Source organism: Colias eurytheme, chromosome 18 (genome assembly GCF_061535395.1).
Source record: "Colias eurytheme isolate Ceu_HAF_F1 chromosome 18, ilColEury1 Martin Lab GWU primary, whole genome shotgun sequence".
Taxonomy (NCBI): domain Eukaryota; kingdom Metazoa; phylum Arthropoda; class Insecta; order Lepidoptera; family Pieridae; genus Colias; species Colias eurytheme.
This window is the reverse complement of record NC_142997.1, coordinates 10,442,657-10,514,745: the sequence shown is the minus strand read 5'-3', so window position 1 is coordinate 10,514,745 and position 72,089 is coordinate 10,442,657. Positions and strand designations below refer to the sequence as shown.

The 72,089-nt window shown below is 35.3% G+C and overlaps 4 protein-coding genes across 4 annotated transcripts; 1 reads left to right on the top strand and 3 right to left on the bottom strand.

Moving 5' to 3' along the window:
• Nucleotides 1-19,697: 19,697 nt before the first annotated feature.
• Nucleotides 19,698-20,820, bottom strand: LOC149900929 (uncharacterized). The gene has a single exon (XM_090112110.1). It carries the CDS (start codon nucleotides 20,818-20,820, stop codon nucleotides 19,840-19,842), a length of 981 nt encoding a protein of 326 aa, XP_089968236.1. The 3' UTR covers nucleotides 19,698-19,839.
• Nucleotides 20,821-36,746: 15,926 nt separating this feature from the next.
• Nucleotides 36,747-57,815, bottom strand: Pkc98E (Protein kinase C). Its single transcript, XM_090112565.1, has 20 exons — nucleotides 57,595-57,815; nucleotides 57,293-57,425; nucleotides 57,101-57,215; nucleotides 55,615-55,675; nucleotides 54,368-54,542; nucleotides 54,063-54,094; nucleotides 53,813-53,883; nucleotides 52,940-53,093; nucleotides 50,979-51,115; nucleotides 50,531-50,609; nucleotides 50,029-50,100; nucleotides 49,525-49,593; nucleotides 48,825-48,940; nucleotides 48,073-48,305; nucleotides 47,679-47,827; nucleotides 46,949-47,001; nucleotides 40,189-40,375; nucleotides 39,278-39,414; nucleotides 38,548-38,646; nucleotides 36,747-37,978 (listed from the first exon to the last, which is right to left on the bottom strand). The coding sequence occupies exons 1-20, from the start codon at nucleotides 57,689-57,691 to the stop codon at nucleotides 37,910-37,912; spliced, it is 2,238 nt and encodes a 745-aa protein (XP_089968691.1). The 5' UTR covers nucleotides 57,692-57,815; the 3' UTR covers nucleotides 36,747-37,909.
• A 675-nt stretch (nucleotides 57,816-58,490) lies between these two features.
• Nucleotides 58,491-61,733, top strand: Arl2 (ADP ribosylation factor-like 2). The gene is made up of 4 exons (XM_090112429.1): nucleotides 58,491-58,681; nucleotides 58,826-58,981; nucleotides 59,290-59,488; nucleotides 60,676-61,733. The coding sequence occupies exons 1-4, from the start codon at nucleotides 58,617-58,619 to the stop codon at nucleotides 60,808-60,810; spliced, it is 555 nt and encodes a 184-aa protein (XP_089968555.1). The 5' UTR covers nucleotides 58,491-58,616; the 3' UTR covers nucleotides 60,811-61,733.
• Pnn (desmosome associated protein-like protein pinnin) lies at nucleotides 61,734-65,460 on the bottom strand. The gene is made up of 7 exons (XM_090112428.1): nucleotides 65,253-65,460; nucleotides 65,047-65,178; nucleotides 64,673-64,895; nucleotides 64,126-64,420; nucleotides 63,136-63,266; nucleotides 62,832-62,958; nucleotides 61,734-62,528 (listed from the first exon to the last, which is right to left on the bottom strand). Exons 1-7 carry the CDS (start codon nucleotides 65,381-65,383, stop codon nucleotides 62,296-62,298), a joined length of 1,272 nt encoding a protein of 423 aa, XP_089968554.1. The 5' UTR covers nucleotides 65,384-65,460; the 3' UTR covers nucleotides 61,734-62,295.
• Nucleotides 65,461-72,089: the final 6,629 nt, after the last annotated feature.

Here is a 72,089-nt window from a genome sequence, read left to right as displayed (position 1 = left end):
AAAATATATATTAATATGTACAATTTAAGTACCTAGTTTTACAATATAATAATGTAATGTATGTTTATATAAGTCGTTGAGCATTTACAGACATGAGTTTGTTATCATAAACTACTGCGTGCAATGGGCCGTGTACACTGTACGCAGCTAAAGATTACAATCGAATAGATTCTGAAGCTCGCAGCGAACACCGATCTTATCAAACAATGCACAGCCATTTGGGAGGGAACAGGCAAACGTGTGTTTGAACGTTTTATTGCTGTTTGGAGATAGATATATTACCTGATGTTAGTACTGCTACCGTGATATAGGATTTCACAATATGTATTACAAATATATTTTAGACCATATTGAGCTATGTATGCTCCAAATTTCATTGTAATCGGTTAAGTAATATTTACGGGAAAGAGAAACAAACATCCATCCAAACAAACTGTAGCATTTATAATATTAGTAGGATTTTATAGTATTTGTATTTGTATTTTTATTTTTTACTTAACATTGTTTTTTTTGTACCAAAAAATAAAGCACCAACATGAGGCCTGCTCGAGTACAACTGGCTGAAACAAAAAAAAATGCATGTAAGAATTTTATTTTACTAATCTACACGTATTTTTTCTCCTTTTTCGTCGAATCTCCAGCGAAAACCTCGCAAAATTACGCGATTCAGGAGATTTTAATAGCAAAATTTTAACGTATAAAGTAAAATCAAATAAATACGTAAATGTGTTTCAATGTATGTTGGTAATGCGATTACTCCGAAACGATAGGGAACATTTCAACACTGATAAACGCCTATTTGAATACTGTGCTAGCGATATTAGGTACCGTAAGTATTAACATTAATACCATAAGTAACAGATTCCACTCGCTATGGTTTTACTCGAATTCAATACATACTCCTTATAATCGGAGGGATTGTTTAAACTTTTGTGTAATTGAGAAAGTTATATAATAGATAATGATTTAGCATGGCTTTTTGGTAGTTCTTTGTAAACTTACCATTGTGCATGGAATGGTTTGGAATGGATGGAATATGTGTTGTATGAAGCTGATGTAGAGTCAGGTTGAGTTACAATTTATTATAAATCATGATGTAAATTTTATTTTTCAATTTTACATGTCTTATTAGATACCACGCACAATAATAGGTATACATTTTACTTATTTTCCGTAAAATTTGGCATTATTTTCAAACCTATATTTATTTTTTATTCATCGAGCTATCAAATATGTTTCTTGTTTTCCGTATAATACTTAAATGTACATAATAAATACATAATACACTGTATGTCAATTCAAATGTTCCTCCACTACTAACTGCACTGTCAGGAAGCGACTTACACCCGACGTGACGCACACGATCCGACACGATTTACGTCGTGTCCCTTCACACGAGCCTGCAGCCGCCATTCATCAGCATTATGGCATACAGTGTTAGCGCTTCGGGATTTAAACAAGATAAATGCTTGCTTTTGTTACCGGCTTATACTAACACTATTCAGTAAGACTTTATCACAAATTGTATACTTAGAAATTGAAATGAATAAGGTTTTAACTCATAAAAATTATCTCATTTATTATTTCAATTAAATATTCTTATTATTACTATCATTCGATCCTTTCAAATCAATTTTAATTGATGAGCAATTCATGTTTTTCTTATGATCCTTCATAATTCTGCTAAATTTCTTTAAACGGCTTAAAAATAGGTTGGAATATTAATCGTAATACAGACCAAACCATTTCCTAAATTATAAATTACTCTTATACGATTTTGCTAATATTATTATGTACAATATTTCTAACATTTACGGATCCCATTTATCTTACTTACAATTAAAAAAAATAATTGCGACAAAAACATGATAGATGCACTAAAACAACAAAAGAAATATATACCTTTATTGAAATATATAATCATAAAAAAAGTGTACACAGTATACATTACAAAGAGAATTACCTACAGATCAGTATAATATAAGAAAAGTCAGTCAAGAGAAAATAGTCACCATAATTATTTATCTTCACAAAACAAACACGTGACAAACAGCCATCATTTAAAACAATAAACACGTGGTGAGCGATCGCACTCATCCATAACACACACAAAAGGTTCCAGGAAGTGCGGGCGTACAGACGGACGAACAAACAGAACGGCGAGCGTAGGCGGACTGAATGCTTTGGATATTTGTTCATAATAATATTGTTCATAATTTTGTGTTTGAATGTAAACCATATTCTTGAGTTTTAAATTATCTATTACAATAATTTACAATGTATTTTTAAAATAATATGTATTGTCTCGAAATTTTAATAAGGAACATGAGATAATGCTGAATGTATTTAAAATGGATGTGAATAGGTACATTATAAAACAAATTGCCAAGGAACCGATAATACACCACTGCATAATTTTGCACTGTCAAGACAGATCGAATAAACGCTTTTAAATACTTTAGGTTATTTCTAACAGCAAGCCTGGAAAATGACGAAAAACATCACCTTCCTTCGAGTGTTGGAAAACAGGCGACCAAAGTATCACAACAAAATCTAAATACAACGCCCACAAACAATACATTACCATTTATATTTGACACAAATCGCTAAACAACTGTAACTTATTCCTGACTTAATTAAAAGAAATTCGAAACTTTATTACATAAGCTACGCAAGTACAACGTAATCTGGCTATCCAATTTAAATTCATTGTTTCTATCCGCCCACGCACGCGCCTCGTAACTTGTTAGTTAAATATTTCTTTTATATATAAATGTTATGAAATAAATCTAATTTACTGGTGTTCTATGAATAACTTAATATAAAGGTGTAATTAAGTGATGTCAATCATGAAACACTCATTTGATGATTCGATGTAGAGTCATAAACTCATAACTATTTTGGTTGTCATTTATTTGTAGACTGTCATCATCTACCAATTTTTTATCGTTTTCTTAAAGCATTTTGTGTAATAATCTTAGAGATACTTATGTTTTATTTGCACTTATTACCTTTAAAGTATCTAATAGTTGAGTTTAACGTTGTAACAACAAAATTGACGAATTTGCTGCATTTATATATTGAGAAATTGCGAATCGAATCGAACAAAAACCAAACACAAAATTGATTTTTTTTTTATAAAATTAATTGAATGTAGTTAGTTATGTTTGTTATCTCTCCATCTATCAAGTAACAAACCTAATTCTTATTGATTAAAAGAATTGTTAAATATTTTCCACAGGTCAAACGGGCAAGTTATCGAAAAGCGTCTATAATGAGTAATTATAATTGGCTCGATATCAGATGCTCGGATATTTATGGGCGTGATGGATTGATAAGCTTAGAGAATAGATCATTGTTCGTAACAAGCAGAGATAATACTGGTAACAACTAACGTGTTATCATTGTATCTATTGAGTGTTTGAAGTTCACTCGCCGACATCATTTTGGTAGTGTCTAGGAGCCTTATGTAAGGTCCATAATGTGTATGTCTGTTAGTAGATTGTGTCTACTGAACTGCAAAATGAATATTCATAAAATTAAATCCTATGTTCAATTTACCAAGCTTTTAGCTGAAGTGTAATATACAAAACAAGAAGCAAAGAAAAAATCATAAAGTAGGATAGCGCTACTATCTAATGCTATTTAGCCACTAAAATCTCCGTGAAGAATAAGGCAAAAGCTCTAAGATTACAATGTGACTAGACGTTTCAAACGTCGACGTTTTAGTTTACTTCATACCATAGTCTTTACTTTGAACATTAAAAACAATAAATTAGTAATTTACAATCGACGACAACGTGTTATTTTTATTACAATGCCATTATTTAGTTTTTGTCATTAAAAAACTAAGTAAGTAATAAATAAAGAGGCTTGTACAGAAGATCGTTAGCCGCTCGATAAGTAGCGTCGACAAAACGGTGATGTAGCAGCGAGCTATCGCAGCCGTTCCTCACCTACCGACAGACCGACATACTAATTGTTAGATTTATGGAATTACCCGATCAACAATACGATATAAATTTCTTGTGATAGTGTCGGCAGGAAAATTTGGTTAAGGGAATTTCTGTGACGTGTTTTTGTAGTAAAATACTAAATTACGAATGTTTATCTTTAGTCGACGAAAAATTTTCGTTACTTTTCTTGCAAAAAGAGAGACGTTTCTTAATTTTTGTATAAAAAAATAATTTAGTACCTACTTACTACTGAAAATAATTTTATTTTATACGAAAGCTAAAATATTATTTACAATCTCTATTTATTAATACAATGTAATTCAAATGCTGTGTTAAAACCACAGGTTAAAACCATTAGGAAAACCATTAGTAGGAACCATTCTAAAACAATGTTTGTTTGTCCAAATGAATCTATACGAAATTCCTTTACCAGTAAGCTGGTCCTTTTGACGCGGTCGATAGCATCTGCGGCAATAGGAATGTATCGGAAGAATATTTACCAAATTATTTATAGTCCCGCTCGTCAGAGGTCCCGACCTCATCGGTAGGAGTTTGTTTTGTTCCCTGTTTATCGCTTTTAAATTACGTGCTGAGGGATGTTGACCCGTTCCTACTTTTTATTTCAAGTAGTTTCTAATTTATAGACAAAGAATCTGATGGTAAGTAACTGTACTTTGTAGTAGGAACATGATAAACAGGCAGTTAAAATGTATAATAAAGAATCATTTCGTAAGCAAACCTAGTATGGTAACCTAGTATTTTAAACAACAACAAGAAGAGTCGCACAACAATGCACCAATCGAGTTTTCCAATTTTCTAAATTCGATCAATTATTGTATTCTGAATAGACTTATAAGCATAATAGGCACTTGTTTTAAATATAATAAACATCGTTTTTCCAATATATATATATATATAGAAAGTTCCAAAATTGAAAAATAGCATGCCACAACAATAACAGACATTTACTACCAATATAGCCTACCATAGCCTTTACTGGTTGCTAAACTAGTTCGCGTCACGCGGCGTTGCCTGCGGCGTGTTAATTACAATTTAACAGTCAGATAGCTCGATAGCTTCAGCTTCGATTCGCAATATCTTAATTACTTCCCTGGCCGTAAATCTCACTTATTACTCCAACCTAACTATTGCTATAATACTCTATAAGTGTAATCTAACTGTACACCTCACACCAGCCAATCGTATAAACGCTGCAATTAATGTATTCCCATAAAGTTTATGAGAGGATAAGTTCACGATGATCATCGTATCAAATCGTATTTATTCCCTCATTAATCGTCCATCGATTAGTATTTTGCGTTCGGATTCGCTTATTAGCGTTGAACTATACTGTGCGAAAGTCCCATGCCCATCAGTCTTCCGATTTTGTGAAGTTAACGCAGAACATACATACGTCTAGGTACATATTAATATACATAATAAACGCGTCACTTTCTGTTTTATAATATTAGTACGGATAAGATGACAGATTCGACTTCTTCGAGATATAAACGAATGCTGACTTTAACTGTTTCTTCTTGTAAGCGAGTTATGGTAGATAAGTTTATATTTATTTATAAAAAATATCTTACCATATCCATAAGTAAATGGAATTGAAAACTAATATCTATAATATATTGACAATCGAACAGTATACAAATAGATATATGACCTCTAGACCCTAACGATTAACTTTAATATCAATATCCATAAACACACAGATTGTCATTTGTTAAAAATGAATTCGATTATACAAAATCGCGGGTGTGTGGCCGGCCTTAACCCACAGGCGTGGTGAAAGGCGACTCAACATAATGAGATAATCTTCATCAATAAGACTTTATTGTGGTGTTAATTCCCATCTGAATGGTTTGCGACCGTTGACACTACGTGGACAAACCAACAATGCAAGTATTAAGTTTAATTCACGTGTGCATTAGACTTTCTACAATATTTTTGTTAGAGACGTTACTTGTGTGATATTTATTCGCGCTCTAATATCCAGATGAAATGCCTATGTGATCGAAGTATAAAATTAGTTTAATTTCTTTTGTCTACAGATTGAGATCGCTATAGAAATTGTCCATTTAGTTCAACGTCTTTGTATTCTGTAAAGACAATCTTAACCTCTTAATTATAACAATAATATTTTTTCGTACAGTGAATTTTAGCTTTATCTTCCTATTCAGCAAGGTAGCTCCCTACCTCCTACATACATGTAGATACACTCTTACGTTGCTGAACAATCAAACAAGATTGAATAATATCAGTTAGGTATCACAATGCAACATTTATCACAGAGCAAAGTGACGCAACGCACATGTTCCAGCACATTCGGGCGCCCGCCGCGCAGGTCATGGGGCAGTAAATAGCTGAGATTCAATTGTGACAACGCGCCGCCACATTACATATATCAGATTATCTTCACCACTTACCGATACTGTATAATTGACCATTTGGTAGAACTGTAGAACGTACGGGGAGATATTTGAAACAGAGCCGCTGTAAGTATGCTTTTGGTTTACGTGTATAGTGTTGAAATTTATTTCCGTTGCAGTAAGTAAGTAAAATAATGTTTATGGTAGTTATCTACCGAATGTAATAACACTGATTGAAACGAGGTATTACTAATTTCCAAGACGGAAATCTAGTTCTTTGATACATTCCACACAAAATAATTTTTACCTAAGAATGATAACTACTTAAAATATCATGAAGTATTATTCACTTTTTTTATATTTACAAATTACAATAAGTTCAAAAATGTATATTATATACATAATTTATACTTCTAAAATATAATTTATTTTTCTTATTGGGCAAAAATAAAAATAAAATAAACGCTGCAAAAATATAGAACCGTATGTTTTCACATTTTTATTCAAATGTAGAGAAATGGATAAGTATTATTTGTAAGCAGATTTCCTAAATAGTAACATTACACGTGAGATAAGCATCATATTTATTGATTATTTTATTATTAAAGAGTTTTCTAACGAAGTGCACATATTTGTTCAAGAAATATGTTAAATAATTATATTTGTTTTTGATACCTTTCATAGATTGGATGAAATATTAGATACCTTATCTTTTTCTTATTAGCTATAGAGATATACCTAGAGACAGGTAGATATGAAGAAAATTTAAATGTCTATTTGTTATTTTGTTATAATAGTTTTTACTTATTATATTTTAATTTTTTGGAATATCTGTATTTACATTTTTGTTTTTGGAAATGAGCTTTACATGGGGGCCTGTTTTAGATAAAAATAATGTTATCATTCGCAATTACTCTACAAGTTACAACCTTTTTAATTGGTTCGCTTTCAAAAGCTTTATAAAAGCTATTTAATAATACATAATATTATCAATACACACATGTTTTAAAAAATAGTAAATTTCATATAAATTTTTCCACCACGGAAGGCGCCGGTCGCCGGCTCCTCGCTTCCTCATAACGTTATTATTTATACGCCAGAGCTTTGTAATTCATTGCAAATTAGATGCTATAAAAATATATCAAGTAGAATTATCGGTTAATAAATTGCTGATATATGCGACGGCCATTGCACGAGTGTGTTTGTGATTCTAATGTTGGAGCTTAAACAATAATTAAAAGTGGCATTGGTAAGGATCACAGGGAACTTGTAATTACTGATAGACCTGTGATACTTAATTGTATTACTTTGTATATTCTGTTTTGTGGAGATAATGTTTCCTTCTTTCATTTCGATAATAAGTAATATTATAAATATTAAAAATATCACAGAAAGTGCTTTTAAATCGAATGAATCATCTTGAGGCAAACTTTCACATACGCATTAGATCCTATCCACTTCAGTACCTACTGTGATTTTGACACTCAGTTGAATTATTGAATGTCGTATTACCTATATAATTTTTTTATTTAATTGTATGATAGAGGTATGCACATTTTTAAATCTTATAAAATATTATGTTTTAATTGTATACCAAACTGCTAAATAAATAATAACCTTTCCATTTATTTGCCTCCCATGTGAATTCAGTGTTATTTAATTTTCCTTGAACTACGATTAGATCGTGTACAATGTTACAAATATGGTTGGTACTTTCCCTCCGGGTGTTAACAAACGCTCCAAGAATGTATTAACATTATGCGCCCAATAATCAGATAATGTTTATCCATCGATCTATCGCTCCGAAACGGCGGAGCCAACAAAAGCGCAGACATTGTTTAGCTTCAAACAAAGAGGAGTTTTTAATTCTTATCTTCGGATCACGAGCGAGTCCGGGACGTAATTACTGAACCCACTGACAACAATGCTCAATCACTGCGCAACCTGCGACCTCAGGGAGAGAGCTTGTTGACAAGCAATAGCGAACAGCGAATTTTATATCTACTGTTACAACACAGTCACGTTTCATTTAATCCGATCAGTAATTTAATAATGACTGAATAATTCCATTCAATTTTTTTTTGTGTGTATAAACATATTTCTGAAAATGTGTCTCTAAAAAATATTTGAATAGTTTAATATTCATCCGTTTTATCTACGATAGCATTATTTCTTTACTACTTTACCACTTTTTTAATAGTATGTACAATTTGGAACAAGATAATATTTGCCTTCCTATCGACATCAGAAAAACGAACCAACAATATTTCTTAAAGAACAGCTCAAAACTTTACTACGATACAATTTTTTAAATTACAATTATCAACTTATGAATCAGAAGATGGTACCAAGTATACAGTATACATACACAAACTGCAAATATTCATTACGTATTCTCTTAGTTCCCTTACGGCTAACATTAACCCGCTCTCGCTCCGCTCATCACAAGGCGCGATCTCACCGCGATGCCCGTACAGAGCGCGCAGCGGGACCCCGCTGACCGGCGACCATGCGATATTTGGCAACGGACGCGCCAACTAACACAAACTCTTGCGTAATATCGTTCCTAACAAATACTCGACATAGAGAATGTTTATGACTATTGGTTAACATATAGAGGTAAGAGGTTAAGTTTTTCAGCTTAGTTAAATTCAAAAGAATAATTTATGTATCTCTAAATTAATCATGCGCTTTATAACTCCATATAAATAGGTGTAAAAATTACGGGTTTTAAACAGACACTACATGTTATTTGCCTACTCGCGCTATTGTGCGTAAAGCCAATTCCAACTCGTTGAAAATAAGTAGAGGCAGGATGAGTGGCCTTTTTTATGAAAAGAACAATTTAAATTATTTTAAAACAGCAGGTGCAGGTGGTTGTAGTATCTATCTATGTAGTTACACATAGACGTAGTGTTTAGTAAGTTCACCTGAAGCATAGCTGTAGTGTTGCCAAATTCATATTATGTCGTCGTCGTCGATACGACCACACGAACTTGAAACAATTAATTATGGTCAGTTGCATCGTATTCTAGATCAGTCCTGTTGCCTATATTTGACAATTCATCTTATTGAGTATCTCCTCATTTAGCAAAGGTATATTAAAATAAATAGAACAATTAACTGTTAAAACAGTTAACAGAGCAAGCTTAAATACAAATGCACAAAGCTGTTATTGACTGATTAATCTGTGAAGAATTATTAATGTTCTATTCAATTTGATAACACCGCAGGTACTGTTACATTCAATTATTAAAAAGAAGTAATCAATATACGTATTTGTTAAGAAGGAAGTCAGCGGGGGGCCTTCGTGATAAGAAAATACATCAGTCGTGATCATTTCCCAATTAAACTGAGCCATAATTGATAGTGGCAATAAGTCAGGATTAATTTCCCTAAGCGCACGTCCGCACGCTGCGGCGGTCGAGCGCCGACTGGCGGCCATATTTCTTTCTCGATAAGGCTGTGATTACACTTGTATTACATCCTTACATGGCACGCTATCGATTGAATGCGCTTTGTTATAGACTTACCTTAATGGCTAGGGATAAAGATTAATCAATTCTAAACAATGTTCGAGTTAGTGTTAAAATTTATGCGAAATACATTTGTATCGTTAACGTATTGAAATTTATTAATGCCGGATTACATAATTTATCTAATAGTCTTATATATAAAAATGAATCGGAAAATGTGTTGGTAAGCGCATAACTCGAGAACGGCTGAACCGATTTCGATAATTCTTTTTTTATTATATTCCTTGAAGTACGAGGATGGTTTTTATGTAGAGAAAACGTAAATATGTACCACGGGCGAAGCCGGGGCGGACCGCTAGTTTGTTTATAAATATTCATTTGTAATTCATGTATCTAGAGCTATTTTATATCCGAGATTGACTGTACATTTGATAGATAATGCGACAAAACTAACAACCAAAATCTAATTTGTCGAATGGTACAGAAACAAATTTTATCCGTACACGATAAACTAATTAACTATTAAAATGCCGCCACGCGACAGAACAGCGTCACATAAAACGTGGGAAGTTATGGGGGAGATTAAAAGAGAAATCATGTTTTGTGCCCGTGCCGGTAAATACAACAAATTACAATCTTATACAAATACGTCTAACTTATGTTCCGGTGACACGTTCCAAGCCGCTCCAACCGCTGAAGATAATCAAGCAAATAGAAAGTACTGTCTGATAACGGCCTAAGGATGGTAGAGATCCTGTAAGACTTGATGTCCTACGATTGGACTAGTAGGTATTGAGGTTTGCTTATGATGTAATCTAATAAATGGTAAACCAGATTTCGGTGATATAAGAGTGCAAGAAAAAAGCCTGCATCCTTACACGTTACCACCCGGTACTTGTTTCATCAATCCGCTCTATTTTCACTTTATCAAGCTTGACAGTTCGTGTATCCGGCCCATTACAGCAATTCTAATGAGAGCTGTGTCGTGAGCGCGACGCGGAGTCGATACATCGATGTAATTAACGCGATGTATCGATATATCGATGCAATTAACTCGCATCGATATCGACATCGCGTCACGGAATGAATATGCGATGTATCGTTATGGTGGATACGTGAGGTTCGTTTAGATAAGCTCAGAGGGCTGAGTGATGTTGCCTCCTAATTTGTAAGTAGCTGTAATTATGTACTTAGATATGCGATACGGTACAAATATGCTGTTTAAAACTATTTGTATCAGAGCTCATGGAAGGTAGAGTCAAAATAAACAGAGAGCTTCGTCATTTTGGTTGTTTTTATTCAATTGATGGATGAAACCAAAGTGCATTAATTTTCTTTTGCGTTGGAGTTCTTTTAAGAATTTATGATAACTTAGTATTAAATTTTTATATAGTCTGAAGATGTTGTCAATGATTATATTTGCAAATATAATAATAATTTGTAGTGCAAATTGATTCACTATCACAAATGTTAATGATGTTCATGTTAATGTTCTTTGTACTTATCACAAATTAGATAAAATTTACTGAATAAAGTCAGATCATGTCTTCTGCAAATCTTGTGATTAATGTTGACATACTGTAGCTCCGGGGACGAGGCCGCACACCGAGCCGCCACCGGTTGCTTAGTATGCTGTGTGAAACGATAGGGCTGCCACTTTACACTTTTTAAATAAAGTAAACAAAAACAATAAACTATGGACTCCGGCTATAAATCCTGGACTAGCAAAAAGCGGAACTCAATATCATTTTTTAAATAAAATATCCTTTTTCTTTCTAACTTTTCTAATACTTGTTGAAATTAACTAAAATATAATTAAGGAAAATGTTTTTTTTTTTTTTTCTACAAATTTTTATTTACGTGATAGTTGACAAAGGTAAATTGTTACCGGTTTATCTAGTAACATAAAATACATATGTACAAAAATTGTATCAATGTATTGTTTTGACTAGCAACCCTAGGCCTGGCCTGTACTGATATTCATCTATTCATCTCACGTACTTAATTGTTCAACTGCATCGAAAAATGCAGACCCGATAAATTCACACTGAATCTCCATGAGTCTGTTAGGAAAAGGTGCGGATTAGTGAGATGGCTGACCTGATTGAACCTCATGGAAAGTTGCTTAATGTGTTTGCTTTGTGCTTAGATAAGTAGGTAAGTTTAGTTTTTATCGAAAGGGTGAAGTAAGTTGGTATATATAGATAGTTAATTCTTTTAGTAAAAAATGGTTTATGAAATTTCAGAGTGCGATCTGTGATAAAAATGTGTGTTTTCCTTGTCTTTGCTACGAAATCAACCAGTTTTACCAACGTATAAAAAGTTCACTTGCATTGTAAGTCTAGACCCAAACAGTAATGTAAATAAAAATGTAATTGCGCGGTTTTGAACTGTAATTTGTACATTTTTCAGTCCTAAAAACACATAGGTAGGGACCTACCTATATAATAACACAAACTGACACCAGGGAATACCATGTTATGATACCTATACCATATCTTATAGGATCCCTGGAAATTCGCACACTTCATCAATTTCGCAAGTTCCAGGAATAGGTACCTACTACCCATCAATATGCAGAGAAGCGCTCATCCATCTCAGTCCAGCGCACACTGCGCTCCATTTATAACGCCTGCAGCCGTGATAAATGTCGGGCGACCTCGCTAGTCACTAGCAAGTAGGAGGGATGCAGCTATTGTTTAAGAATTTGAAGTATGCAAAGTTTCATCTGATTGACTGGGTCGCGGAAGTTCAGACTTTAAGATGTGTAGCAAGAATAGGTATTTGAAAAAAACGTAGGTATTTGTATTCGGAAACAGAGAACCACTTAAAAGAGATATTGAAGATTATCTTAATATCCTTTAAACAAATTATTGTCAACAAAATCGTGGGCGGTAGCAATACTCTACGATTTCGGCTTTCCGTCCTATAACAAAAAACACACAATATACCATAAACTATCACATTACATGAAGCCCACAAATTAATGAAACGGAACCCGTGCCCGGGGTCACGTTGCATCCATTGTTCTGACCTGACCAAATCGCTAATCAAGTCGAAAGCACGCTTTCTCCAGCCAATCAGAGCCCAGCTCGGCCACGCCCCCCCGCCCTCCCCGCCCCACACCGCCCAGATCTTCACGCTTCAGGGCACCTAGCATCAGCATGACTAACCTACAAACATTAGCTTTCTCACTAAATATTTCGGAGAGCAAACAGTTTACGGACTCTCTCCAACAACAAATAATGTTTTTAAACGATTCTATACAATTGTAAAGTTGATTTGGATATCTTTTAATAATTAGGGTTTATATTTTACATAAAGTAGGTAACTAGAAAAAGTATCAGTAAGATGGACCCTCGCAAGTGGACACATTACTAAAAAACTATAAATATTTTCGATTTTTCTTGCCATTCTTATTCCATTCATTTTCAACCTCACAACAAAAAAGTAGGTACTTGGGTACCTACTTACGTTATCCCAAAAATCCTGTATACTATAGTCCATTATTAAATACTTCGCCATTCCTATTTATCATGATAACAATATTACCATTAACATTCACAATAATACAATGATAATATAACTTCACAAAGACGAAAGCTCCCCTCTCTAGCACACTGCAGTCCGCCTCACCACGCAGATGTCATGAATTAGCGAGGAGTGCCGCAGGGCAGTGTGAGAGAACTGGAACATTAGAATGTACTTATTAATGTAATCAATTCATTGCGGCCATAAGCCTCACGATTGCACATTTGATGAAGAAATGCTTGTACCAAGGATTGATATATTGTACTATAAAAAATATTGATATCATTTCATACACCATGTAAATGTTAGATTTATACACCAATAATTCGTAATTAAATGAACTCACAAACTAAAACTAGGTACTTTATATAAATATGTTGTTCAATCATGGTTTGGTCTACCATACGGATGGTAAAACCCAATCGGAGCCACAGGCCAAAGCTTCAATAAAGAGTACCTAGGTAGGTACATTGGCAAGCTATCCGTTGTCTATTGTGCGAAAATAGGAAAAACAATGTAATAATATAAGCGCTACATTGAGCGCAGGAACATGTTTTTAATATATGTATTTCTAATACTTTCTACACTGAATTTGTTTCGGTTTTATTTGTTCTTGATGCTTTCCGACAGTAAGTACCTATAGGTTTAGTCTCTACGAAAAAATTCTCTACCTATTCTTCCGCTTGTTAGAAAAACATTATTTAGTATATCGACCTGTCTACTAAAGCTATAGCGCAGATATAGACTTTATACATAGACTTTATAGTCACTTGACTAGGATGTATAGCAGTAAAACACATTGAAAGGTCAGCTAATTAGAGTTCACGATATGAGGCGATTTCCGCGGCGCGGGCGCAGGACGGCTCTCCCAGACAAGTGGCCAATTACCTGCCGGGGTCAACGACTAGACTTAGATACGGCTTACTGACTGCTCAGTGGATATCGTAGTGATGTATGTTACTATTTAAAAATAATTGTGAAAGAAGGATGTGCATAAATCAATAAAACGTTCGTATATTTTGAGCAAGCTATGTATAATAATCCTATGATTTTGACTGCCTAAGAGACTAGTTTTTATTTCAATAGCTATTTCGTTTTCACGAGATTCAACACAAAAAGAAATTGAAGCTAAACACAAAAAATACAAAATCCTGAAGATTCGTACTCAAACTCAATATCAAACACCATTCAGCCACAATTCATCTAGACTTCGTTTAGAAACGCTTTTGTCAGAATACAAGACAAAACAATCGTCTTGCAATACATCCATATGACAATGCCATAATGTCACCAACATTCAAAGTGATATCTCTTCGCAAATGCTCCGCACAGTCAGTATAAGACGTGCGCAGGCGCATTTTCGAGCGGCTATTTTTAGCGGCGATATTAAACCTCTCATTTCTCGGTGATTGTTGACCGATAAATTGGCACTTCGCAAACAAGTACACCATCGCACTCGTGTTTGCTAAGCGCTCTCAATAAATACTTAATGGAATCACTGTACTTATAAACCATAAAACAATATTGCTTTTTGATTAAACTTTTAATTGGATTTGATTTTATAAATTAGAGTTGTTATAAATTTTGATTGAGAGAAAGCTTGATTTGTACGAGAGTTATATAAAGAAACTAGTTAAGTTTTAAAGATTATAGAGTAAATATTTAATAAACTTCTGTATCTAGTTATTATATTTTATATTGCAGTCATTTTATCGAGTCACACCACTCATTTCAGAAAATCGAGTAGAAATAAAATAATTTAAAAATAAAAAGTGGCAAAAGAATTTACCAATATGTTCCTGTGAATTTCCATTATCGATGTTGTAAGTGAGCACCTATGTGATTTTTACACAGTAAAGAGTTGCATAATCTCATTAGAATTTGCCAAAACCAATAAAAACCCTACATCGTCTGAAAATAACATAATATAATATGGATTAGATCTTCACACACGACACGTTCTGTTCAAAAAACAAAAGCAATTTTAAATGTAAATAATAATTGCGTGCTAAATTGTATTCTCCCGTCGTGTTCGAGATCAGGTGTAAAGTGCTAAGTGTTATCACATAAATCCAAAGACAAACGACGTCACGGCACGCCACTAGTGCTATCTGTATTGTAGTGGAACTGTTTCATGTTCTGATCATCTTGAACTGCGGACGCACGATGCAGTTACAGTTCTTTTTGTAGAACAAAGAGATTGGAAAGTATGCGAATTTTTAAGTATTTTGTATTAGGCACATATAGTTATTTTGAACTCTTTTAAGTATCGATTAAATATGGTACCTAACGTAATTATTTATGTCTAAGTTATTTTGAAATGAAATGAATGAAATATGAAATATGAAATGAATGAAATGAAATGAAATGAAATGAATGAAATGAAATGAAATGAAATATGTTTATTGTGGACATAGAAGATACAAATAAAATAAAACAAGAAACTTAAATCTAACTTAAATCTATGTTTGCCACAAAAGGCCTGCCACTCAGTGCGATACACTGATTTTCAGTGGTTGCCTTAGAATGCCCTGCTGACAGCGGATGTATGTTTTGCTCAAAACTGCGTCATGTTATTAAAAAAATAAAAAATAAATATATATATATATATATCTATTTTAATATTATGATAATATACATATACTTTAAAATACTATAATTATTAATTTTAATATTATAAATTATAATATATACTTATACTTAGGAAATAAATAATATTTAAACATTAGTAACGAGATTATTGGATAAATACTTAAATAATAAATAAACACATAGGAACATTATTGGGAATGCTAAATTTTTTCTTGTTGACGTTTTTGAAAATCGAGAAGATATGACTTTAATTTTTTTTTAAAAGAAGATAAGCTTTGTTGTGAACGAATAGGCGGCGGTAAGTCGTTCCAACATTTTGAGGCTCGATACCTAAAACTGCCTCTAAATGTAGAAGTTCTATGTAGGGGAATTTCCAACAAAGAACATGCGTGTCTAGTCTGGTAGGTTGTATTATTTTCCGCCAACCATTTCAATTTATTGTACAAATATACAGGTACTCTATATTTTATAACATTAAATAGAAGCGTAGCCAGGTGTAAGTGGGTACGATATTCCATTTTAAGTGAGTTGTGTTTGATCAAGTACGGTGTGACATGATCACGATAGGGAATATTGTAACAATAGCGGGCACACGCATTTTGCACCCGTTGCACTATTTTTTTCGTTGATGCCAGCAACCTAGGACCTACAACCACATCCGCGTAATTAAACTTCGACAAGATAAGCGACTCACAAAGTAATTTCCTGACATTAACACTCAAGGACTGTCTAATCCGATAAAGCAGTTTCAGTCGGTAAAAACAGTTTTTTGAAATATTTAAGATGTGCTTGTGAAATCGCAAGCCTTCGTCAAACACTACACCAAGATTACGCACTTCAGTCACTCTTTCTATTGGATCTCCGTTTAAAAATATGGTAGGTTGTTGGGCCAATATTGAATTGATTTGATGAGTTGAGCCTATGATCATATATTTGGTTTTGCTAGAATTGAGAGAAAGACAATTAGATTCTGACCAAACCGATATACGACTCAAATCATCATGTAGCCTTTCCAGAGCGATGTCCATCTCACTCGCCTTGAACGAGAGGTATAATTGAATGTCGTCCGCATACATATGGTATTTGCAATGCCTTATGCATTGCGTAACATCGGCTGTATACAAAATAAACAAAAGAGGACCAAGAATAGAACCTTGCGGTACTCCTCTGGAAACTTCCGCCCATGCAGACGAACATGCATGTTGACTACTTTCCGCTTTTAACTCTACCATTTGTGAGCGGTAGGAAAGATAACTTTTAAACCACTGTAAAGAGTCATCATCAAAACCGTAGTATGAAAGCTTGCAGAGAAGCAGGTCTATATTGATACAATCGAAAGCTCTGGAGTAGTCTAAGAGGATTAACAGACTCCCCTCCCCTCGATCCTGTGCCTCCAGCATATTATCAACCACATCCAACAGAGCTGTTATGGTACTGTTTTGTTTCCTAAAACCCGATTGCCTAGTTGGTAACATATCATTTAAATCTAAATACCGCCTGACTTGCTCACATACAACTTTCTCAAGAATCTTTGATAGACATGGCAAAATACTAATTGGTCTAAGATCTTTAAGACAATTTGGATTGTTAGTTTTGGGCAATGGTTTAATGAGCGCTTTACGCCAGGTGGAAGGGAAGGTGCAAGTCTTAAGTGAAGTGTTTATGATATTCGTAATTGTTTCCAGAGTAAAGGGCAACGATAATTTTAACATATCTAGAGAGATTCCGTCGTAACCAATAGCATTAGAATGCAATGATCTAAAATGCTTAAACACCTCGTCTTTAGAGACAGCCGCAAAAGAAAACAGTGAAGTCCCTTTTTTATTGTTTAAAAAGAAATCTATGTCCTCTTTAGACGCGCACGATCTACCAGGAATATCTAAAAAATGACGATTTATATCATCCGGCTTTCTAAGATGCTCCGGCAACGCATTGTCAGTACTTCTACTGATATTAACATTTTTTTTTATATTATTCCAGAGTATACGCGGGTTATTAAAATTCGTGTTTACAAACGTTTCAAAATAACATATTTTTTCACGCTCAATCGCATTCGCAACCTCTTTCTTTAACTCCAAATAATATAATTTATGACTATCCTTTTTAGAATATTTTGCTCTAGTATATGCATCATTCCTACGTCTCATCAGTAACCTGATATTGTACGTGATCCAAGGGTAGTTCTGATTTTTTACCAGAAAGTGCTTAATGGGAGCTAGACAGTCATAAATTGATAAAATGATTGAATTAAAATTCGAAACAAAATTATTAATATCCTGGTGGTCTATTATAGCATCCCAGTTAATGCTTGACATAGCGGTTTCGAATAGTTCCATGTTAATATCTTTAATTGGTCTGTATTGTATTTTTAGAGGGATACACTTATCTTTAGCTATGTAAAGTTCGCACGAAACAAACGCATGGTGACTTAAATCATTTATATGGTTCACTGATATCCGTTGCACATTTATGTCCGTACATATAAGGTCGATAATAGTTTCACTATGATCTGTGAAATGTGTGGGTTGATTTATAATTTGCGTTAAGCTCGTCATTGTTAAGAATTCTAGCAATTTGCGATAACCGATGGTACTCTTGTCTGCAAAATTAATATTAAAATCTCCCATGACTATGGTATTATCAGCCCATGAAAAACTAGCGACCGACTCATGAATTGCGTTAACAAAAGTATCGACATTCAACCATGGCGGGCGGTAAGCTGTGCCGATTACTAGTTTTTTACACCGAATGTTTAAAGTTATCCACATTTGCTCAACATTTAAACAACATGGATGTTTTAAAACTTTCACATTCAAACTATTTCTAACATAAAAGCCAACGCCACCGCCGCGACCTCGCACATGTGACGGTCGAGGTATATGAACAAGGCGATAACCAGTGAACTTAGGCGCACGACCCTCTTCTCCTTCTTTTAGCCATGTCTCATTAATACCCAACACATCCACATTGTGTTGCTCCATCGCAGCAAGAAGCTCTTCGTGACCAGTACCAAGCGAACATATGTTTATAAGGCCAATTACGAGATTTTTTATAACCATCATTATAGTATATTAATATTAAATAAAATACATATTGGACAAAAGAGTAGATAAATATGAATGTATTTAAATAAGATATGCAATATCATCATTGCATGGAGTTTTAGTGCTAAATCATTTACCCAATTAATATAGTTTATAAATAGAAAAAATACAATAAAATAGTAAAATATAGAAGAAAGTACGAAAAACAAACCAAACATACCACCGGCAACAAGGCAGACCAAAACAACATCAATTTCTCTACGACAATAATGGAAATAATTACTATTAATTATTATATAATGACAAAATAAAACAAAATAAACAACGATAAACAAAAATCTTACTTCTATCACTATGATTACGAGTGTAACGCTTAGACAATAACTAAAAGTAACAACAAAATAAATTTTCGACACTAGAGCAAAAACATTAGTAAAAAAATAAGTCGAAATTAACTTGTGATGAAGCAAAATATCCAAGGCAAGTAACAAAACCTTTAAAAATATAATGATGTTTAAAATTGTAACATACAGTATGGCAAATTCAATCTTACTAAATATATCAATTTGTATAGAACGATAACAGGTTGTAATAATATGTTTCTTTAGTATACAACAATAAAACGGTACAATTAGTTTCAAATGAGATGGTGTATAATATTTCACAGTACGAACTTTTAGGCAACGCACTAAAAAATTGCAAATTACTGTAAGCTTGACATCATAATAATTAACCCAAAATAAATTAAGTGCATTTAAACCTGTTACATAACTTATATAGCTAAATTCGTATATTACTAATACAATACAATAAAAAATAGTTTTTTTCTCAACTGCCAGGAATACGTACAATATCGAAAGAGTTATTGACAAAAAACCTTATCTATATCGTGTTCCGATCTAACATTGACAATTTTCGATTTACTATCCCGTCTAGCATATACATGACCCGCGCGAGTCCATACAAAACGCCAGTTATTTGACCGCCCTAGCTTCTCACGCGCTGCAAAGAACAGTTTGCGGTTAGCATACGTTAGATGTTCGTTCACGTAAAAGCGGCGGGGCTCCCCTCCCACCCCCGTGCCGCTGGTGTCCGCGCCGCGCCGCACGCGCGCCGCGCGCAGCAGCTCGTCGCGAAGGTGTCGCCGCGTGAGGCGCAAGACTATGGGGCGCGATTGTATCGCATCGCTTGCCGCGCTCCCATTCGTATCTACGCGTTTACGCACACCACGCCTATGGACGTTAACAATATCACGCTCGTCTATAGATATGCCAATTTTTTGCGCTAACGTGATTGCAATGTGTAGTAAATTTTCGCCAGTATTTTCATGAACACCCGAGATTTCTACATCATTCAACAGCTTTTCCTGCTCAGATTCATTAAGCTGTTTCTTTAAGAGGTCGATCGAGTCTAGACTCTGTTGTAACTGCTCATTATCAGCCGCCACGCAGGCCCCACTCTCCAGTTGTGACACACGCTCCTCTATGCTGTCCAATCGACTATCAAAGTTAGTAACTAAAGCAGTTAATTTCGTCATATCTGATCTAAAGTTCGATATCTCAGTCCGAAGGAGCTTTATCTCCTCTATCAGAGAAGGGGAGCTTTTTTGATGGGGGGATACAACATCGAGAAATACATCAGCATCTTGACACTGCGCGGGAGTAATTTCGACAGCTTTAGAAGTATTTTTCGCTTTACATGTCTTACACATCCATTTTGTATTGCCGCGGGCGTCTGGGCTATAATTGCTACATTGTTTATGATAAGACATATTACACTTATTGCATTTTACGCCATCTGCCAAAGCGAAGAACTTTCCACACGCATTACACTTGTTTGCCATTATGTAATTAGTACTATTGATTGTATCAAAGTAATTCAAGCTTAGTTCACCAGATGGCAGTAATATAAATTAATTATTTTAAGTCTTCCAATTTACGGTCAGCTGTACTGAATAGTTGCGGGTATCGTAAAATCAGCTGATCATCAGCTGTGCACTAATGTTTATTATAATCACTGTTGTTCACGAAGATAACACTATACTGTTCACTACACGTTATTAATTGTATATCTTATAACTGTTTTATCTACTTTTAAGTGTTAACAGGTAAGTTTACTATTTTTAAATTGAAAAAATAAGCAGAGCGAGACTGTCACACACCACTGTCAAAAAGACACTCCTTTTTGCTAGAATGTTTACTCTATGAGCTTGTATTATTTTTACCTTACCTTATGTAAAATATAGTTTTGATTTTCTTTGCACAAGACATAGGTACCTAATAGGTATCAAACTATTATAGCTATCTGCTAACAGTTATAGCTGAATCGAAAATATTGCCACCTATATGCCTTTATAAATTCATAATACCACATCTAAACTATCCTAACTCTATCAACGAATCGACATTTTCCTTAGCGTGTTATAGGAATCCGGGTGGAGCCAGCTCTAATGGACCCTATAATTGTTGCAGACTTCATTATTCCCACCGTAACTAATGACGCTCTTCCCGCGAACACGACGTAATGATAAACAGCCCTTCCCCCCCTCCCCCCACAGACCTCGTGAATACCAGAGATCGCAGAGATGGTATCAGTCAAAAACTACATTAAACTGAGAGGCATAAATAAAACTATCTCCGGTTGCAGAACGGAGTCCGCTTTCTGATGCCAGGATTTTAAGGCTGTTGTGCACGCGCGACTTGGCTGTTTAATATTTAACTTCATTTGTTTGTGTACTTACATTTTTGTAATAACATCTAGCTCTATTGTACAACGTTGTGTCTTCTTTCTTACATATTTATATTTTCCATATAGTTGAGTATGGTTTTGACAAAAATTTACCATCGCCATATTATGTACAAGTGTAAACACACATCAAACTACATTACCAACTTTTGCAGCATATCCTAAAAATGCCTAAAACTCTAGCCTCTAAAATGAAAGCATAATATCATTACTAAATTATCCGTTATAATCTTTAAAGTAATAAATGAATATTTATTCATTGCGATTAAAGTCGCATCCCAGTCGCACATGCCTCACCGGCCCGGGCTCCCTCGCGGGCGCACGACCGCGCCCGCGCCGTGAGCCCAGCGCTATTACCCGTCACGCGGCCCATCGCGTAATATATCGCCGAACTGTTTCCATTTCCCTCCCTCCCGCGTGATCTGCATAATGCGACCATCATTATGTCGTACACGGGAATGTTCTGCTCCAAACGTCACGTTTAATTCATAAAAGTGCACTAATGGGCGTTTCACTGCTTTTTGTTGGTTGGTTAGATAATTTGTATGCAAGTGCTGTTATGATAATGCTCCCTTGTTAGGTTGTATTTGGTAGATTTTAGATACGTATAAAAATGATAAGGTAAAAGCTCCCACATTCATTAAGTAGCTTTTTTTTATTCAAGTTTTCAGTTCATTTTAAGTCAAATCTGTAGTTTAAAGGATCAAAAGACACAAATCAAGAATATATTCTGAGTTAGTCTTATTTTTAAGAAGAAAAAATAATTTATAACCTTTCCCTTTATAGAAGAAAATTTCATATATTACTTATACTTGTATTAGAGCCAAACCAATATCTTTTTAGAATTTTGTTTAAAGTCACCCACTATCAAACATAAATAAAAATTAATGCCATTGATATATCCAAGTAAGGTTAGAGGGAATAGTATCAGCTTCAGACAGAATTAAGCACACTGTCACAGATTAGAGAATAGTTACTTCGTAAGACTGTCGACGTTTGAAATAATCGAAATATTAAATATTACACGAATCAAGTAAGCGAGTGACAAATGCGGGGTCCTCACGACACGCCCAATCAAAGGGTCATGTAATCCGATATTCGTAAAACCTTGTTAATACACAAATTATTGACTTGACAAGAATATTTTAAATTAGTCCTAAATTTCGGTGATTAACTGCGGCCGTAAACGGGCCGTTAGATTTAATGGACGGTTTATTCTCCGGCGATAAAGGAGGCAATAAAATGTATAGTAATCTAGTAATTACGACTGCTGTTGACAATGACGAATGAATGTGTATTGTCGGTATGCTGGGCGCTGGCTACTTTATCACATCCACTTTTTCCGAGTCTCGGCGTGTATGTTACGGTGTATTCTTTTTTCTGTTCTGCAATCTTCTTCATACTTTCGTCGGCTTTAGATAATCTGATCCTAGATCTGTTGACAACTTAATAGATAATAGGGAGACGCAAAAAATTGACATGCTCACTCAGTAGATTAAATGTACAGTTATTAAATACTCGTATTAGCTTTTTTCTTGCACGTTGTCTATGATTATGACCTCGAGTGCATTAAATTCAACGTGACTTTTATATTTTTTTCGACATAATAATTCAACAAATATCAAATATTTAATACAAGTTAAAATTAATAATTATCATGATGTCAGATGCTTATTAGTTACCTTGTTAAATAAGTAGTTTAAACTCTACAATAATATTCTATACTAGCTAAGTAGTTTTATATTCACATATTGACCTTGATAATAGTAAATAGGTATAACACTAAAATAAACTGAATAATAAGTATAAGTATCAGTATATAATTCTGACTTTTTGCACACAACATGGTGTTATTAGCTCGAGCGTGGCGATCGTGGCAGAGGTCAGGCGGTCGGCCATCCGTCTCCGATCCTGACTGAACATTGCACAGTACTCCTGCCTTCTGTAGATTTTTGCTTATCAATCATTAGCTGTATATACCTTGTAATGGCTAAAAAATGGCAATGGTTATTCATGAGATCGTGAGAAGTTTAATGTTTATAAAATAGGTAAGTACCCAGGGGAAATTTCAATATCGATTCATTAAAACAATGGTTATGAAATATGGATGTTAACTAACAGTCCGGGACTTAAAATGTTGAACTGTTTACTATGGGTGTAAAATAAGACTTGAAATCATAATATTTTGAAAATTATTTATAAACATTTTTAAAGAAAGTTATTCATTTAATCATTATAAACAATAACAATAGATACTGACAAAACCAATTTTCAATAAATGCCTTTCTTTTCAAATATTGTTAGTATCAAGTTACTTTTGTTTACGTTTGAATGTTAAATAAACAAGATGAAAGCGATGCGCGTGCGCACACACATGAGTCTTGACGATTAGCATTTTAATTCGAGATCATCGCATAGTTCGATTGGAGTCTGTGGTCAGGAGATAAGCGATTGATAAGCTCTTATTATAGACTGGTAAGAATAAACTTTTACATCCTCGTATTACTCTTAGTCTTAGAAGAATTCATAAAATGCAAGTTAGCTACAATTAATTTATCTTAAATAACCATTAATTGTGGACAGCTGTTAATATACATGAGCTTTTGGCAATGGGTTGCAAAGCATAATTTTATTCTAAAAACTGTCACAGAAAAATAGCCAACATTTTGGATAGGTAGATTAAAGATTCATAGAATGAATCACACGATACTTGCTAAATAAATAAATGTGTAATTATATTATAACTACGTTTTACTTAAATACTCGCCCATATGTCATTACATTCACGACAGCACACTTCGTGGCCGAACATCATGTATATGTAAATGAAACCATTGTATCTCAACAAAAAGTTTCAATTACACGGCATGCCGCATTAATTACGTCCTCAGTCCGTCCGTCCGTCCGTCCGCAGGGATCACTCCGGCCGTCCGACGAACGTTCACCCCACCATACAGATTAATATATAAAATGTCGACCTCCCGGGGACTTAATTACGGATGAACGGACAAAAAATGTTATATATTGTGACAAAGGGACGCGGGGCGTGATTGCTTTTCAAAATAATTGTCGTTTACTTTTTATAATAACTTGATGAGTGATATACTTCTGAGGGCCCAGTTTTTGAGCGGATTTTCGACCGCCTTAAAAGATGATTATGACAAATAATTTACAGGATGCATGAATAAAATAAGCATGATACTCTCCTACTTAATATTTTAAGAAAGTGCATTGTTTTCTCGTTTGCCGGTTATATTTCGTCAACATACCTACCTATAATAATAGACAACCCAGAATGTAGTGTTTGATTGTTTAAAAATTATCTTTTGTGATATTAAAATACCTTGGAATTAACTTCGTATCATAAGTAATGTAGGAACTAGGAAAATAATTTGTAAGGACTCTAAAAAAACGACTGTGCTCGTGGAAGGTTCCTAGATCAATAGAAAATACTAACTTTGATAAAAATTCTGATTTCTAATGTAGTAGGTACCTACCTATACTTTCCTATTAGATCCTTTATCTTCAAAGAGAAAGTCTCATTTATTTATTTCAATTGACTAAAAATGTACATAATATCATTACTCTCTCCGATCGGTTAGAAGCGCACAAGCCCTCACAAGTCAAAAGCTTTACAATTTATCTTGAACACCCAAGAACAACCTAATTTGTTAATATAATATGGATAATATGCGATACTGACTCCCTTCAAACCAATATTATGTCATCGCTCCAAGTTAAGTCATTAAGCTTTAAGATACGAAGCGATCCATTACAGAATCTCCATAGTTATTGTTCACATAAAAATGAGATTGTTCGTTAATTAACATTAACATAATTACCCGACCTCGTAAATTACTCCGGCGGCAGACCACCTGCGCTATGGGAACGGTACTTCTTAAATTATTCGGTTAATAGTTAATACGCGATAAGCCACTGTTTACACGGCTACTGTATAATATAGAAATGAAGATAGAATTAATGACTCTATTTCTAAATGCTTAATTATTCGGATCGACAATAAGACGAAAGATCACTTTATATTTTAAGGAGTCGGTACTTTCATTTGAAAAAGCTTTGATCACTATCTTTAATAGTCTGTGTTTTTCAATAGAGTATACAAAATGTGAAAAAATTACAAGTAGGTAAGTAGGTAAGTACTGCATCTAACCACACCACTGTTTACATAACATACACATAAATACGTCTTTTATTTACTATACGTATACACGCAAACCCTTAGTAGTCCATTGAATGAGTCCCTCCAAGGGGGGTCTAGAGTGCGTGAGTTAGTAACGTAAGATGTTTCTTCGGAAACATGTCAAGAGTCCCTAGGTAATAAACATACTAAAACCCCGGGCCACTAGGAGGAGCCCCGGAGTGGGGGGAGGGGGGAAATGGGTCCATTTTTTCATTTTTCACTTAAATCTCAAAAACGGTACATGTTAGAGAAAAACTTTCAAGGAAAAATTGAAAGGCCATAAAATTATCTACAAGTTGTACCTGAATCATTTTTTCCTATATCCTACCGTTTCTGAGTTATACGCAGTAAAACATGATTTTGGCTCAAACAATTTCAACATCAATCGATCAAAAAATATTTCTTTCTTCCAAAAAACTCAAATGTGCAACTTGTGACCAGTACTGATAGATTGCTCTTAATTAGATCTATAATTGGTAAAATAAACACATTCCTCCATGGAAGCCTTTAGGAGGAATCGATTGTCAAAATATTATATTAGGGCAGTTTGAGTTACTGAACTTGATCTTTTTATTTTTTTCTTCCAAAAAACTCAAAAGTGCAACTTGTGACCGGTACAGATAGATTGCTCATAATAAGGTCTATCATTGCTAAAAATACTAGATTCCACCACGGAGGCGTTTACGGGGAATTGAATTTTATCAGGGTAGTTACGATACATGAACTTTTTATTTTTTTTCTTCCAAAAAGCTCAAAAGTGCAACTTGTGACCGGTACAGATAGATTGCTCATAATTAGGTCTATCATTGATAAAAATACCAGATTCCACCATGGAGGCGTTTACGGGGAATTGAATTTTATTAGGGTAGTTAGTTAAAAAGTTCATGTATCGTAACTACCCTAATAAAATTCAATACCTCCTAAAGGCCTCCATGGTGGAATCTGGTTTTTTTATCAATGATAGACCTAATTATGAGCAATCTATCGGTACCGGTCACAAGTTGCACTTTTGAGTTTTTTTGGAAGAAAAAAAATAAAAAGTTCAAGTATCGTATCTACCCAAATAAAATTCAATTCCCCGTAAACGCCTCCGTGGTGGAATCTAGTATTTTTATCAATGATAGACCCAATTATGTGCAATCTATCTGTACCGGTCACAAGTTGCACTTATGAGTTTTTTGGAAGAAAAAAATAAAAAGATCAAGTTCAGTAACTCAAACTACCATAATATAATATTTTGACAATCGATTCCTCCTGAAGGCTTCCATGGAGGAATGTGTTTATTTTACCAATTATAGACCTAATTAAGAGCAATCTATCAGTACCGGTCACAAGTTGCACTTTTGAGTTTTTTGGAAGAAAGAAATATTTTTTGATCGATTGATGTGGAAATTGTTTGAGCCAAAATCATGTTTTACTGCGTATAACTCAGAAACGGTAGGATATAGGAAAAAATGATTCAGGTACAACTTGTAGATAATTTTATGGTATTTCAACTTTTCCTTGAAAGTTTTTCTCTAACATGTACCGTTTTTGAGATTTAAGCGAAAAATGAAAAAATGGACCCATTTTCCCCCTCCCCCCACTCCGGGGCTCCTCCTAGTGGCCCGGGGTTTTAGTATGTTTATTACCTAGGGGCTCTTGACATGTTTCCGAAGAAACATCTTACGTTACTAACTCACGCACTCTAGAACTTTTTATTCAATGGACTATAGGTATAATTTACATGCAATATAAACCAATCCTTTATTTAACACTAAGCACTAACCGATGCAATCGCTATCTAGATGCTTAAAAGGTGAATAAATCTAAGTAAATAGCTTATTAACTAGATTTAAGTGTACATGTCTGCGTCTGCTTCCGCAGAGCTCTAATTAGAGCGCAACGGGACGGTAATGTATGTGTGTGTCGTGTTATCGTCGCATCTGACCCGTGACGTGTGTATGGCGGTATGGCGGTGGTTTGGCTTCGATAGGTGCAACATGTAGCTGACACTTGGCACATGACTCAGGATGCTGGTTCTGCGATTTTGCTGTAGATAGTGTTTGGCTGCAATAATTGATGCTGTTTGGCTGCTAGAATTGCGAATGGATATATAATATAATAGTACAGATAGGTTAGAAGATACGGGTGTAAATTTAATTTCATTTCACTCTCATCTCCCAAGCAAATGGTAAATCTATTGTATGACGATTTATAGGTGCTTCTAGAAGAAGTCTAATTAAATAAATAATTGTTTGAGTTTGAAGTATCATTAGTACCTACTCATTTGAGTAATCGTAGCCTATAGGTAGATATGCTTTACGATTCAAGACTAGATATTTTTAATCTAATACAATTATAAACTTCATATAGATTATATTATTTAAGTAGCTAAGACATATTTTATTAGTATTCTTTGTTATCTCTCACCTTTCTCACAACTGACCTATCATGAATATTTGTTGCGAAAAGCTTGAGAATTGTTTTGATTGATTTTCAAATTAAATACTTCATTGCTCAAATCACGATTTAAATATTACTACAAGCTGAAGATTGAAATGTAAGATTTTTATAGGAGGAAGTTAAAGAAAAAATTGAAAATATAAGTTTTGTAAAATTTTTAATTTTGTCTTTTCTTTTTAAACATAACATTAAAATCGATCAATCGGTGCAGTCACGTCCTCTAAAGCCCAGGCTGCGTCGTGTGAAGTAATGAGGTCTGTGCGATCTGTGATAGTGATATCCCTCACATGCGACACGCGAGCGGAGTCGCGGGAGATAACTTGGCGGTGCTTAGGGACCCCGGACCTCGTGGCTCGTACCTACATAAGTTGTTGCTAATAGCTAAATAGCTAATAAGGAGGTTTACTTATAGCCTTATAGCAATGAATACAAAGGATAAAATATATTTGAATTCAATAAATAAAAATAAACATGTACTTAGGTAGTTACCTAAGCAGGAATATGATAATATATTTTAAGTTTCGGTTACTTCAATGCTACATTCCATAAGCAGATTGTTACTTCTAAGATAACTATACCAACACGTGTGAATTTTTCATTTATAGCTTTCCAGAAAGCTTTTCATACAACATACATACAGTTGGCTTGAACAATCACGAACGTACTTTTGAAGATAACAAAAAATACAGGTACAATCGCGTTTTGATCACACAAAACGTTTTTCTATATAAACATACCTAAATAAGACATTATCATAAAGGAAGGGATGTATAATGTTTTTATTATCAAAAAAAGAATTGATTACCACATCGAATGTGCACATGCGGTGATAAACTATTAATTTAATCTATACCACATATTTGCTCCCCTAAACGTTTTCTAAACATCGCCCACTTGTTGCGGGCTTTCAATTGTGTACACAAATGAGCACATTTCATTGCTCCTCCAGTATAAATATAAATAAGTCTGCCTAATACATGGCGCAATGTAATGTAATGTATCCTGAATGGATCAGATTTCAATAGTTTTTATAAAGTTGGGGTCTATTCGTGCTTTGTTAATCCGATCGTGCGGGCAAGTTTTTTATCGCGTCAGCTGCACAAGTGCGCATTGTATGTGAGCCCGCGACAGCCCGGATTAACAATTATTGTAATACATTTTTATTGCTCTCCCACTTGGCCATACGGCATTTTTTAGATTTTGCCACTTGCACTAGGGTTGGCAGTGAACAAATTATAAAGAATTTTGCTTACTGATTAATATGTGGGTTTATGTTATATTCCCCAATTCACCATACTTTTTTAATAATAATTTCAAGTTTTAAATTTCGTATATTTACAACTTACCCATGCCTAGATAATGTTTTTACTATTAGGTATCTACTACTTACGTGTGTTTTTTTTTTTGTTATACATATCATGTAAGGCACATGCACACGCGAATTCTTATTTATAAACTAGCTTCCGCCCGCGACTCCGTCCGCGCGGAAGAAATAAGATTTTTTTTTCTACGTATTTTTACGGGATAAAAAGTATCCTATTTTATGCCCAGGATAATAAGGAATAATTATACCAAGTTTCATCGAAATCGAACCGTTAGTTTTCACGTGATGCCTTCACATACAGACAGACAGACAGACAGACAAAAATTTTTTTATCACATATTTGGGTTTGGTATCGATCCAGTAACACCCCCTACTATTTATTTTTCAATATTTTCAATGTACAGAATTTACCCTTCTACAGATTTATTATATGTATAGATAAGGAAAAGTTTAGTTACCTTTATGTAAGAGTAGTATGGAGATTCATTGAATCCAGTTATTAAATTATTAATATAATAACAAATAAATTATTGCTTATTGCAAAACTAACATTTAAACTACAAGCTGGCAACCCTAGCGGTTATTATATTCCCCATGATCGCTTGCCCCGAGGTAATTTATCTCTTTTATTCATTAGTTGTTGTTGTTTGAGCAGACGGCGTGAAATCGCATCAGATAGTCGAGATTAGAGCGTGCAATGACGACGGATAGCTTCGTGCTACCGTTACATCGGTGTCGTGACCAATTGGCTTTTAATGCATTTTATCAATAATTAACGGTGAATGTTTCGTGGTTTATAGGCTTTTTGAACTTATCGGTTGTGTGTTGGTTTATAGGTCTTTATTTTAAGTTGGATAGGGAAATTGGTCTACTGCATGATATAGAGCGGTGAATGCGAATGATTAGCAAATTAAATGTAGATTCTAAGGTGAAACTAGGTGCTGTGTTTAATAATTATTCAAGTTTATATCTAATATTTATTTCACTGGGACAAAATAGGTTACTAAGAACAAGTTCATTGCTGTGTATCTATAATTTCATATTAGAGTCTAATTAGAGCTGTTAACGCGTTAAATAACTTAGGTACGTCTATACAAGTAGTTATATCTAAATACAATATTACCAATTTCTTGTGTCTACAGTTGAAATTGCTTATAAAATAAAAATAATTCAAGGAAATGTTTCACAGGATAACAATTTACATGCGAGTACGCTCGAACATCATTAGTGTGACACGCGAGCGATACCCCGACCTTCCTATCGCTTCATTAGACGCTGTACTCTGTAGTCCATATTTCTAGTCTATGCTATGGACCGTATGGACCTTATTAGTTTAAAATGTTTGCTATAAATACTATGCTATACAGTGCTACTAAATATGAAATACAACCATCTTAGTTAATGGTCTATTTCGATATATTGAGATCGATAAGTAGCGATAAGATTGCTTATTATACCTACTAGCTTTTCTCCTGCGTTTTCTAAACTAGACTAAATAACATGATTAGCTGTTATATTTCAGACACCATTTTCGCTGTTCATTGATGAAAACAGAAAGAAAAATAGATTCAGTAGTTTTTGATTTTACTAGAACAAACAAAGACGTGGAGAGGACTTTGTTTTATTGATACGATTATTTGATTTTTTTATTTTATAAGGACTAATTTCTATAGAACTTTTTTATATTAGTTATATCATCAGATTATATTTCTACCCTCATATTAGCACGCATTTACTTTCCAAAAGTATTTTATTTATGTAACATGTGTATAAAATCTAAATATCTAATAGTAATATTATATGTAAATACCTTTTCAATTACCAACCTATACTAATGAATATGAAGTCAGAGTGCAGGTAAAAAATAAAACGACCAAGTGTTATCTATTTTCTTTGATTTAATAGACATGTAGGATTACATATACATATTTATTTCATAAAACTATATTATATGCATTAATTTATCTGCTAAATGTGTTCTAATTGTGACTCAATGAACAAACAACAATTACATATACTCGCATACACTCTGTTACACAAGACACGAGGTGCGTCTTGCTGAAGCGACAGACATACAAACCGAATTATATTTACTATATATATCTATATATGGCAAGAAAACAAAGTTTGTACATAATCTTTGGCTGGACACTGGGAGCGTCTGAGGGATAAGCCGCGTCTACTTTTGTGGGTATATTTCAATTTGTGCGTCAAGCCGCTAGATGGAGAGAAAAGAAACAATATAATCTTGTATATATATAGTTTATTTTATATATTTTAAACCAAAAATGATAAGATTTTAAACTGGGTATAAGCAGTGTCTCCATCTAGTGGTAACTTCAAGCGCTATACATTATCATAAATTAGTCTCTAAACAAAATTAAACATCAAATATAAAAAATACAAAATTAAATATAACATTATTATGCGTCAAGTATTATGTCATTTACTTTGAAAGCGAATATTGTACGTATTGCACTCTGTTTTGGCACAAAATGACCTAGAAGCACTTTCACAATATTGTAACAAAATAATAAAAACAATTACATAATATATTTTATTTTTATTGTGACTTACATTTATTCCGCTGGTGTAATATATTTTTTTTTATTAATTTTACTTTAATATGTGCAAAAGTGCTCCTATATCTGCAAACTGCTAAAACTTGTGATTCAACATTATCAACAATTTCTGAACCGACACTCAAAATTAAGTAACACTCAAGCCCTAAGTGTTAGTTAACACTGAGTAGTCGAATAACTTTGCCAAGATATTGTGCGATTTTATAAACATTTTCATATTAGTTACAAAACGTGGCTATAACGGGATTAATAACGAAATAACAATGTAAACGGAAGATCATTTAGGGTGACAACACACGAGCGACTCTGCGACGCAACTGCGACATTCGCAGAGAGTCGCCGAGTCGCCCGCTAACAATAAAATCATCGAAATTAGTCAACACATATAAAATTATCTTTCAAGCACCACTAGCAACGTTTTATGAAACTTAGAGAGAAAAATATTCTATCTGACGTCGACACACGAACGGTAAAATGCCATGACATTTCATATAAAAGTCAAGTTTAATTTATAGCATAAAATGTAGTACGAGTAATTTATACTTTGTGCGAAATAAAGTGAAGCTTTATTATAGTTCAAAATAACATTTTCATACTAGTAGCGATTTAAATTCGCGAAATATTCGCTCGTGTGTGAGACGCCTTACAGTTGAAGCGATAACACACCGCCCAATAAAATTGTTCTACTTACACAGCTATCGTAATACTTAAAATTAACAAAAGAGAACAATATTTAAATGTTAAAAAATCGATAAATAAATGTAAAAAGATTCCAAAAAATCGAATCGAAAACGTCAATAAAAAATCGGTCGGAACGCAAAACGTACGGACGACGCGCGCACTAGCGCGCTGCTCATTACGATACACAATTAAAATTCCCAATACATTATTAATATATTAATAATTAATTAATCAATACAAACAGACAGAAAATAGAATCAATTAAAGGTAACATCATAAATGTGTGTCAGCGCAAATCTAAAAGTTTCAGATCTCGAAATGGCCGCCCGTAAACGCGGCATTGAAACAAAAAAAGCACGTATCTAATAGTTCTATCCAGTCCAAACCGGTTAAATCTGGATAGAACCGGTTCAGAATGGATAAAACTGATTCTCTGTGTAGAGCTGACTGTTTGTGTGAACGTAAAAGCAAACGACAGACACACACACAACTAGAGGTCAAACAAATATGGCGGGCGGGTCGCGCGCCGCGGCGGCTTCTATTCGAGACATTAATACTACTCTCACGCGGCCGGTTCCGCATTTGACAGCTTTAAAACATGTTAAAAACCAGTAGTAAGGTTCAATTCGATTCTTCTATCTTTAAGTTTTATATTTTGTATCTTTGGTAAAGTTTAAATGTAGATCTTCACTAGTAAAATACATGAAACATGTTTTAAACCAGTCAAATTCGAATCCATTAATAAATAACTCCGTAAACCTAACACACATACAGCATACCGATAGGCCATTTCTTAGTTAATAAGTTCAGAAGTGCCGACGGCCACGCGACCCGCGACTCTACTTCTATTACAATAAAGACTACTCTAAATTAGTAAGATCTACTAAATAAACTTCACGATTACTAATAACGGTAAGATTCGAATTACATACAATGAGGAAATATGCTTGGAACGAACGCGGTCTTACTACACGACAGCCAATGGGACACCACCGGTGTGACGTCACGTCAAATGGCGGCTTCCTATTGGCTGAATTACGCCGTGCCACTCTTAGTATCCCATTATATATAACTAACACCACACTTCCTCTGAAAGACATTTTTACCCTATAATATAACAGGATACTTAAGAGCGGTCCCACACTAAAGCACCAGTGTGATGCCTACAATGTTAAGTACATATAATCTCTCTCTTGTCCCACGTTCGCGCCAAGCGCAAGAGTTAATAGATAACTAATTACATGAGTAAGAAAGCGTCTATACATAAGGGTCGAACCTGCGCACTCGGCCGCAGTTCGTGACACCGAGTATCCCACGCGGTGCTACAACACGCCAGTTTAGGTGCGGTTGCGGCCTAATGGAGGACAAACTTACTAAAATCCAACAAACAAGAAAACATTGCACATGCAAAATTGCACAATCCCATTTCACTCACTTGCGCACATAACTTGCGCAAGTCTACGATAGCCACAAGCGCACAACCGCACCCCACCGACGTGCTCAATAAACCTATACATTAGTATCAACACCGAATAAAATAAAAATGTACCATGTATGTAGCCCACAAGCAACGTACGAAAAGACAACAATGCGTGGAACGCGGCCACTACTTGCGTAGTGAGAGACGATCATACCCATATCATTGACTCGAATTAAATAAAGTGGCATTTGAGGCAAAGAAAGAAAAGCCCAAAATATTGATAGTAATATTATTTTAGAGAAAATATTTCTACCAAATTCTCATTGCCTTTTGAAATGTGATCTCCAATCTTACTGACGCAAAGTCGTTCTTGTTTTAACTTTCAGTGAACCTTTCATGCAGCATGAAGATGAATAAAAACAATTGTTACACGCTTTCAACTGATCTGTGATGTAGATGATAAAAACAATTAGTTTTTTTTGACAAAAGTGTCATAGAACTTTCTGGAAATATCCCCTAGCATGACCAAGTGATCTTCCTTCCACGCAAGTAGTGTCCGCACATAAGTAAATACATTACCCTAACGACTACATAAGCCTTAGCCGTGCTACCTCGCCGCTCGCTTACAACTAAACCTTTGGTATCCACTTAAACTATAATAAATAATACTTCCGATGTAAATGTTCAACACAACAACAGATCGCAGTTTCATAACAGGTGTTTAACACAATAGAGATTATATTATTTAGTACTCACAGTACCTACGGTTTAAATTGTTCATGTAACCGTTTGGTATTTCACGACAATATTAGTTTTTTTTAGGATATTGGCACAGTATACAGATACAACCAGTAGGAAAACTTCAAACAACGCGTTCGAAATGGCTCACGCACACAAGTAAGCGTGTTTACAGGAATCGTAAGTGTCTTATATCTGTCAATTGTGATAATACCCTTACGATTCCCGTAAATACGCTTACGCGCAAGTCATTTCGAACGCGTTGTATGAAGTTTCCCTACTGGTTGTATCTGTACTGTGATATTGGTGTGAAATAGCCAACAAAATACTGTATAAGGCGGACAGGACCCCACTGAGTATTGTGAAATGCATATAGCTATAATATAACACAACTATGAGACTAGAAGCTGGATCATTCGGTCACGCGAATCAAACGGAAACGGTACATTTTAGTTATTTGTGAATTTTAGTGTAACCAAGCTCAAACTCAAACTCAAACTCAAACTGAAATTTATATTATTCGTCTCAAATACGCTATTTTTATCACACCATTAGCAAAATATACTCGACGTATTCTTAAAACATTTCCCCGTTCCCGTTTGATCAGAGCGCACCATAAACAATTCGTAAACGTAAATAAAAACCAAAGTCCAACTATAGTCCAAGAGACAATCACGAAATTGTCTCCCAAATTATAATTGTCTCTCCACGGCGCAGCAAGTGCACACACACACAGACACACACGCACGCACATACAAACACACACACCAACACAAATGGGGTTATCCGATTGCATCTTGCCCCATCACGTCGATACTACTACCCTATAAGGTCCATCCTTAATAAAAACAATTTAAATTCAAAATATTTTTCTTAAATTCTGTTAACAGTTGAAACAATATATTTATTTATCTGTTTTAAACCAAAAAGTGACCCCAAAATAGTGATATTTGTTCTAAAACGCTCAATGAAGAGAGACCTTATGCATTCGAGAGCGCATCCAACAAGATGTCCTTAGGTCATGCGTTAAAATATTATTCAATATTTACAACAATCAATAATAATTGCTCTAACCTCTTTATATATATGTTTATCTTCAGGGAAAATATATTTCTCAACAAACTAGGATCTTAAGATTTTTTTTTTCGATTTTTTTATTTAATTTAATTTTTAATCGCAATTATTAAGAATCTCTCGCTCGACGCGGCGGGTCGCGAAAGTATTTTCACACTTACTGACCGTACAGTATATCGATAAAATTCGCAGTGTACATAAATATAAGATACTCCAAGCTGGAAGGCGGTCGCCTCCCCGACTACAGTTGAGGGAACATTATCACGAATCAACATCGAATACACCGGCGCGGGGGAATAACCTAACATTATACATCTCATACTTAACACTTATAAATACTTCATAAATTATATCTAAAAACAGATCAACGAGCAAAATATAATATTGGCTGGTATCCGCGGACAGAAACGTCATAAGAAACATATCAAGCGAACTGATTTGGCAACTCGTTTGTGAGGTATCGCGATCTTTGTGCGACACTTTACCGCCGCTAGATGGCGCTCTTTCTAATTTTACACTTTCCAATTTTTTATTCGATTATTTTTTCAACATCAATAAACAACACTATTCCTTGTTTATAACAATATGGCATCTATTCAGTTTATTTCGGAATAAACAACGCCATCTAGCGGCCGCAAGTGTCAACTTATATACTTGTTACTAAGAAAAAGTCGAAAAAAAACACGGAAGAAGCGAGCGTGCCGACCGCCCGAGCGCTACACTAACCTACGCTACGACAGACAGACGTACATTTAGACGAAACGTACGAAACCAACAGAAATAATACTACAATAAACACCTGACTAGAACCTTCGACAACTTTCGCACGTGACGTCACGTGAACCATCCAAATTCTTTAGTGCGTTACACTATGTTTATATTATATGACTGTTTTATCAAACTAGATACTTATACAGTGTAGTTTCCATGCTTTGACAGATAAATGTTAAGCATTAACTCTTCTAGTGGGAAATAATATATCTTGAACACACCACAAGTTAATAAGATCAGTGTTTACTCGAATCTTTGTTTATCGACAGATTACACCACACCGCAAAACATTATCATAATTCCAACGATCATGTCAAAAAACATGTAACAAAAATATAAAATAAATCGTAAAACGGTTACCGCTTCGGTAATAATAAATATAAAAATCTCAACTTATCCAATATAATATTATACTTATTCCCTTAAACATTGTGATGTAATATTTCGATACATAATTGTGATTTTTAACACAAATGTAGATTTTTTGTAGTGTTTAGTTAGTGAGTTACGACGATACGCAAGATTTTAGTCCAATCACAAGTCAGGACGTGATAAATACTGCACTGCTATTGGTCGATTTTTGTCATGTGTTCGAATCGACAACTTTATTAGTTGGATTTCTAGCTTCTTTCGTGATTGGTTGATTGAGTTACTTATAAGCGAAAAGTCTGTTATCTATGGAAGTTTTCTGACTATTTTTTATAACAACTTATATTTACAAGCAGCAAACATTAGCCTATTGTTAATTCCAAGACTCGAATACACTTTATTATTTTTTATTTTATATGCGTATAGACGTATCGTCGTAACCCACGCGTGCTTACCCACTGCGCGTGCGCGGTACATATTTGCGCGTGCGTATTACTCGACAGTACGATGGGCGCGTAGTGTGTAGTGTAGTGTAGTGTATAGTGTGATGTGGTGTGTGTGTGTGTGTGTGTGTGTGCGCGCTCACTGCGGGCGCTCGTGCGGCTGCGGGTTGAAGTCCGGGTTCACGAACGAGAAGCCGCGGAATTCCTCCTGGAAAAGTAACGTTTGATTGAAGAAATCGTATTTGTATTGAAGAAAAAATTATGCTGTGATCATGCAATCAATTTCTAAGGTATTTTGCTATTTTGAAAGATAATATTTAATGCGCATTGGTTCAGATTATATTATGTCATTAATTTTCCAAATGTAATTTGTATGTGATGGCTATGGGTTGGACTTGGAATGATTAATGATTATGAAATAGTAAATTATGTGATGGCTATAAGAAGAGACAGCCACATGTTGGCTATAGGATATTTACGTAATGTATATGACTTGCTATTGGATGTGTAATGGGATAATTAGCTACGAAATGTCTCTTCACCACTTGAAATAGTTTAAGTGTAGTGTCGGTGGCAAACGGAAGAACTATGTGACGATTCAAAAGAGCTTCTAAAAGTGTAATTGAATAAATGTTTGAGTGTTGAGTGTGTAGTGTGGTGTAGTAATTTTTTAATTTTTGCATCCCAATCAATTGGCGATTTGTGCTGAACAATGAATTATGTAATATCTTTAAATCTTCCACATTTCTTGCAAAATAAATCATTTCATTTCATTACCTGGTTGATGGCCCTCAGCACGTCGGGCGGCACGGGCGTGAGGCACGGCTCCTCCTTCGTGAACTCCGCGTCGAAGTTCGCCGCTTCACGCTTGCTCTTCTGCAATCACAATCCAGATTATTTGTATTGGTCCTTATTGTCCAACAATTGTTAGTTGATTAAAGTGATAAAAAAATGGAAGCAATGTGATAGAAATTCCTCTTATATAAGAATAACAATAGGATAGATTTTTGATATTTAGTGTTATAGCATTGAATAAATTAGATTTTATTTTTAAATAGAAAAATATTGGTCTAGGGCTCACGAATGGTCGACAAATTAAGCGTCACCCCGATAAGGCGAAAGGCGCGGGTTCGAATCCGACCTCGTGATGGATTTTTTTCTATTCTTTAAAAAATTCTCCAGATAAATTTTATTCCTCTGTCTTTTCTTTATTTTAAATAAGGAAGCGCTTGACCACAATCTCGCCTGATGGAAAGCTAAGATGTGGCCTAAGACGGTACACGCTTCCCTAGTAGGTACCCGTTCACTCTACGCTTGAAGAACCTTAATCCGCGTATAAGACGCGGCACGTAAGTCTAGCGGTGACCTTCAATGTTTTACGGCAAGTTCACCTTTATTTCGTTCAAATAGATCCCCTCCATTTCAAGGTGAGCGCTAAACTTACGTGCCGCGTAGTATACAGGTAGGAATTTAAGTAAATCTCGACTCGATCGTTAAATACAGTAACCTTGGGCCGGAAGGGCGGGCGCACAGTGCGGCGCGCGAGCGCGTCCCAGTCGATGTCGCGGAAGAACGCGTGCGCGCGGATGCCCGCCTCGCCGCCCACCACGCCCAGCCGGCGCGCGGGGTTCTTCGTCATGAAACCTGACCACACACATTATTAAATATATCAAAAAATTGGTTGTCTGTAAAATCGGTTTACTGACGATAGTTCAACGTGACAACGTCCGATTGTGCTTCTTTATCGCTCGTTCCGCGCTCTCGTTTGCACTTCGAGCCTTACATGGAACGCCTCAGAGCGAGGTGACGCCGCATAAATCATGTTTTTTCGTGCGTGCAGCCGGCTCTATCGAATTATAAGACGTTGTCACGTCAAAACTAGCGCCGCTCCACGGTTTCATCCGCGTGACTCCGCTCCGGTCTTACAGTAGAGCCATTTTAATAGGCGACATTTGACAGTTCGACAAAATTCAACAACGTAACTTAGTAACGACGGCATAGAATAATATGTCATTTCGTTTTGTTAGAACTGTACATTTGCTTAACTTTTTTCAATTACAATTACGTATTTATAATAATTATGACCGATACGAGTAATTTTAATGTTCGATTTTACTAATAAACCCTTCTAAACATTATTAACAATTTCTGATTTAGATTTATATTCTGAGAACTGACACCGCTACAATGATGTGTCAGATAACCTTTTCTTTTTAAATACTAAAAACGTTACTTTAAAAATCGAAATCTGATATCTAGAATCGAATGCAAAGATTACTTGTGAATATATATTATATTATATATTATATATCATATTTTTAATTTTTTAGTATTTGTCGTTATAGCCAGTAACGTAAATACATCATTCGTGAACAGCTTTCTAGCTATCACGGTTTGAGATACAGCGTGGAGACAGACCCTTGAGTATGGCGACGGCGTCCTTGGAGAGCCAGACGGGGTAGAGCACGTCGTCGTGCAGGATGCTCTCGAACAGCTCGTCCTCGTTGTCGGCCTCGAAGGGCGGCTGGCCGGCCAGCATCTCGTACAGCAGCACGCCCAGCGCCCACCAGTCCACCGACGGACCGTACTCCAGCTCCTGCAGGATCTGCACACCAAATTATTTATATATTTGCTTAACTAGCTCTCCGCCCGCGGCTTCACCCGCGTTTTCAAAGAAAAACCCGGATAGTTCCCGTTCCCGTGGGATTTCCGGGATAAAACCTATCCTCTGTGTTAATCCAAGTTACCCTCTATATGACATATACATTGTATACTCCAGTCAGTCAAGACAATCAATTCACAATAATTCCAAAAGTTTTCAAACATCGGTCAAGCGAACGGTACATTGGGACGACAATAAATCTCATTTTGCAACCTTGTCCGCAGTCCGGAACATTGTTAAAATTGCAATTAAATTATTTTTTGCTGTATGGTCGTGAAAAAAATTCCAAAAGTTCTGCAAAGTTGGGAAAGTTTTCGATATAATATTTCATATCACGTATTAAATGTGCAACCAATCTCAGTGTACGGAACATCTTTTAATATTGAATATTAATGTTTTTTTTTTATTAAACTGAATGAGGTTGCAAATTTGTAAATGCATCAGAATAGATGTTTTCGAAGTTTCCAACCAAGTTCCAAAATTTTTGTAATTATTCCGAGACCACCTTACTCGAAAAAATGACCACGAATTAAAAATAATTACATATAAATAAACATGTTCCGGTCAACGAAAAAGGTTGCAAATTTATACAACCGTTCGGTATATATTTCCCATATCTGTGTCAAGTTTGCAGCACTTTTGGAATTTTTTTCACGACCATACAGCAAAAAATAATTTAATTGCAATTTTAACAATGTTCCGTACACTTAGATTGGTTGCAAATTTAATACGTGATATGAAATATTATATCGAAAACTTTCCCAACTTTGCAGAACCTTTGGAATTTTTTTCACGACCATATAGCAAAAAAATAATTTAATTGCAATTTTAACAATGTTCCGGACTGCGGACAAGGTTGCAAAATGAGATTTATTGTCGTCCCAATGAACCATTCACTTGACCGAAGTTTGAAAACTTTTTGAATTATTGTTAAATTTTCGATTTCGAATGTCGATTCTGACTGATGTAGTATGCTAAATTTCATTTCAATCGGTTCAGTAGTATTTGCGTGGAAGAGTAACAAACACACACACATCCTCACAAACTTTCGCATTTATAATATTCTGTGACACGAGACACGAAATTAGCTCATATAGAAGTCGAAAAGATACGTAGGCTATACAGGGTGTAATCGTTAAGTGTGCACAGGCGATTTTTCCGTAAGTATTACAGATAACAAAAACTCCAACTAGTGAAGGAACCGACACGTATACATAAATCATCACAGACCCTTTTAGATCTCTTTATCACAGATTCACCAGAAATCTGCGAAAACATCAAAGTTGTACATAACCCTTCCTTAAGTGATCACGGTCTAGTTGTATGTGAATGTCAAATAAAGAAAGCGAGCAAATGTTCACAATATAGGTACACGCGTTTAATAAAAAATATAGACCCAGACGTTTTTGACCAAGATTTAAAAGCCTTACCGTGGAATAAAGTACAGCTAGAAACTAATATCAATGAAATGGCGAATAATTTCAACCATTTGCTAAAATCGCTCTTCGATAAATACGCACCGTTAAGGAAATTCCAAATTAATAACACTCCACGTCCCTGGATTACGGGAACAATTAAAACAATGATGGACCTTAGAAACAAAGCGCTAGAAAAAGCACAGCGTAAGAAAAATGACCCTTGTTATCGATATTATAAAGATCTAAAAAATTTCGTAACAAGTGCTATCAAGCGTGAGAAGACTGCATTTTTCACACATTATATTAACAATAACATTGATAAACCTTCTATTATGTGGAAATATTTAAGAAAAATATCGATAGCTGGTAATACAGCTAGTACATATAACATACCACAACATTTGAATGATGCAAATAAAATTCAAGATTCATTCATCAGAATAGAAGGCTATAGTTCGGCGGACAGGAACTTGATTAATTATTTTAATAATAGCGGATGTTGTAGCCACCGTGAATTTAACATACAGACCTGTGAAATTGATGAAGTTCGCAAAATAATAAACGGGATATCCACGAACGCTGCCGGTCATGATACGCTGACAATTGAAATGATACGAATGACCCTATCAGTTACATTGCCTATTATCACTTCAATGATTAACATGTCTATTTCTGAAGGTATCTTCCCGGACTGCTGGAAAGTTGCAAAAATTACACCGCTTCCTAAAAAAGACAATGTCAATGATTTCAAGGACTTACGGGCAATTAGTATTTTGCCTGTTATATCAAAAATAATAGAACGTATAGTGTATAAGCAGCTTACAAAGTTTATTGAGAAGGAAAATGTCTTACCTCTTGTTCAGTCAGGTTTCAGAAAAGGACACGGAACTGCAACAGCTTTGGCACAAGTCACAGATGATATAATATCCAATAGTGACGAAGGCAATGGTAGTCTCTTGGTTCTTTTAGACTTTACAAGGGCTTTTGATTGTATTGATGTGGAAATGATGGTGGCTAAGCTAAAATTTTACGGAGTCAGTAGTAAGGCGTGTAAATGGTTCAGGTCATACTTAATGTACAGAAAACAGTACGTAGTTGTACAAAATGGTAACTGCACTGAGAGATCAACAGATAGAACACTGTCCCGTGGATGTCCTCAAGGTTCTATTTTAAGTCCTCTTCTATTTTCAATATACACGGCAGATCTAGTTAAAAAAGTAAAACACGGTAAGGTTCATTTATACGCCGATGATACGCAAATTTATTATCCAATTAATACAATAGATCCGAAATGTTTAGAACTGCAAGTGAATAACGATCTGGAAATAGTTAATTTATGGGCTAAAAGAAATGCACTATTGCTTAATCTAAGTAAAACGAAATTCATGATACTGGGCACTAAAACCCAATGCCAAAAAATAAAAAAACAGAATTTAAAAATTGGACTAGGCAACATACAAATAGCGCGGGTGGATTCAGCTCGAAATCTAGGTGTTTTGTTGGATGAGGAACTTCGATATGAGGAACACATAAACCTACTGGTAAGGAACGCCTTTTATAAACTTAAAGCTTTTTATCAATTTCGTGAGCACCTAACCGAGAACATCAGGGTAACGCTCACTGAGGCACTGGTACTGTCTGCCTTCAACTATTGCGATACGGTGTACGGGCCGCGGCTCTACGGTAAAACCGAGCGAGCCATTCAGCGCGTTCAGAACGCTTGTGCCCGCTTCTGCTTTGGCATACCGAAACGCGAGCATATAACACCGTACCTCAATAAAAAATGCATTTTAAAAATGAAGGGAAGACGAGAGCTTCACCTAGCGGGCCTTGTATTCAAGGTTATTAAAACTGGTAAGCCTGTGTACTTGTATGAAAAACTATCGTGGGCAAAGGATTCCCATGCACTAAATACACGCAGTAAAGCTGATAATAAATTGATTATTCCTAAACACAAGACAAAAGGTTTTAGAGGGGGGTTTAAGTATTCAGCCACTAAGATTTGGAATGATCTCCCTCCTCCGTTAAGGTTAGATATGGCATATATTACTTTTAAAAAAAAATTGAAGATCTTTTTATTTCAAAAGCAAGTTAATGTTAATAGATAGGATACTAAACCTCCTTTTAAGTTTTAGCGTTGAATATGCATACGTGACCTTAGATATTAGTGTTGTTTCTTTTTTGTTTGTTTTGTGTTGTTTTGGGTGTTATTGTACTCCGGTTCCAAAGCAGTTTTGTAAGAAATACGTAGGCAGATTTTTTGGCGGCGAACCTCAATCCTGAAGGCCAGACTGAAAATCAGCGCTGTTGCACTCTTTCGAGTCAATCAGCATAGCTGAGTCTGGACCTTTTGTCACAAACTATTTTTTTTTTTTCTTCTTTTCTCATTGTTTTTTTATTATTATTTTATTGTGTTCTTTAGGTTAAGTAGATTTAAATGTATGTATCAAGCTTGTTGTGGCAATAAACGTATTCATTCATTCATTCATTCATTCAAAAACTTTAAACTGATATCGAAAGTACTTAACCTAATGAGTAAAATGGCCGGAATAAATTTTTAAAATTAAATCGAGAAATATCAAAAAATTTATCTTTAAACCCTCCCATACATTAAGTATGAAATATGAATATCCCATATGTAACATTTATGGCGCAGTTTCATTAGTCGATAGGGCCCGCATGCGGGGTGCGAGAAATTTCTGGAACGCGTGCCACAGGGCCAGCATTCAGGGAACCGTTTTCATTAGTCGATAGGGCCCGCATGCGGGGTGTAGGGAGAACCTCCATTTTCCAAGCTGTATATTGACCGATGAATTTCATTGGTCGATATCACGGTCGGTATTAAGCATGCGGGGAACTTGTTTTCATTGGTTGTTATCTCGCCTGCGGGGACTCCCCGTATGCTGTATACCGAACGAGTTAACGATTAATGAAACTGCGCCATTAATATGAAAGATTTTAGCTTTCTTTTTCTTTTTTTGGTTTTCTGCTTTAATTACTTCGCAAATTTGAAGTGACATTTTCCACGTTTTTCCGGACATTTTCACGCATTTTCCGGATATTTCCCGGGAATTTTCCGGATATTTCCCGTCAATTCCCAGGCATTTTCCGGGGATTTTCCAGGCATTTTCACGCATTTTCCGGGTATTTTCCAGATATTTACCAGGCATTTTCCGGACATTTCCCTGACATAGCCTGTAAATGTCTGGAAAATGTCTGGAAAATCCCCGGGAAATAACCGGAAAATGCCTGGGAAATGTCTGGAAAATATCCGGAAAATGCGTGGGTATTCCAGGAAAATAACCGGAAAATGCCTGGGAAATGTCTGGACAATATCCGGAAAAGGCGTGGAAAATTCCGGAAAAACCGTTGAAAATGCCTGGAAAATCCCTGGAAAATATCCGGAAAATGTCCGGAAAATGTCCGGAAAATATCCGGAAAATGCGTGAAAAGATCCGGAAAATATCCGGAAAATGCGTGGGAAATTCCGGAAAAACCGTGGAAAATGCCTGGAAAATGTCTGGAAAATATCCGGAAAATGCGAGGAAAATTCCGGAAAAACCGTGGAAAATCCCTGGAAAATATCCGGAAAATGCGTGAAAATGTCCGGAAAATATCCGGAAAATGCGTGGAAATGTCCGGAAAATAACCGGAAAATGCCTGGAAAATGTCTGGAAAATATCCGGAAAATGCGTGGAAAATTCCGGAAAAACCGTGGAAAATGCCTGGAAAATCCCTGGAAAATATCCGGAAAATGCGTGAAAATGTCCGGAAAATATCCGGAAAATGTCCGGAAAATGCGTGAAAATGTCCGGAAAATACCTGGAAAATGTCTGGAAAATATCCGGAAAATGCGAGGAAAATTCCGGAAAAACCGTGGAAAATCCCTGGAAAATATCCGGAAAATGCTTGAAAATGTCCTGAAAATATCCGGAAAATGCGTGGAAATGTCCGGAAAATATCCGGAAAATACCTGGAAAATGTCTGGAAAATATCCGAAAAATGCGTGGAAAATTCCGGAAAAACCGTGGAAAATGCCTGGAAGATCCCTGGAAAATGCGTGAAAATGTCCGGAAAATGCGTGAAAATGTCCAGAAAATGCGTGAAAATGTCCGGAAAATATCCGGAAAATGCGTGAAAATGTCCGGGAGAAGCGTGGAAAATGCCTGGAAAATCCCCGGAAAATGCCAGGGAAATGTCCGGAAAATGTCTGGAAAACATCCGGAAAATCCCCGTGAAATGCTCGGAAAATCCCCTGAAAATGCCTTTGAAATTCCCGGAAAATAACCGCAAAATGCCTGGGAAATCCTCTGAAATGTCTGGAAAATATCCGGAAAATGTGTGGAAATTTCCGGAAAACCGTGGAAAATGCCTGGAAAATATCCGGAAAATGCGTGAAAATGTCCGGAAAATATCCGGCAAATGCGTGAAAATGTCCGGAAAAAGCGTGGAAAATGCCACTTCAAATTTGCGAAGTAATTAAAGCAGAAAACCAAAAAAGAAAAAGAAAGCTAAAATCTTTCATATTAAATGTTACATATGGGATATTCATATAATTTCATACTTAATGTATGGGAGGGTTTAAAGATAATTTTTTTGATATTTCTCGATTTATTTTTAAAAATTTATTACGGCCATTTTACTCATTAGGTTAAGTACTTTCGATATCAGTTTAAAGTTTTTTGTTATCTGTAATACTTACGGAAAAATCGCCTGTGCACACTTAACGATTACACCCTGTATTTCGAGCTTTTGCTGGATCTATGGGGCATGATAATAGTTAATTAAGTCAGATAATGGAGCGTATTCGAGCTCTTGCACAATCTGTTATACAACAATAGCTTATAAACAGTGCTAGGGGAAGTAATATTGTTAAATTAACATAAGATGGACAATTAATTTATGTATTTTTGTTTGAAACAAACCCACTTACTTGGTACATTTGTTCAATATAGTAAAATAGTACATAATCTCAATATGAAAAAATAATACCTTATAAAGCATTAACTATAATACCTTATTACTAAGAAACAAAAAGACATTCATGATCCAGAATTTTAATAATGTGACAAATAAGATACTGTTTGTAAAAGCTTACCTCAGGAGCAATATAATCCGGTGTTCCGCAGAAAGTGGTAGTGGTTACACCGTCTGAAAATAATAGATTTTACTTAGTAATAATGATCGAGTGAAAAACATTAAAAAAATTATAAAAGTACGAAGACGTTACAAAAATAAATCGTGTTTGAAACGTTAGCGTCTTTAATTTCTAGTAATAACAGTTGATTTTGCTAAGAAAAGAGAGAAAAAGCTTCCTTAGAGATGAAAACGAAAACTAGAGCAAATATAAATTGTCGATTTTTTTTTAAACTCATTTCGAATACAAAAAAGATCTGCCAATAGCCGTACAATATAAACTACCAATCACGCTCAAACGTTTTCGCTACGTTGTGTTTTGCAAACAGCAATGACAAAGTGTTCAGTGAAAAACTGTCCAAATAACGTATAATGTTATATTTTAGGTAAAACCTTGCTTTAAATATAAAAAAAAAACCAACAACATGATGTTTTAAAACATTTTGGCGTTAGGGAATAAATTTGACTGACTGATTGATCTATCAAATACACGGCCCAAAGTACAGGATCGATCGAGTTGAAATTTGGCAGAGGATTGATAAAAAAATTTAACATGAAAATTTATGTAGACGTTCAAACGCGTACAGGAGGTGTGCTTCATTTAAAAAATATCCACTAAAATTGCAATTCCATCGTGTGATAAAAACACAAAGCGTAAATTATTATAAATGAATGATTGTAGCATGACGCACCGATGATGCCCTCCTTGCACATGCCGAAGTCGGCGAGCTTGCAGTGCCCTTCGCTGTCGAGCAGGATGTTGTCCAGCTTGAGGTCGCGGTAGATGACTCCGTTCGCGTGCAGGAACTGCAGCGCCAGCGTCACTTCCGCCGCGTAGAACCTGCCGGCGGAAACTGGTTAGTGGCCATAAGTGTAACGTGTCTTTTGGTAACGTGCCACAATTGTAACGTGTCATTTTTGTAACTTGTTATTTTTGTAACATGTCGTTTTTGTAACGTGTCACAAGTATAACGTGCTACAAGTGTAACGTGCCACAAGTATAACGTGTCATTTTTGTAACGTGCCACAAGTGTAACGTGTCATTTTAAGTTTAACATGCCACAAGTGTAACGTGCCACTACACACCTGGCGCGCGGCTCGTCGAACTTGCGCGCGCGCTGTATCTGGAACATGAGATCCCCTCCGTCGACGTACTCCATGACGAAGAACAGGCGCTCGGGCGTGTGGAAGGCGCAGTGCAGTGCGGTGAGGAACGGGTGCCGAGCCGCCAGGGCCAGCACGCGCCGCTCCGTCAGTGTGCACTCCACGTCGTCGTCCTGGATGATCGCGTCCTTCTTCAGCACCTTCACCGCGTACACCTGCAGCGAACACGTATATTAGTTACGAAAAGAAATTGATTGTCTGTAAAGTCGGTTTACTGACGATAGTTGAACGTGACAACGGCCTATTGTGCTTCCTTGTCGCTCGTTCCGCGCTCTCGCTTGCACTTCAAGCCTACATGGAACGCCTCAGAGCGAGGTAACGCCGTATGAGTCATGTTTTTTCGTGCGTGCAGCCGGCTATCGAATTATAAGACGTTGTCACGTCAAAAATGGGCTCACAATGCGCCGTGGAAGTAGTGAATGAACTACGTGGTGAAATTGGTGTTATGGCTCATACCGCTCCCTACAAACGATTAACACTTTGCGGTCTAAACTCTAAATAATGAAATAAGCCTGTACGTAGTTAAAATCTGTGCGTCTGTAAAAAACATACAATAAGCTGAAATACTATCATCTCAATTTTTATAATTCTAAAGTATACATTATTTGAATTTCACAAGTCAATATTGCGAAGACAGCCAGCAAGTTCTTTAACAAATGGCAAAATAATCTCACCTCATCAGTGCCCTTCTTCTCAGCGAGCATGACCTTCCCGAAGGAGCCCTTGCCGAGCACCTTGATGAAATGGAAGTCGTCCAGCGACACCTTGTGCCCACCCGTGCTCTCCGACCCTGTACCATTTATAATATAAAATATACATTCCAAGTTTTAAATAAAATAAAGTTGTATTAGACCATTGGCTGTTAAGATATTGTTAGTGCCTAAAATATTAGGTGCATTTTTTTGTTTCAACCAGTGCTTTTTAAGCGACTTATATCCCATAAAATCATTTTTAAAGTGAAACTTTTATTACATCGTCTCAAACTTTTTGGTCTGTGTAGCGCATGTCGCGTGTATCGCGGTAGGTATACCTACTCGGCAGCCGACCGTCACGCAACATGCGCTACACAAAGCAGTGTTCGGAACCGTTCGAACAGTTTCACTTTTACCGTGGTTTCATAAAACCACACAACATTTTTTTTTTTAAACGATACCATTTCCATAACTGATACGTTGTGACACTTAACAGCAAGTATTTTATCAAAATCCCAAAAAATATTGAATAAATAACATCATGAAGAATTTCATCCGAAATTTTGAAATTACACAACCTTTTGCATAACAATTATCACACCAAAGTCTCCCAAACTACCAAGCGACCAAACACCGTGTACACCGCAATAGTGAACAAGCAGACAAACAAACAGACAAACACCTTGTTTGAACCCGAACACGTCCTCAAGGTCGTCCCACGCGGAGGACCACGCGGGCTCCGGCGGCGCACCTATACGCAAAAACATAACGGAAAATGCAACAAAAACAATGTAAAAAGCAATAATTTTCCATTGGTATGTATTTCTATTAAAATACATTTATGAAGTAATTTATTTTTTGACAATTTGAAAAGTGGTTGCAATGACATTTTTTTTATTTTATTTATACTCTTAAATATGATTACAATGGTTTGGTTTTGCCAATTAAAATTTCTTGTTTCCAGCATAAGCAATTATTGTTATTAAGACTGCACTCAATCACAAAACTCAAGTGAGATGCATATTCTTGCGAAAAGTGCTTAGAAATCCAATTTTCTTCAATCAATTTAAAGTTATTGCTGCCAAAATAAAACACAAAAAAAAATGGAAAAAATATAGAAAAATCAACAAAAACACAGCAACATCCCGCCACCGAAGCATCTGTATGTATGTACGTTTGTGTGAACCTTGGTAACTACTGAATATGTCGCGCAGTTCCTCCCACTGAGACCCCCACAGTTTCTGGCCCTCCTCCAGCTCTATATTACATTGAACAATAAACACACAATACATAACATGTACAAATTGCAAAAAAAAAAGAAATAAAAAATTATCTTTTAAACATATTTTTTCAAATCACAAAAGCAAACATCAAGAAACACTTAAAGATGAAAATATATTACTACAATACATTTAAAAACTACTCAAGTCTTATTCACAAAAAAATTATGAACAGTCTGCAAAAAAAAATCTACCATACTATAATAGTAATAAAATGAAAACTCTAGATACAGTCATGCTATCCCGCTCTAATCGTGTACAATCGAAAGAGACAAGTGGTGTACAATTATGTACAGTCCGCAAAACTATACTATACTAATTATCAACCAATTAAAATTCTAGATACAATCATGCCATCTCGCTCTATAACAGAGACAAGAAATGTACAGTCAACAACAAAAGCGTTACCTTTGTCATCTTGCCGCTCGTCCTTCCCGTCTTCGGGCAGGAAGTCCGGCGGACCCTCCAGCATCGGAGTGTTCAAGTACTGCAACAATTTCATATCATAGTGTAATATACTGTTTATTTAAAAAAAAACTTTAACAACAATACATAATATCTATAATCAAATGTATGGAAATTATTCAACTGCTGCTTCCCAGACAAACACCGTACACTTGTTTTTAATAAAAAATCCAGACACTGATGTATTAAATTCTTAAGCAATACGTCTTTGGGATAACTCAATGCTGGATATATTCAATCGAAGTGTCGTGTTTGAAGTGTCGTGTTTGAAGTGTCGTGTCATTGAAGTGTCGTGTTTGTAGTTTGTAGTCAAAATATAGTTAACTAAAAGTATTTATATATATTTTATAGTGTAACATATGTACAGTTAGTGAGGTATGTGGTGCATTACCTTGGAAGCCCGTGGGCGCGGGTTCTTGTCGGGCGTGATGCCCATCTCGCTGAGGATCTCGGCCATCTGTTTGGTGTTGATGCCGCAGTTGTTGGCCACGTTCTTCTGGCACCGCTTGTGCACGTTCATCGAGCACACTGCAATATTGCCACAATATCATGTTCAGTAGTTGGTGTGTTAAATTATCACAATATCATATTAATACAGTGGTTGGCTAGTTACGATGTTAAATGCAATGTCTTTGTTCTGTGAGATGACAGCACTGTACATTGTACAACACCTTTACTGGGTAACTCCATGCTACAATTAACTTAACTTTCGAAAATTGAAGTGACTTAATCAACTAACTGTTACCCATTCCGTGTGATAGTATTCATAAAATTCAAATTATATTCATTTGCAAGAACGTAACTAGTAACAAATTACGGATGTTTTGGTTACAATAATAAGTTGCTAATACATTCAACCCATTGATTGGATGTGCAAATATTCTTGCGCATTATTTTTAAGCTATTGCATAGCTTCTATCGCGGGCCTTGAGCGCGGGGACCGAATCCAGAAATTGCGTAACGAAAAACCTCACGCTCCCCACTCCAACGGGCGCGGAGGTGTGGCTTGAAGGCATAGCATGCAATAGCTTTACCGCGGCAGCAGGGGCGTGCACAGAGTTTTTGGACAGGGTAGGCAGAAATATTGCAATGATAATAAGTCATAAAAACTAATAAGTATTTCATAATGCAGTACTGATATTTGATTGGAGATACATAGTATTTCCGCAAAATAATGGAAAACATATCACGAACATAGGTCATATTATTATCTATAAAATAATTGTCAAAGTAGGTATGATATCCTAACTAGTACCTATTCTATATTATGTAATTAATGATTAACTTTACCTTTGTGTATTACAAATTCCGGTATAGATCCATTTATGGATCGGCCTTTTTCCTATCACTCTCTGTTTGATAAAAGTTTATTCATAAAACAAAAATAAGAATTTTTCGTTAAATTAGATATGCCTTATTATCTTACAAAATACACTGATGATATACATAATCTATTTAGTTACTCTCAAAACACTTCACTTGCAAATTGTCGTAGTAAACATTATTAATTTTCTCAAAAAACAAATTTAACCTCAAAGTAAACGTTTGTTATTTCCAAAACAAAACAAACGAATAATGATACTATTTGCAGATGGTCTTTACCGCTACAAAATTGTATACATTATCACACTTCTTAAATTGGTCGCATATTCAACTTCAGTTTCGACTTTCGATGTAGTTCCGAATTCGGTTCGTACCTAATTCGTATATCTTCGTAAAAAGACACTGCCTACCTTGTGTGTTTGTGTGCGTGGTTTTATTACATCAGTGTGCCGTGTTTATAGACACGCACACATATAAAATATGCGTAGACACGCAGAGCTCACATATAAAAACTTAGACACGGATAGTTTGTGTCTTTGCCGTCCCGTGACGTACTGGGTCCTGTGGCGGCGCTAGTGCAGCGCATGAATAGTGACTTGAGCCGAGCCGGTGTTATAGAAATTAGATAATAATGCTACCAAAATACCGATAGATGGATCTAAAATATATTTGAAATATATTTTTATTTCATAACTACATTGCGCAATTAATAAAATTTAATGACGCTGTGAATTTCATTTATGCATTTTAAATATTGATCAGAGTTTGGTAAATGGTAGGGTAGGCAGTGTCTTTATGTCTTTATGGAATGCACGCCACTGCGCGGCAGTCCCCGAGTGCCACACGTCTTTTTTTTTGTTATTGAGAATAGGGAGGCGGTTGACCACAATCTCGTCTGCTGTTAAGCTGAGATGTGGTCTAAGATGGTACGCGCTTCCCTAGAAGGTACCCGTTGACTCTACGCTTGTAAAATGTTATGTTTTTGTTCTGTCATTGTGTTTATCTGTCCATGTATACAACGAGTCTCACCCTCGCACTGCAGGCCCTGCTTGATGAGCCCGTAGAGCAGCGAGCCGCAGTGGTCGCAGAACGTGAAGCGCTTGTACGAGTGCACCACGAACCGGTGCGGCACGTTCACGCTGAAGCGCTGCCCGCCGGACGCGCACGATACGCTCTGCTGCTGCTGCAAGTTACAAGTGAGTTAATTAAATAATAAGTTAAGATAATAATCTACTTATATAAAAATAAATCGGCTTTTCCTTCCTGACGCTATAACTCCAGAACGCACGAACCGATTTCAACGGTTTTGCATTCGTTGGAAAGGTCTCGGGCTCCGTGAGGTTTATAGCAAAGAAAAGGTGTCTCTGGTGGCGAAACGGAGTTCGCCCGGTTTGCTAGTAAATAATAAATAAAATCTTTATTTGAATTCATACATTAATTTGTCACGTTAGATTGGGGTTCAGGCCCCTTTACTAGGTATAACCTGTATTAAGGGGACCTAAGATGGTTTGTAAGGTGTATTTCATGTCAAAACATATGTAAAAACAGATGTCAACACCTACAAAAACAGGTGGTGTGATCAAGAGATCATGAAAAATATGCCCAAATACCATATTATCATGTTTGAACATTGCAAGATAGTGTATTTCATATCGAAACACTTGTAAAAAATAAAAAAAGGGGGTGTGATGTTAAATCAAAGAGATTGTGAATAAATTGTCTAACCACTATGTGATATTTGAAAATTACAAGATGTGTCAGACCATTATAAAAAAAAGAAAGAAAATTTATGTAACCTTATTTCGTATAGATAAAAAATAATTGAAATTGATCTGCGAACAAATCTGAATACTTCTTTTATACGTTAATCTCCCAATAAACATAAAATATAAAAATTCTTACCTCCTCACGCATGCCCGGACACTTGGTAACGACGGACGAGTGGCAACGCTTGTGCACCACGCAAGTGCAAACTGAAATATTATATAATTTATTGTAACAATAAATATTTTTTGTGGGTATATACAGAATATTATATATGGAAACTTTAGAAAAAATATATCAAAATGTTCCTTAATCAAAACTTTACGAAGAATTTCAACAATTTTTCTATTGAAAAAAAAATTTATTGAAAAAACTTATAGGATCTCACCTTGACATTGATATCCTTGTTTTCCGAGGCCCCTGTAAAGTAAAAAAATGCTATAACAGTAATTCTTACTTCCTTAAAAAGAGTAGCAGAACAAGTTTAGAAGCTCTATTGACATTTGTCTAGTAACATGATTATATACATATGCCCTCTTTACCATTTCCAGTGCGATAACAACAGCTGTGCATATGATTTAAGTCATTTAAATAACACTTTTAGGTGTTTTATACTCATAATATTTTTTTATTTGCTTCTAGAACCTACACATACACAGAATATATTCAAGTGTTTATAAGTGTCGCACTGACCAGATGAACTCCCGGCAGTGCGAGCAGAAGGTGGGCTGCCGCAGGAAGGTGGCCATGAACTTGTGCCCGTTGACCTGGTGCACGCGGCGGCGCAGCGCCCCGCGGCGCCGCGCAAACCCCGCGCCCTCCTTGAACTCGCGCCGCGGGCCCGACGCACTGCCGCTCACCACGCCCACTGCGCACACATTCACATTAGTTCCACTTGTAAACTATCCTACTACTATTATAACTTGGCGAAAGTTTGTAAGTATGGATGTATGGATGTTTGTTCCTCTTTCACGCAAATACTACTGAACCGATTACAATGAAATTTAGCACACATATAGAGGGTAACTTGGATTAACACATAGGATAGGTTTTATCCCAGAAATCCCACGGGAACGGAAAGCGGGAAAGCGGGAAGCGGGTTTTTCTTTGAAAACGCGGGGGAAGCCGCGGGAGGAAATCTAGTAAATTATATTGTATTAAAATCTATACTAATATTATCAAGCTGAAGAGTTTGTTTGAACACACTAATCACAAGTTCTTGTGTACTGGTGCGATTTGAAAAATTATTTCGGTGTTAGTTAGCCCATATATCGAGGAAGGCTATAGTTTATATATCATCACGGTGAGACCAACATGTGCAGAACCACGCGGCTGGAACCGCGGACCGCAGCTAGTCAATTATATGTACTAGATTAATCAGCCGTTTATTTAAGAGGCTAGGCACTTCATTAATTATAAAATTGAATGAAACAGCGACGATAATTATAGCCAAGACTCTTAATTAAACCGCTATTGAACTATATGACTGGCTAGTTAGTGGCTATAACATGTTACATGAAAACTTTTATTATTGTATTGCACATAATTATTTATATCCGTCATATACTCCTATAACATAGCTTATTGACATGTACATGCAATCCTCCAATAAATGATTTCAATAAAAAGTTAAATTCTTCTTCATAAGAGCAACATTCAGTGGTACTTTTAAAAAAAATATTGAATAAACAAGACCAAATCCAAAGATTACCTTCAGTGATTTGAAACAATGCAAAACATTACAATATTTTATTTAATGATACAGCCTTCTTCTATTTAAATTGAATGTTCAAGACAACTTAATAAGATCAATTACAATGTAATTCATTGTTTTTAGAATATATTCAAAATATTTAATATATTCTAAAAACAATGAATTACTATATATTACATTATTCATATATTACATTATTTATGTTATTATAATTAATACAACTTACCTTGAGAATTCCATTTCAGATCTATTTTGAGATGAATTTTTCCCTGAGGTTCTAGGTCCACCTATAACAAAAAAAGCTCTATTGTAGTCTCATAATCTGAAATACATCTATACTAATATTATAAAGCTGAAGAGTTTGTTTGTTTGTTCAAACACACTAATCTCGGGAACTACTGGTCCGAGTTGAAAAATTATTTCAGTGTTAGATAGCCCATACATCGAGGAAGGCTATAAACATCTCACTAAAACCAACAGGAGCCAAGCACTGCAGGTAAAACCGCGGAGCACAGCTGGTATAAAAAAAAGTTCAGAGTCTTAAATGATTTTTCAAAGGTTTTTCAATATTTTCAGATCTATTTTGTTTGTAAAGTATATAACAAATCAAGGATAAAGTAATTATTCCAAAAGGAAATTATTATACCTGCATTTGCAATTATTTTTCATTGGTATTCTGCTCCAATGTGTTGTAACCTAATTTTATATAGGTCACCGCAATAAATTGACAATTCATAGATGAGCACAAAGGATTTTATGTTGATCTGTATTGGTACTTAACTAGATAAATATTTCCTTATTTTTAGAATAAAAATATATAAAACCCTGATGTATTAAAACTCAGCTATTCATCAATAAACAATTTCAAAAACAGAAAATACCATCAATATTGTTTATTACTAAATATATCTTTACATGACAATAAATTATTCAATCAACATAAACTAGCACATTAACTATAATAGCCATCAAAAAACAACAAATCCCATAACTCTTGAAAAACAAATAAACGATTGCATCAGCCATTCAAAATTAGAAATACACATCAAACTATTTTTAGTGCAATTCATTATTTCCCAATAACTGGCACCAATGTTAAAAATAACATCATTTAGAGATATAAGGAAAAGACAATGTTTATCTCACACTGATTCAGTCGATGAAAACAGGATGCAACATCTGTGACACATTATGACTCTTAGCGCTTTTATTTATTCTTATTTTAGATACATTTCAATGGCAAACATTCCACGGGAATTATTTGTGTCATTAACATTTTCACTTAGTTTTAATATTCATAACAATTTTATTAGGTGAAGGCAATAAGTGAAGTACAACATGGATGTGTTGTTAGATAGGCTCGAGTAAAGTATTATGAAATGTTGTGGTAGGTCATAAGTGCAATATAAATATTTTATAAATTAAAATAATTAAACCTTATTATGAAATTACAAAAATTCACAAGATAAATGTACTTACTGGAATATTTTAATCGAGGTTTAATTTGAACACACAAACATTCATGAGTGAATTGGTAAAAACTGAAACTTTTAAAATAGAAATAAACGATAACATTTATCAACATAAACAAAAGATAATGACCTCTTTTGTACATGACGTCTTATAATATGATTGACAGTTTATTGATTAGATTGATCTAAGATTTATGTCAGTTGTTCTCTAGGTGTAAAAGGAAGAAGTATTGAACTCACCCAAAAATCTGTGGCATCTTTTTCTCGATGCATGAGATCTTCAAAGGGAATTGTGCAGTTTGCCACAAAGTCATCTGGAGGTATTGCAGCATCATGGAAAACAGTGATACCCAAACTAAAAAAAATAGACGCATTTTTATCAATCAGACCAAAATTAAGTTGTCTCCAAGTATACTAACTTATTATACATACTTAGTTGCGTTCTGAACTTCGTGAATAAATGTTTCATTCCATACAGGGTCAAATGTTTTTGGTTTCGTGCTGGAGCGGTCTAAATGGTGTTCATCGGCGTCGATCGACACATACGGGTCTATTGGCTGATCGTCTGCAAAGATATCGCGTATTTACAAAACACCAACACCCATTACAGTAAACATAGGTAATAAGATTCTTTTGTGCGCAAACTTTAATACGTGATAACTTTTTGTGTAAAGGGTCGCAAAATATCGATGATGGTGACTGTGAGGAATGTTTACAGTGCACGGTGAACTCACCAGGCTTCCCGAAGGTCATATTGTGCCGTTTCTGAAAATCGGTCGGTCGAAGGCCCGTAGCCTCACACACCTTTACGCGCACCGTTCCGCTGAACATGGTGGCGGAGACCAACGAGCCCTATCACCGAGACCGCACCGCCACACTTCACTTCCACATTAAAAACCCAATAAGAATCATTGAAGGTGCTTCATTATTTTAACAGAAATAGAGACTTGACAGCAATAAGATCGGCCATGGATGGATGGGTTTATTTTCTCTATGGTTGTAATGGTTCCCGATTTGATTCCAAATAAAAATTACAAAATTGTTTTTGGATTTTCACCGCAGATATTTAAATTAAATTACATATTAATTTGCGTTTTATAAAACGAAATGAGTGTTTTAGTAATAGCTATGATTAAGTTTTAGTGTAACGAATTTTCTTTTATCCTATTAATAAATTGCAATTAAGTATCATTAATTTATATTTTATTCAAGTGAATGTGTATAAAATTGTATTGATCACCAAAATCTAATAGCATCTGCATAATATTATAACTTACGGAGTAAATAAACTTTAAAATAATAACAAAAATTAACTGTATTCATCATTCATCAATAGATCTTATTGTATTTTAATATTTAATACTTCACGTTAGAGATTAGGTATAACAATACATACATGCAATACATGCTTGCATTTATACTTTAAGTTTTAAGCAAACATATTATTTTGATATAACTAGTTAATCAAAATTACTTTTTTACTCATAATAGAGATTCGAATATTTTTATACAGTACATACTAACCTTATTTGTGATTTTAATAAAACGAACGCAACAAGTATCGATGTGTCATAATCAATGTCAAATTGTAGTTGACAATTGACGTTTTATGATGTATCATAGAATAATATAATAATTTATTGTTGTGAAAACTGAAAACAAATCGTGTTTCAAACCCAATTAAAATTTATAGAAATAAGACTTTATTATTAGCCAAATAAAAAGGTGATACTTATTATATACAACAATCTAAAAAATGGGTTTTCTAACGATTTTGAAGAAACTCCGACAAAAAGAAAAAGAAATGAGAATATTGATGCTGTATCCTTTTTTGTAAACAAATGTTTTATATTTAAAGGTTTTCTTATGAGATTATTTATAATAACCATTTTTTTTATGTCTATTAGCATTATATGTATAAAAACACGCTATTTAGCATATAATTTCTTTAACAAAGTAATTCAGGGGACTGGACAACGCCGGGAAAACTACAATATTGAAACGATTTAACGGCGAGCCAATCGACACAATATCTCCAACTCTAGGATTTAATATTAAGACGTTGGAACACAAGGGTTATAAATTGAATATTTGGGATGTAGGAGGACAAAAATCTCTCAGGTAAAAAGGTTATAAAATAGTATTGTATAACCTTAAGTTATTATGAGAATTATTCATAGAAAAATATTGTATGTATTACATCTAGATTTCTTCCAAATCAATTACATATTATCTTTAACAAAGGATTGCCTCAGGGACAGAGTTTATACATTATTTTATAGAGCATTATTCAAAATTTTATACTTGCTTACTGATTGACTTCTTCATTTTTATGGTATGTGTAATTTTTTCGTTCTATTAAATTGGAAAATTATTTATTTCGTGAAAATAAGTTATTAATAGGTAAAATAACAATCTTGCATTTCTAGGTCATATTGGAAGAACTACTTTGAAAGTACAGATGGTGTAGCCTGGGTAGTGGACAGCGCTGATGCTCGACGACTTGCAGACTGTGCCAAGGAGTTACACTCTCTACTGCGGGAGGAGAGGCTGGCTGGGGCCACTCTACTTGTTTTGGCCAATAAGTCTGACCTGCCTGGTGCACTTTCTTTACAGGAGATTAGGGAGGTTAGATGATTTTACATTGAATTTCAACTCCTGGCTATGGTTTTAAGTTAAATAATATTGCTAAGCAAGACAATTAGATAAAATTATATCTCCCAAACTGAAACTCAAACATTTATTTATTCAATTAGACTTCTTATAAAAGCACTTTTGAATCGTCATAACATTTTTCATTTATCACCTATTCGGAAAGCAGTATCTATGGAGAAGAACCGGCAAGAACCAGAACCTTTATCTTTAGAACTTTAATTTTATAAGTGTGCGTCCACACTGAATGCGCGGTGGCGGCGGCCTAGGCGGGCGCGACGAGCGGGCGCTCGCGGTGGCCACACCGACGCGCGAGCTCAAGTAGCGGTTCGACGTTTTTCGGGTGTTGCAAACTTTGGACGATTTGCTATTTTTACTGGACAGTCCGATTTTGAGATGAGATCACCATATAAGTTGTACACGAAATAAATAAAACAGAGGAATAACGGGTGAATCTTATATGAAGAATTGAGATTATACCCTACAAAATTACTGTGGTGTATATAAGTGTTTTAGATTGAATCGCACTTATAAATAAAGAAGTTTCACTTCAACAGTTAAGTATTTATGCTATTTTATGAAAAACAATAAAGGATATAATATAAGAAGTCGAGCGACAAGACCGAACTGGTTTGATACCCCCGCCGTCCGCGCATTGGGTCGCTTGCTGACTAGGCCCGTAGTGTGGCCAGAACGCGCGGATAGGAGAGTTTGAAAACTACGCGCGCTGGCTCGCTCATTACCGTCGCACTAGGCTTCCGCCATAGTCATTTCAATGTGGACGCAAAGGCGCGTTTCATACGTTTGATATTTCGCGCCCGCCGTCGCAACCGCGCTAGGCTCGCAGTGTGGACTTGCACTAAATCTGCACAAATAGGCTTTCTGATAATTAAAAATTATTCTTGTTTTAAATAATACAAAGAAGACTTTGTTTGTTTGAACACGCTCAGGAACTACTGGTCTGTTTTGAACAATTATTTTGGTGTTAGATAGCCCTTTTATCGAGGAAGGCTATATAAGGCTATATATCATCACGCTAAGACTAACAGCAGCGGAGCAATGCGGGTAGTAATTAATAATTTATATTTACTATCATCTATACACCTGTGTTAAAATCTAGAAAGTATAAAAAATCTTAAATTTTTTTTAAACAAACATTGCAGGCACTAGATCTGGACAGCATCAAGTCGCACCACTGGCGCATCGTGCGCTGCTCCGCGGTGACCGGCGAGAACCTGCTCGACGGCATGGACTGGATGCTCGACGATATAGCTTCCAGGATATTTACACTTGATTAGTTGTAGTTGGTACTGTTTGTAGCGGGCTTGATATTATTCTGTTACATGTTGAACTTTTTTATAATGATGAATGTTGTCTTGTTACAATGGATAATATACTAATATTATAAATGCGAAAGTAAGTAACTCTTGTCTGTCTGTCTGTTACTCAATCACGCCTAAACTACTGAACCAATTTGCATGAAAGTTGGTATGGAGATATTTTGATACCCGAGAAAGGACATAGGCTACCTTTTATTGCGAAATATGTACCACGGGCGAAGCCGGGGCGGACCTCTAGTGGATAATATGTGCAGATAATACGGATGCATTTCTTTTTTTACCTCAATGACTGAATAACGAATGATTTGTTTATCTTATAGTAGTGATGAATGCTTTTTTACCAGATGTGCTGAATGCACTCAGATAATATGCCGAATGCTATTACTAATATGAATCTTTTCATTCCAATGTCCATCCAAGCAAAACAGACAAGACTGATGAGTCTTGCATTTATTATATTAAGTATATGTAATGAATGTAGTATACATACATACAAATAAACATCAATTACAATTTCAGGTAAAATTATTAAGTTCATAATATCAAGCCCAATATTTATATGAACCGATGATACCTATGGATATTATTATTAATTGTTCTCAATACACTTGTATATTTTTAATTAACTGCTGTATTTAATTATTTATTAATACTCGCTAAAATAACGAAAATATAATCGTAATTTGCTAAAATTTCCACTGAGTTATTTTATATTTCCTCTACTTCTTGGCATCTTGCAATCAATCTGAAATCCTATAAAAGCATTTTTTTAATTAATAACTTTGTCTAAATAAGCACTTGCACAAATTCTATGTTCTTGAAAGTATAACACATTATGTAAAAAATCTGTGATCGCTTTTTTAAATAAAACATTAAAACAATTTGACTGTATTGTTTTTATTGATTCACTTAACACAATATCAAGTACCTTTTATTTTTATATTACACTATGAAACACTCATACTGGCCAAATGATAAAATTTTTCAGTACTTGGTTTTAATTCAGTTTAGTTTTCCATCACTTTTTTATAACTATAGTTTTAACTTATCACTTTGAGTTTGATTTTAATCAGCATGCATCATGATTCATGATAAAATAAAAGTCAGTTTTTGTAATAAAAAAAAATCTTCTAAAGTAAACCTATATTTTCTGAATGTCGACTTTATAAAATTACACATCCGAACTTAAATCTGCACTTTCAATACAAACTTCCTTATAAATATAAAAAATACCTATTCCAGGTCTAATGAAATCACATATACCTAATTTTCGTAATCAAAAGCACACTCCAATATTAGTTTATCATTTGGCCATACAGATAAAGGTCCATTTAGACAAGGGGAGTTTTATAAACCAGTCTTATGCTATCTCTGTCTTTCGTATGAAAAACGACAAGGACAGCATGAGACCAGCATATGCTATCCCCTTGTGTATATCAAGCATTAGGAATGTTCTGGATTATCGGAATCTAGTTTTTTCTCTTCTACAGTTTCAGCTTTAGGCTCTGGTTGCGGTATTTCTTCAGCTTTCTCTGGTACAATGTCATTTGGTACAGTCACATTTGAAGCAGTCACATTTGGTACAGTCTCATTTGGTACAGTCTCATTTGGTACAGTCTCGTTTTGCTCAGTGTGATCTGTACTGGTGTCCATTTTGATTTCTTCTGGTTCTGCAACTAAAAGACGTTATTACGGTTATGTTAAGAAATGAGTTATTTGAATTTACTTGCTGTAAAAGTTTTACATGTGATATTGTGCAAAATTATAACTGAAACATATCTATTTTTTACCACATATATATTTAGGATGTAGGCATATTTTCAATATATTGTGGTTCCATGAAAAAAGATAATAAAATTACTCACTTACTGATCTGCAATCAAAAGCCTAGATTAAAAAAAACTTAAAAATAACTTTGAGCCTATTACTTTATCTCAAAAAAATGTTTTATTATATAAACAAGGGTCCCTAAATCTTACCAGCAGTAGGTTCGTGCTCCTGTTTCATGTTCTTATCATCATGTTGGTCGTCTGCATCACTGTCTTCCTTATCGTCAGCGTCCATTGCAAATTTGTCTCGCTTCTTATTGCCGTTTTCTTCCAATTCCTGCAAATTTAACAAGTTTTACATAAAACCTATTAAACTACCATTTCAAAAATGTATTCTAATTGTCCGTATATGACATTTTACAGGTGACATTTTAAAATGTTCGTGTAATACTTTATTGGACGGATATATTTTAACCAAGGATTGAAAAATCGGCCCTTAATCAATATAACTAACATGAACGTGCTGGTCATGTGGCACATTGTCATGCGGATCGTTCTCCTTAGCGCCCGGTTTCTGCCGCAGACAGCGCTGCTCTATCCGCTGCAACTCCTCTTGAAGTTCCTGACGTTTCTTCGCCATGCACTCTGTTAAAAGTATTATAGTTAGTCTTTAGATGCCCGTCTGTCAAGTACCTCGTAATACTGTAAATGGTTATAGGAATTATTTGGGTTTGAATAACTTAAAGATGTTTGAAAAATCGAAAAGAAATGACAACTATGAGGTAGGATTCGACCCGTGTCTTCATCACCCAGTAATTAATTGACAGGAACAAGACATCTAATTACTAGCCTTTTACTAAGTTTTTTTAAACAAAAAATAATGTAATGGATGTAAAATGGAAATTACTTATGTTTTTTTATTTTAAACCTACTGCAAGCAATATACTCGTTAAGTATGGGCAGAGTGCAATACCTAATGTATTTACGTCTTTAATTTGAAAGTGGAGAGTTTATTTGCACATACACTAGCAACTATTGATTAGAACTCCTTTTCTACATTATTATTTTTAATATTATTCATAGTTAAGGGGAAAATATTAAGTCACACTTAATTTCTAATAAATATTATTAGTTAGATAATGCAAAAATTAATGTCAAACTGGCTGACATTACTTACTGCGATATAATGGACCATATTTAGCTGGAAACAGTAATTATTGGATAATTGCTTTTTATTAACTGTGTTTTATTAACAAATACTTGTGTTAATATAAACATTTTAGACCTACCCCTTACCATATTTTCTCTAAGTATATTTGTGAAAATAATGTCTATACAATGTGTTTAAAACTCATTTTAATAAATAATACTATTTAATTGACATAAACTTCAGGATCTATTAAAAGTAATCAATAAATATTTTCATCAATGAAAAGAAAATATAAAGACCATGCAGCAGTGCAGTTTCTAAACCTAATATTCTTCGAAAACCAGAAGCACTTACTTTCATGATACTTTCTACTAGACGTCAACTTTTCCGTCGCCTTTTCAGACATCCTCTTAGGCAGCCAGTATATGTGGGGCTTTGCCTTGGTGAGGATAAAGTTCCCGAGGCTGCGTTGCGACTCCTCCCACTTCTCGAACTCTTGAACCCTCATCATCTTGGCTTCTAGCGCTTTGATTGTCGCTTTCTTGTGTTCCCGCTCCGCAAATAATACTCGCCTCTCTTTTAATTCCCTTTCCTTCTCTTGCCGAGCTTGCTCCTCTATTTTTCTTTCTACTTGGGCTTTTTTATCTTCCTGTAATTTGTGAAATTTAAAATAGATTTGGCTTTACAAAAAAACTACTTTGATCTATTAAAAACAATTACCTACTTATTTATATTATAATATATGAGTCAGTTTAAAGTTATATTAAATATAATTAAAGCAAATGCATACATTTCATGATAAAAGATTAAAATATGTAGTTTTATCATTTGTATCTTTATTTTACAGCTAGGGCTGATACTAGAGCAAACAACCTCATAAAATAAATATGTATGTAATTACTTTAGTCTGTAACACAATCTCTTCCTGTTTGAACTTTTGCAGGGTCCCCAGAAGTGAACCGAAAATTCTCCTATTTCTAGTCCTTGCTTGCTCATCATCCCCCTGGGCTCGCAGGACAGCTGCTCTAGTGGGGAGCTCCCTGCACACTGCTGAAGATACCCGAGTTCTTTTGGGACCTGGTGCATCTTCCTCTCCATCACTATCATTAGTTTTTGCGGATAATCTGGAAGCAGTTAAAATTGTTAACAGCTATGTGGGTGGATAAAAATAAAGAAATTTTATATTGAATGGAAATTAAACATCCTTACAAATTGTTGTTTATTTTTAATTGTTGTATATTGCTAAACAGTTATTAAATTAAATTGTATATTCACCTGCTAAAAACAGTTTTAGTTTCATGTTTACGTTTGAAGAATTGGTCGTCGTTCTTATTTGCTTCTGTATACGAATTTCTGCCGCCTAGCCTAGGTCCTCCTCTAGAGTGATCACCGAAAGGATTGTATCTACTAAAAAGTAACAATAAAACGTAATTATTTTACCAAAAAACTATGAAAACTAGCGATGAAGCGACATAACTAACCTTTCATGATTGTATCGTCCTGATGTTTGTACTATTTTCTTTATGTTTTCGTCTAATTTGAATAAACTATTTCTCTCATTTTCTAATTGTGTACGTAAAGTACTAAATGATAACGCCACTTCTGTCCCCATAATTGTAAAAATCGATATATTTCTGAAGAAAAATTACAATTTATTGCTAAAATCACAGGTTTTAAGTTTAGGTTTTGACTTTTGACAGTTGACTTAATAAACAGATAAAAAATATACGATTGTTTTTTTTTCTGACAACATTTTATTTACAAAATAAGTGCACAATGCACAATAATTTTAGGTGATTTTAATAGATAAATTTTATTAATTTTGTGAGAGTTAATTCTAACGATTTTAACTAATATGAGATAGCTTACTATTTTTATTTACTAGCGATACAAGATAATAAATTACAATGTTACTAACAGAGGGCGCTAGAAGATAAATAATTGTATTCTAGTAAATTTCCGAAAGCCTCAACCGTTGGCCTCAACATAGTCAAACAACATCTCATTTCATTCTCTTAAATTTCATCATATTTCATGTTGAATTACAAAATATACAGTATATTGTTGTCCAATGCTTTTGTTAGAGTTGCGATTTGTTAACATCTTGTTAACATAGATGCAAACTCGATGCAAAGTATCAGATTAATAACAATAATAATACGGGCATTTCTCCGCAACTCGACGTCAAGCGCCTATTTTGCGTGAGAGAGGGAGGTGGGGGAAACCAGCTAAAATTGAAACCACCCGAGCTCCTCCATGAAGCCAAGCAGCTTGTGAGGGCTGCCAAAGGCTTCGGGGAGGGACCCGGGAGACCCCAGGTGTCTTGCCCTGTACTCCGCAACCCCCTTACATTCCATGATGACGTGGGCTGCCGTTTCCTCGGTCTCCATGCATGCTCTGCATAGCGGACTGTCTGTGATCCCTAGATTGAAGAGATGTTTGTTAAAGGGGCCGTGCCCTGTGAGGGTCCCTGTTATTACGCGTAGTTGCACTCTACGTAGGTTGAGAAGCCGACGTGCAAGTCTCGAGTCAATGTCCGGTAGGGCTTCTCTGGCTTGCTTGCAGTCAGATCTGCATGACCATTCCGCTCTCTGAGCAGTGCTAGTGAGCTGGGTAATCATCATCCGGGTCCAGCTAGCAGGTAGCGGTATAATGGGAAAAGGTCCCATGACCGGTGTTTCAGATGCCCTTCTGGCTAGTATATCAGCAGCATCGTTTCCACGTGAGCTACTGTGTCCTTTTATCCATTGTAATACTAGGGAATTTCCCAGGTCACATACCTTAGTAAGGGCTAAGTGACATTCAAGGGTCAACCCTGAAGTGAATTCATGGCTTTTGATTGCCATGAGTGCTGCTTTACTATCCGATAAGATCCGAATCGAATAGTTTGTTACATTTCTTTTAATTATGGCCGAAGCTGCAAGTAGAAGTCCTAGGCATTCAGCCTGAAAGACTGTATTATGGGGTCCCAAGGGGTGCGAGATGTTAATGTTTAGGTCCTCAGAGAAGACCCCAGCACCCGTGCCATTTCCAGTCTTAGACCCGTCCGTGAAGATTAGTAGGTCTTCAACGCTGTTGTGTTCTGACGTGTATTCACGTAGCTGTATCTTATATTTCTTGTCAAAGATGAATTGTTTTGGGATCTTATCACTTATGGCAAGGAGTAAGGACTCCTTCTCAGCTGCCATAGTTAAGATCTTACTGTGTGCTGTAGGCACCATTCTCCATAGGTTTTGTGTCTTTAACCTTACAGCTGTCGCTAGAGCTTCTTGTCTTACAAAAAGATGTAGGGGTGGCAGGTCGAGCATTGCCTCAATCGCAGCAGTCGGTGTTGTGCTCATGCTGCCAGTGATTGCCAGATAGGCGAGTCTTTGAAATCTCTGCAGTTTGCTTATAGCCGCCGATTGTTGTGTCTTTGGCCACCAAACCACAGAGCCGTAAGTTAGCATTGGTCTTATGACAGTTTTGTAGAGCCACATTGTGACTTTCGGGGAGAGCCCCCCGTAGTATCAGATTAACTTGAGGCTGAAAATAAAAATGGAAACGATACTAAAAATAATCTAAATAAGTACTTATATGGTTAGCTCCATTAATGTATGTCTGTGGTTATTTCATTTTCGATCGAATATTTCACCGGATAAATGAAAGAAAAGTCGTAACCAAAGCCTATAGATGCTGACAATATTGATGGTGTTGCAGTTGCTAAAATTGCTACATAGGTTACAAGCGAGAGGTAGGTCCCTAACAAGTAAGAAGTAGGTACTTAGCTCTTTTCTTCAAGACCCCACTGCATTATTTTTGGGGACACTGTACGCGGAAAGTAGGTAAAATATGATATACTTAAATTGCAAGCGACTCGATCTTCCATTTTCGTAGAAACACAACATTTAGAAGTACACAAACCTAAAATGTTATTACGAAATACGAACCTAGACAGTGATGAATGGTCTCCAAGAGTAATGTTGTGATGAAAACCTCAATTCGTTGTCAGTTAGTGACAATGGCATAGCTTATAAATCAGTCCATCATTGGTCGCCGACAGGTCTGCGATGAGTGGGCGCCTGGCCACGGACGAGAAATTAAATACCTACTGTTTTATATAACCATTCGTCTATTTGAATATTTAATTGCGCGTGGTAATTACATTCTGATTATAAATTGAGTAAGTTCATAGTGGCATGATGTAGATTTTAATAACTACAGCTTGTATCTTCATGTTTAGAACTTTTGCTAGAAAGCTTAGGTAGGTACCTACATTACTACATTGCATTATTAGTAGGTATATCTATCTATACTTCTATACTAATATTATAAAGAGGAAAGGTTTGTATGTACCTATGTATGGTTTTCACGCATAAACTACTGGACCGATTTTGATGAAATTTGGCACAATCTTTAGACCCTGAGAAAGAACATAGGCTACCTTTTATTGCGAAATATGCACCACGGGCGAAGCCGGAGCGGACCGCTAGTTTTTTTTAAAGATTAAGAAGATTACTTTAAGTTTGTTTGTGTTTGAGTTCGACTTTGACAACATCTATAGGTATATATTTTTTTAATATACCTATCTTAATTTCACATTAGACAAACAGCTACACAACATTATTTGTACCAACATTGAGCGGTATCTATTAAACGATGTTCCCGGCCAATCAAGCGCACATCCTTATTTCCCGAGAGTGAGTAAAAAAGCAATTAGCTGAAATGTCCCGCGGCTAAATCCGTTCGGCGGGCAAGCGTTCAGCCGTGCTATGAAAAATGGCTGACACTGCGCGCCGCTTTGTGCGGGATGGCGAGGTGAAAAGTGCTTTGAACGTGACATCAAATATTAATGAAAGTATCTTATCTTAAAATCAATACCCTATGTAATAAGGCACCATTTAAATTTTCATTATATACCTACGAATACTGCGCCCTCCTATTTTTTTAAAGTGAAACTTTTATTACATCGTCTCAAACTTTTTGGTCTGTGTAGCGCATGTCGCGTGACGGTCGGCTGCCGAGTAGGTATAAAGCAGTGTTCGGAAAGTTTCACTTTTACCGTGGTTCCATAAAACCACACAACTTTTTTTTATTGAATTGGATTTTGTGTAGTTTTTTTCATTTTCGTCTGTATAGGGTGCAAACTAACATACCTACGGAATAAGCTACTTTATTAATTAAAGTTAAGTAAATAATTGAAATGGGAAAATATATTGACTTGACGTATACATGTAGGTAAACAATAAATAGAAAATCATTTATAAAATATTCTTAATTCTTATTACAAAAAAAAATTACAAGGTTACAAAATAATTACGCATAATATTAATTTACATATTAAAAATATTGCTTAATCACTTCTGTGCACGAGTGTACAATAAGATAGTAGTGTTTGTATTTAATTCCTGAGTACATTTTTGTCGTGCCTCCTCTCGCGTCCCTCCGTCACGCTGTTCCCGTTATTGATGTGCCGCCGGATGGACCGCTACTGATGCGGTTGCACAATACTGATATTTTTAGATTATAATTGTGTATGACTTTGTTTATGGTCGATTATTATGTCAGAAAATAAATACATCGCTGTAAATTTAAAGACTGGTAACTCTTTATATGTAGGTATGTATGTACCTCATTCTCTAAACATGTGTGAGATCAAAGATCTCTAGATCTGTGTGTGAGATAGTGAATTTTTTTTAATATAAAATGCACCACAGACGTAAATAAAAATTAATTTTAAAAAATTGCCTCCGATGTTTGAGTTTGTTCTTCATTATAATACCTAAATTATCGAATCATGTCCATCGAACAAAAAATAAATGAACACATAAATACATTAGATTTATAGTTATCTCTCAATCTGTAGTTCCGTTGGTAGCAGCAGTAAATACGCGGGGTATTTAGAGCTGGCAACACAGGCCGCTCGACTATTTACACTTCAATTAATCTCGGCGGGCCAAGCACCCTCACGAGTTATGACAACAATAAACTTAATTCGTCCCATCTCCCATTAAAATGCGGCGACAATTTATCAAGTTGTCGTGTTACGATCAAAGTGCTGCCACGCCGTCGCCATTTCAAATCGTTTGCCGCCAAAAACGACCTCCATCTTGTTTGTTTGTTTGCCGCTGTCAGATGGCGATGAACGTGGCGGAACAACGCGCGATTCTCAAATAAAACGCTGAATAATCGAGTGCCTAATTAATTATAGCTCTGCCGTGGATTGTTTGTTCATTTCTATATGGATATCGAATTGTGGAAGGTATCAGGATTTGAATGTTCCTATTAATACTTCTTTGTTAAAAAATATTTTATAATCTTAAGTATATATAAAAATGAATCGCAAAATGTGTTGGTAAGCGCATAACTCGAGAACGGCTGAACCGATTTCGATAATTCTTTTTTTATTATATTCCTTGAAGTACGAGGATGGTTTTTATGTAGAGAAAACGTAAATATGTACCACGGGCGAAGCCGGGGCGGACCGTTAGTTAATAAAAAAGTTCTCTGTTCTAGATAGTTAGGTAAGTAGGTACATACAAGGTACATACATATTTATTTTGATAACAAAATAAATCCCAGTAACGCTGCCGGCTGCGGATAGGTGTCATCATGGAAAATACTTTTTAAATCTCAAAATTAGTCACTTCTCTGGTATCTAAGTGGTAACCCAAAAGCACTAGGTATTTTATTATTTGCAGCTCACAGAACATTTCAAATTAATTGCTTAAAAGTTTAAAAATAAATTGGCCTAACATCGGCAATATACCTATGATTAAAATTACAGTTTAATATTTTTAAAATAACAGCCGGAAATCAACAAAAAGTTACCCTTTCAAATAATATAGACCGTAATTTTTGCACCATTTACAAACCGTCTTTAGGTATTATTTGATAAAGTACCTACCTAGAACTTATGTAGGTACCTACTGTCATTCAGTCTAAATAAAATGAGATGTATAACTGTAGTTGCGCTTAAATTACTTTCAAAATATGCATGAACTCATACTAATAATATATATATCTGCTTCATTATTAGTAAGTAAGGAGCAAAATAATGTTATACAATGTTTTTTAAACATAATTTTCAATGTTCCGTTTCACTCTACTTAATTAAGCCCAACGCACACAGCACAACGCTACAGGCTACAGCGCACGTTCATTTGGGCGGTCAGCGTAGCGTTAGCGTGCAGGTACGCAACATATAGCAGCAACAAGGTGTGTCGCGCCGCGCAACATCGCACCTCGTTGCCAAGCAATGGCCGTTATAATTGATATCACTTGAGTGTAATTGGTGTTGAATACGTCGTTATATGGATAAGTGATTTGTAATTAAAATATATTTGCATGTTTACATAATAAGCTGTGGCTTGAAATTTTAGGCGTAATACTTAAGACAATAATCAGTGTGAAGAATTATACCAAGGCCGCGAGGTTAATGCTCTATTATTTAAATCAGTAGTTTTCACTATACTTTATTAATATTTGAACAACGAAATACATATTCATTAATTTTTATTTACCATTCGCTGACATATATAAAGGTACGATAGACGATATAAAGATAGAAAGAAGAAAGAAGAAGAAAGAAAGAAAGAAAGAAAGATATCTAAATGTTATTATCAACGACCGTATCATCGAACCAGTTAGAAAACAAAATATGTAATAACATTTAAACTATTCTTCACTAGACACGAGCACAATAAATTTGGAAGAGCATAGTTAATTAGATAATGGACAGCTGAAAGGCTATTTCTGTGCGAGTGGCAGTTGGAGCGAGATGAAAGCGCGGTTCCGCGAAGCGTCGCGCGAGCGGCGGCGGTCGCGCGTCGTCGCGCGTCACTGGCGCGCGGTGGGACGCCGGCTTTATATTTAACATCAATAATAATTCTCAAATTGAATTATAAATAAGATTTGTTGGTTAGATTGTATAGTAATTTATCGGGATGGTTGTGATTGCGCGTTTCTGAATTGTTTCTGTGTTTGATCCTTCTAAAGATATCTAAGAATAAAAGTTTTTCTGAAATTTTAGATTAAGATTCGTTTAGTGGTTTAGCTGGTAGAGTAGTTTAGGCTAAAAGTAAAGGACCTTATAACAGTTCGGAACTCAATTTCTAAAAATAACAGGTCAGGCCATAATAAATATGAATAGGTATGGTTGTCATAAAAATGATCAAGTTTGTTCTCTGATCATCTTTTATGAAAACTATAGGTAGGTAGGTAGTTATTATCCCTAACTACGATCTAATGAACTTTAACAATATGAATACCTAGTACCTACTAATATAAATGTAGTCCCGCACATAGCACAAGATCTAGGTACCTAGATACCTACCGTT

Coding starts and splice junctions, on each gene's coding strand:
- Pnn (XM_090112428.1), bottom strand. CDS start 65,383: ATGGGGACAGAAGTGGCGTTATCATTTAGTACTTTACGTACACAATTA. Junction 65,179..65,252: donor GGACGATACAATCATGAAAG/GTTAGTTATGTC, acceptor GTTACTTTTTAG/TAGATACAATCCTTTCGGTG. Junction 64,421..64,672: donor AGATTGTGTTACAGACTAAA/GTAATTACATAC, acceptor CACAAATTACAG/GAAGATAAAAAAGCCCAAGT.
- Pkc98E (XM_090112565.1), bottom strand. CDS start 57,691: ATGTTCAGCGGAACGGTGCGCGTAAAGGTGTGTGAGGCTACGGGCCTT. Junction 54,095..54,367: donor CACTGCCGGGAGTTCATCTG/GTCAGTGCGACA, acceptor TTTACTTTACAG/GGGCCTCGGAAAACAAGGAT. Junction 37,979..38,547: donor TGCTGAGGGCCATCAACCAG/GTAATGAAATGA, acceptor TTACTTTTCCAG/GAGGAATTCCGCGGCTTCTC.
- Arl2 (XM_090112429.1), top strand. CDS start 58,617: ATGGGTTTTCTAACGATTTTGAAGAAACTCCGACAAAAAGAAAAAGAA. Junction 58,682..58,825: donor GAAATGAGAATATTGATGCT/GTATCCTTTTTT, acceptor AAAGTAATTCAG/GGGACTGGACAACGCCGGGA. Junction 58,982..59,289: donor GGAGGACAAAAATCTCTCAG/GTAAAAAGGTTA, acceptor TTGCATTTCTAG/GTCATATTGGAAGAACTACT.
- LOC149900929 (XM_090112110.1), bottom strand. CDS start 20,820: ATGGCAAACAAGTGTAATGCGTGTGGAAAGTTCTTCGCTTTGGCAGAT.